This window comes from Argentina silus (assembly GCF_951799395.1).
Source record: "Argentina silus genome assembly, chromosome: 22".
Lineage (NCBI taxonomy): Eukaryota > Metazoa > Chordata > Actinopteri > Argentiniformes > Argentinidae > Argentina > Argentina silus.
Window position 1 is genome coordinate 8,214,474 of NC_139676.1, and position 63,592 is coordinate 8,278,065.

General features: G+C 43.8%; 4 protein-coding genes across 6 annotated transcripts in view; 2 read left to right on the forward strand and 2 right to left on the reverse strand.

Annotated features, from left to right (window-relative positions):
- The window catches only part of dtd1 (D-aminoacyl-tRNA deacylase 1), a 9,258-nt gene extending 9,012 nt beyond the window's left edge, over positions 1-246 (reverse strand). Inside the window, exon 1 of the mRNA XM_083694211.1 lies at positions 169-246. Coding sequence (XP_083550337.1) covers positions 169-211 — 43 coding nt within the window. The 5' untranslated portion in view covers positions 212-246. The remainder of the gene's footprint in view (positions 1-168) is intronic.
- Positions 247-7,176: 6,930 nt separating this feature from the next.
- Positions 7,177-32,140, forward strand: LOC310822061 (uncharacterized protein). The gene is made up of 56 exons (XM_083694351.1): positions 7,177-7,256; positions 9,889-9,962; positions 10,458-10,499; positions 10,890-11,027; positions 11,167-11,193; positions 11,753-12,148; positions 12,284-12,331; positions 12,461-12,514; positions 12,707-12,754; positions 13,122-13,265; positions 14,722-14,724; positions 14,926-14,973; positions 15,117-15,161; positions 15,645-15,800; positions 16,102-16,182; positions 16,295-16,339; positions 16,713-16,835; positions 17,266-17,550; positions 17,760-17,810; positions 17,914-17,940; positions 18,186-18,212; positions 18,382-18,444; positions 18,730-18,834; positions 19,272-19,334; positions 19,438-19,473; positions 19,740-19,793; positions 20,042-20,113; positions 20,441-20,503; positions 20,628-20,663; positions 20,862-20,933; positions 21,187-21,213; positions 21,321-21,356; positions 21,766-21,801; positions 22,066-22,146; positions 22,424-22,459; positions 22,785-22,916; positions 23,055-23,129; positions 23,383-23,438; positions 23,592-23,658; positions 23,914-23,973; positions 24,354-24,380; positions 24,695-24,745; positions 24,890-25,006; positions 25,164-25,211; positions 25,497-25,679; positions 25,786-25,908; positions 26,181-26,273; positions 26,685-26,816; positions 27,499-27,597; positions 27,791-27,937; positions 28,314-28,454; positions 28,785-28,976; positions 29,344-29,472; positions 29,690-29,770; positions 30,055-30,102; positions 30,384-32,140. Exons 2-56 carry the CDS (start codon positions 9,899-9,901, stop codon positions 30,428-30,430), a joined length of 4,680 nt encoding a protein of 1,559 aa, XP_083550477.1. The 5' UTR covers positions 7,177-7,256; positions 9,889-9,898; the 3' UTR covers positions 30,431-32,140.
- An 11-nt stretch (positions 32,141-32,151) lies between these two features.
- Positions 32,152-52,099, reverse strand: LOC310821704 (STE20-like serine/threonine-protein kinase). Of its 2 annotated transcripts, XM_083693851.1 has the most exons (19): positions 51,321-52,099; positions 49,576-49,740; positions 46,244-46,292; positions 45,755-45,904; positions 44,416-44,488; positions 43,992-44,186; positions 43,431-43,512; positions 42,344-42,475; positions 41,311-42,114; positions 40,689-40,819; positions 39,455-39,578; positions 38,518-38,697; positions 37,887-37,979; positions 36,262-36,391; positions 35,428-35,552; positions 34,843-35,034; positions 34,240-34,365; positions 33,991-34,104; positions 32,152-33,548 (listed from the first exon to the last, which is right to left on the reverse strand). In XM_083693851.1, the coding sequence occupies exons 1-19, from the start codon at positions 51,468-51,470 to the stop codon at positions 33,402-33,404; spliced, it is 3,162 nt and encodes a 1,053-aa protein (XP_083549977.1). In that variant the 5' UTR covers positions 51,471-52,099; the 3' UTR covers positions 32,152-33,401. The 2 variants fall into 2 exon arrangements, with proteins under 2 accessions (XP_083549977.1, XP_083549978.1); XM_083693852.1 differs by lacking the exon at positions 37,887-37,979 and having other exon boundaries at positions 32,153-33,548.
- Positions 52,100-52,612: 513 nt separating this feature from the next.
- stn1 (STN1 subunit of CST complex) lies at positions 52,613-56,664 on the forward strand. 2 transcript variants are annotated; one of them, XM_083693577.1, is made up of 10 exons: positions 52,613-52,730; positions 52,933-53,094; positions 53,383-53,478; positions 53,630-53,707; positions 53,876-54,055; positions 54,250-54,379; positions 54,508-54,652; positions 54,998-55,120; positions 55,509-55,581; positions 55,852-56,664. In XM_083693577.1, exons 2-10 carry the CDS (start codon positions 52,962-52,964, stop codon positions 56,007-56,009), a joined length of 1,116 nt encoding a protein of 371 aa, XP_083549703.1. In that variant the 5' UTR covers positions 52,613-52,730; positions 52,933-52,961; the 3' UTR covers positions 56,010-56,664. The 2 variants fall into 2 exon arrangements, with proteins under 2 accessions (XP_083549703.1, XP_083549702.1); XM_083693576.1 differs by lacking the exon at positions 52,613-52,730 and having other exon boundaries at positions 52,851-53,094.
- The last annotated feature ends 6,928 nt before the right edge of the window (positions 56,665-63,592 follow it).

Here is a 63,592-nt window from a genome sequence, read left to right on the forward strand (position 1 = left end):
GAAGCAACCGCTGTTAATGCCATACTGCAGAGAGGGCATGGCTAGCAATAACAGGAGGAGAAGCAACATTTTCCATTTATTTTTTTGGGACATATCCTATGTGAAATAGCGATATCACAAAGCACAACCAGAAGCTACTTGGTTCAATTCGGGCGGCGATCCACGTACCTGTCACAGTCGCTTGTGTCACTCTTTGGATTAGAGCCTTCATGTTTTGATTGTGGATGATCAACCTGGCGAAGCACTCACTCAACTTCCGATTTCCTAAAATAAAAACCTTGACGTGTTGACGCCGCCCTCTAGCGACGTACGATGGTAGTACATGACTTTCATGTGGTATGTGATGATGAATTTTTTGATCTTACAGTATTTTCACAGGTGTTTGATACTGAGGTGATGGGTACATTTGGAGGTAGATGACCCGATTTATATATATATATTTGCACAAAACACACAGTAGAGGAGATCAGTGTAGATTGATGGAGGTTGGGGGTGAGATGGATTTGTGCTAGGTCAGGGATATTCATCAGGAGAGGCACGTAGAGGTAGAAACCCTACCTGATTCCATTCCATGCATTACAATGACCCCATCCTCCTATTTCTACCTCCACCAGCCTCCATTGATACACGTCCATGAAGCAAAGAAAAACATGATGGCCATTCAATGTACATAGTTCACACTAACATACAAACATATAAAACACACACACAACATATAAAAAACATTAGTGCACTAAATAGTAAAATGATTGTCCATAACTGTGTTGTTTGTTATTATTATACAGTTAATTCCATTGTAAAGTACTAATGCGTGGGAACAGGTGTAGCAGGCTGGCAGGTAAGGGGTGTGGTCTGGGATCATAGTGAAGTGGTGTTACAGTACATGCACTCATTGAAAGACTGTCTAGTTCAGCACAACAGCATATTTGATATTCCTTTAATTGTTACAAGCTAGATGTTTTACCCAGTCCAATAGCATGCATGCAAGCCCATAAAATGCCATAAATGATTGCATGTTGATATGACAGGGCCTCATCCATTTATAGATAGTGAAAATGACTGTGACCACTGCAAATGACACATTTTCATTTGTTTAATACACTTTATTTACAATTCAAGTGCAGGTCTCAGACATTTTATTGGTGTATCTTGAAGTGTAGAAGGGTGTATGTACATCAGCTTGTATGCTAAATGAAATACTGTAAGCAATGCATTTGGGTAATTGCAAGAACACATCTGTACTTCACTCAATATGATCACTCTTGCAAAAAAAAAGGCTTTTGATAAGGCGGAAACCAATGAAATGATGTCCCATGGTCATTGAATTCATTATACAGTTGACAAATAATTTAGGGACTAACATTGTATATCCCACCAAAACGATATCATGTGATGATATCAATGTACATTGAAAATACAAAAAACAACACGTTTTCATTCAGCATACTTTTGCCAGTCCAGCAAAACCCATCCATTGTGTCCAATTTGTTTTTCATTCTTCAAAATCGTTTTTCCTTGTGTCTTGGCTTTCTGATGCAGAATCCCCACTGTAATATTTTACCAAATTATAAATCCGTGTAGTATAAGGGACAAAGTTGTCTTTGTAGACGATCGTGGTTTTCACGTGTGCACTCTGGTGGACCTCTTGATTAGGATTTGGCAGCTCCTCCTTCACCTCTTCTTCGCCTTATGGGAGGGCAGAAGGATCAAAACAGTTATATATTACAGTATTATCAATACATAGCGCTGTCATTATGTCACTCAATTAAGAAAAAGCTACATTTAGTACTGATTTCAAATCAGCCACTGAAGGTGAAGTTGTTACGGTCATGTGAAATGATGAGGTCAAGGAAATAAATGGTCGACCTCTGGAAGAGCTTGTCAATGTTGGAATCAAACGAAATCATTATCGACTTCGTTCGTTAACTTTCCATTCTGTGATCTTAACTTCAGATTCAGTTGTACACGTTAAACACATACTATGCCACGCAGTGGATCTCCACCCCTCGGGCTAGCAAGTCTTAGATAGTACCTGTCTTATTCTCTGGCTTTACATCATAGGCACCAGTGTAGGTGTAATATCCGTATGTTCCTATCATTGTCCATACACCGAAGGCGTACACCAAGGATGCTCGTATATTCCATTTCATTATGCTTCGAAGTTGCATATTTTCAACGTTTTGGCTGCTTTTCTGTCGGAATATGTAGTGGAGGAAGAGGTCATAAGGACGCGGCCATATTGGATACCTCCGGAAGCAAAATGGAATTGTTTATTGAATAGCACTTCCGGGGTAAACTTTTTTCTTATTTTAAGTTAAAAAAAACATGAAGTAAAATACAATAAAATATGTTTACGATAATTATGGATGGAATCATCCACGTCTGCACAACTGATTAATTTTTTATTTTATTTGTATCACTTAGTTTCCCTGAGTTGCACAAAAGCAAAAGAAAGCTATTGCCCAAATCAGCAGCATGGTCTTAACAGAAATAATCAAAACTATTATTTTCCCCTTGGAAAGAGACAGACAGACAGACAGACAGACAGACAGACAGACAGACAGACAGACAGACAGACAGACAGACAGACAAAATGCTCCACCTAACTCTCCTCTCTAACACCTGCCGGATCCCACTCTTTCCTCATCATAAACTGGTGAGATCATGAATGAGTCATTTGTCCCTCTGTCATGTCCCTGTCAAAATCCCCAGGCATGCTAAAGGCATGAACTTGAACTTTTTTTTCATGTAGTCTTTCCTTTCCACTAAACTATGTCTTCTGCTGTGGGCAAGTAAGATCAAGAGTCTGATTTGAAAGGAGATAGGGTGCCGTCATGTGTGGTTGAATGTCTAGAGAAAATGTCACAATGTCATGGTGAGATATCTGAGGGAAGCATTTAACACTGAAACAACAGTGAATCACTGTTTGTGGTGCATTGTGGTTTTCAGCATCTGGTACCCAATTTGTAGAAGTGTGATACACGTGTTTGATACCATTCCTCAATCCATTCCATACATTACCATGAGTTTATCCTCCGATTTCTACCTGCACCAGCCTTTGTCATTGCTTGGGACACCACACAATAAATAGCTTGATTCTTAGATCACTATTAAATGTACTTAATGTATAAGACTTGTCTCCTTAAGCCTAACAGAGAGATTACAACACAAGCCACCCCAATTCACCCTCAAACCCAAAAAACGCTTTTTTCCTCAGAAAAGCACATAGCAAAGGGGATGATTCATATTTTCAAAGGACTAGGGGCACTATAGAGGACAGCTGTGTATGACTCATGGGAGAGATAACTAACCAGAATGCATTGTGGGGGAAGATTTATAGGTCATAATTCTCATAAGCTGATTCTAAGGTGCATCGTTTTAGACGCTACATATTTGGTGATTCATGTAAAAAGCACTTTCAAAGATCCATAACATCCCCATCTAACACACAACCTGTCACATATGCTTTATACTCGTCTGACTAAGTAGATTCTGGGTTCCGAGATTAGGGTTGTACTGAACAGTGCATGATACTTTTCAGTTTTGAAGCAATAACATCCACCAATTGTGACATGATCTGAAACAAACGGCAGGGTCCAGGTTTATAGTAACCAATTCTATGACAACAACAACAACAACAACAACAACAACAACAACAACAACAACAACAACATTTACACACAATATTTATTGTATACAGTCTTTACAACCACATATTTACAGAGGTGGGAAAACATAGTTTTCATCTATGCCAAGGGAATAACAGCCAAATATGATTCATACAACCCATTGCATATTTTGGAAGGGATGATGCTTGGGTACTGGCACTGCATCAAGACCAGGTACTGCAAAGTAGCCAACAACAACCTCATGGGGAGCTTCTACAATGAACCTTCTTCAATCGTCATTGTGTATGTATGGAAATGACATTCTCTTCTCACAGTAAAAGTATATACTTTATATCCCCTACTGTACTTCTCACTATACAACACCAAAAAACACTCTTTCCATGTTCGAAAAAAAGGACGCATAAGCATGCCAATGGTTATGTATTATTTCTGGCTGGGAAGTCTGGCTGGGAAGTATTTGACGAGTGCTCTTGCCAGGTGAGTGACGCTGTTGAAGGATATTGGCACAGACAGTGACACCATGTCTCACTAGTCCCCAGCAGCCCTCAGGTTTGGCGAGGGCCAGAGACTGGCTCCTGCTTCACACCTCAGCTGTGTTCTTAAGAACTAGCCTTGACAGCCAGGTGGAGTGGTTGAAAATTCCATAGCATGTTTGTATTGGCGTTCGATGAATCTTCTTTGTCTGGTTCTCGGTGGGTGTTATGTTACGTTACGTTACCCAACTGGCATACCAATTAGCATGTTTACAATACATGTCCATCGTTAATCACCACGTCACTGCATTGTGATTCAGTTACACTGGAGTTTGAATTTGCTCATAAGTTAAACACACCATCAAAGGATTGGTTGGTGTTTGAGTGTATAGAGCTTGGCCTCCACCCCCACAGAACATCTGCGATACACTCTTAGAAAAAAAAGGTTTCTTTACCCTGTCCTTATGGGGGAACCTTTTGAAGAACACTTTTTTAGCTCTATGTGGAATCCAAAAAGGGTTCTTCAAAGGGTTCTCCCCTACAGGGACATGTTGAAAAGCCAGATTTTAGGTTTTAGGTAGAACATTTTTTGTCTTAGATTAAAAAACAAACATGTTAAAAACATGTTTATTCTGTGTTAATGCCCAAGCAGTGAGTTGTAGGTCGAGACTCGGCATCCACACCTGTCTGGACTAGAACATACAGGTACCTGTCTAACAGATCTTTGCCTTTGGGTCTGGGGATTTTAATACCACTCACTCATTTCACCCTGGGCTAAAACTGTCATAAATCTTCAAATTATAAGTGCAGATGTGACAGCTCCATTTAGCCCAACCTGACCAATAGGAATGAAGGTTTACGTGCAAAACAAACCTGCCATCCAATCAGGTCTTTGTTCAGGAGGTCAGTCCACCAATGGGACACATATAAAGACATGATGTAGATACAAATGTACTGAGACAAAAAAAACTATTTTGATAGCTCATAAAGCAACCCTATTTTGAAAACATCAAAATAAAAGCTTGAGTCAGTGTCTCTAAAGAATGTGAGAGACGATGTCTGTTTCAGTGGGGATATTTCCAGGCTTGTTCAAACATCTGTTCTTGTTCTAAACAGCTGTTGAAATATCTAACATCTACTACTGCCTTGTTGAAAACTCCATCCAAAACACAACATCTTTTGAAGATCACATACACTGAAATTAACCAGGACATCCTATATCTATTCTAATGATATAATATAAGCTATGAATTGATCAACATGAATCTTTTGGGAAGAGGAGCTGAATTTGACAGCTTAGAACTGAAAGGATAAGTAGGTAAAAAAAAAAATAGAAGGTTTGTTGTTCCTGTATTCTAACTCAATGTTGATTGACACGTAACTGGTTGACCTGACCTTCTGGCCCAAGCTATTAGAATAATAACTTAAAACAACAACAAATATTCATTGTGGTAAAAAAATGTATAAGTCAGTGAAGTAAAATGAACTTCTTATGTTGAATTGAGAAAATTCAAGTTACAGTTCCTATAAATGGGTGATTGTTCATATGAGTCTTGTCTAAGAAAATTGTGATTGAATATTGTTACAGGTGCGGTATGTCTAGTACTAAGGGTAAAATCAGGATGCTCCAACATGTAAACAGGGTAAATATTTATTTTATGTTTTTCTTAGCACCACTGGTAATGAATAGAGGCTGTGGGGGCAATCATTCAGGCAGGAGAGTGATGTCATAAGAAGATAAGAATACGCCATGGAAGTCAAGCCTTACTGGCTCTCCAAGGCTAAAGCATGTAGATATATCTCTGCAAACATACAAGCAGCTCTGTCCTACTCACAAAAGTTCTCTTTCTTGTGACTATACAGTAGGCCTACACCCTACAAAGCCTATTTGATAAAGCCTATATTTAGTTAATGTGTGTGAATGTATGCTAAACAAGTTATAGGCCTACATGATCAAAAACACTCTTTGAATAGAACACACAGACACTCAATGATGAATTAATAATGATAATTAGTATCTATTTATCAAAACAATAAATAATATCTACGTATTTCTTGTTTTTATGTTGTTTATTTATGTAAACTGTATCAGCATTTTTGTCGTGTGTATTGTGCTGAATGTATTTATGGTAGAGTCTGAATGTCAAATACACCTCATCTCTAAATCCCTACTGCCCAACCAAACTAAAACCAAATGGTCATTTGGATAGTCAGTGTGGAATTTGATGTTGCTTCATGATTCTCACGCAGCTGAAAATAAAATGTTTCCCGCCACAGAATCGGATGATTACAATGTTTGAGAACACAATATTTTCCATGTTTCCTCTGGATGCCTGATCTTTAATACATGTTTCACTTTATAAGTAAAGTGACATCGTTGCAATTCAAATTGAATAGTATAGTATATTTAATGGTATAACTGTTGCGTGGTTGAAGGCATGCCAAGACAAGGAATTACTCTGGATGGTCGAGTTGAATGTCCTCGACGACTTTTTGAGTCTATACCAAAGCCAATACTAACCTCATGAACACAGAGCTCATACCCACCAAATACACTATTCCTTACTGTCACTGACCAATAACAACTGGAAATTACTAACATGTCGAGGCAGATAGCCACAATAGGCCACCCTATTCAAATTTCAAATATCATTGTGCAAGGTCAGTTATTTTCAAGTTCAAGTTCAAATTCTACATTATAGGCCACAACATGCATAGTCTACAGGCAATTCTGCTTGAGAAACAAACGGTTAATTTCGAAATATGAATTGGAATAGTGTCTTTTCGACAGCAAAAACAAAAAATAATTACCAATCATATCCATCAATCTAACGACTGATCATTTCAACCCACAAATGCACCTTTTTTTTTTAATGACCGGTCCCCCGGGCTATATTTCCCGCAGAAAAGGTGCATCTGTCACAAGCAGAAGAAGTTACAGCCCCTAGGTCGCTCGCTGTGTTGGAACTTGCAGGTAGAAGCTATGAGTCAGAAAGAGCTAATACATAAGTCTTCCAGGCACATACAGTAGAGGACATTACCACGCCGCACGACACACGACACCTCGACATACCTGCACTACTTCTAATTTTTCTGTGATATCAGTACGTACCGAGGAGTCGGAAGGAGATTGTTTCCGAGGACGTGTTGAAAGGTGGGCATTAAATTGTATTAAATCTCTTTTTTTTTTTTCCTCAGCTGTTTAAATTGACTGTCAATGCATGAGAAAATGATGTATAAGAGAACTACTAGTAGGGCTAAGTCTTTGATAAGGCTAAGTCCTATGCCATTATTCAGCACATTAAGTATTTATTTATTAGCAAATTATGTATTTTGCATTCATCCAAGTTCAAGTGCTGATAATAATTAAATGTCAGCAGGCTGCTTACAATAAGCTACATGAGCATTTTAAAGACTTGTCCAATGGCATGCACTGTTTATTTGAGTAATTGGTACCCAAAGAGCAGTTTTGGATCATATTATCAAGACTAATTGCACACTATCAAGGCAAAGCTAAACTTAATGTTGCGTTAAGTCTCCAATAAGTTTTGTCCTCTACCAACCTACCGGACCCTGATATCCTTTTGCAAGTGGTGGGAGGTCCACCATTATACAGCTGTGCAAGAGAAAGTATGTTGCTACAGTGCTCATTTGTGGTCTAGAGAGAGTGTACATTGTGTAACTATAGGTGCATGATACCACAGCCCTTTTTGGACAGCACACAGCTTACAGCTTACATGACACCTGACCCTCCCATCCACTTAATGTCAACCTCCCCTCTGTGATCAACTCTGAGGGAAGAACTACAAAAGTAGACTACAGTAATCATGCCATAAATGCATTCTAGCATAGTGACTGCCAATAGCCCCTGGTCCTAGCATAGATTACTTTTTCTTCTGATGACTGATGGATAGATGATTCACTTACTTAGACAAATGTATTTGTTGTAAGTCGCTTTGGATAAAGGCGTCTGCTAAATTCCATAAATGTAAATGTAAATGTAAATGCCATGTTGGATAATAATTTTCCAACACAATCACAATTGAATTCTGCTTCGTAGATTTACCAACACAATCACAATACATTCTGCTAAGTAGATAATTCCATTTGCCTGGGGCCTCCATTTCACATCTACTGAAGGGCCTATGGATGCTGAGATTTCCCCCACCTTTGTTACAAGAGAGAATCATTATTACACCTTTGGGGACAGTTGGGGTTTCTATAGTCTTGAGTAGCCATACCTTCAAATCACCTTGTTCTCACCCCTCTTTTGGAGGTCTGGAGAATTTTAGATTAGCCGTTCTGGCTTGGATTGAACTGGACAGAGTGATGGGAGTGCTCTTCAATTTAATTGGATGTTACATTCCAAGAACCCTCCCTCCACATGCCCGTGGCATGGTTGCTTGTTGTTATGTGTGTCCCCAGGTTTTCCGAACTAGAAAAGCCTGGTCTCAACAAAGTTAGGTTTTCTATAGCTCATTTATTACTATATTTATTACTATATATACCAATTTATTGTCCATCAAATTCCCTTAAAAACACCACAGACACATGAACACAATACTGTAAATCCATCATACACAAAGAGAAGGCCATCAGTAAAATATATAGTATGCAAAATTGAAGTTCAGTGACTTGTGCAAAAAGTGGATTCAAAACCATCTCAGGTCATGTTATAATACATCAATAACCAGTCCAAGAGGTGTTGAGTTACAGGGAGGATAACGTTGCTGTAGGTGGCCTAGAGGTTAGAGAGGCCGGCCAGCAATCAGGAGGATGCTGGTTCGATCCCCACCTAGAAGGGAGTTGGATGTGAGCTGGCAACTGGAAGGTTACTGGCGTCATATCTAAGGCTCCTACCACTGCTGTTGAGCAAGGCACTTAACCCCTAACTGCTCCAGTGGCGCTGAATATGGCTGTCTCCCTTGGGGGTGTGTGTGTTGTCTCAGGAGGGCATGTGTCAAATTCCTACAATTGATGAGAATTGATTGCATGGCCAAATAAACAGTCTTCTTCTTCTTCTTCTTCTTCTTCTTCTAGTAGACTGTGGACAGAGGTATCAATTCTAGGCCTTGAGGCATTACTGAAATATTGTGTTAATGGTATTGAACTTACATTGTTAAGTATTTCAGCACTCAGATCTGGTTTAAGGTGAGTCCCTTTAGGTTCAAAAGAACATATATTACACACAGACACATTACCTTTCTACTACACAATCTCTTTCCTCTGGTGAACATTTTAGTACCACGCCTTCACTATCAGTCGATCCGCTAAAATCAACAAGATATTCTCAAGAGCACTTGGTTTTGGAGGAAGGTGTTCAGCTGAGAGAAAGTTGCTACACATTATGCAAAATGAGGAAGATTGTGCAACTCAACAGCTTTGTAAAAACGTGCATTGAATGAAAATGACAGAAATTAAGAGTTTCAGGCATGTTTGACGACCTGTATTAGTCAGTGGATGCTGGTGGAGCTAGAAATCAGAGGACGGGCTTATTGTTATGAATGGAATGGAATGAGGAATGGTATCATGCACATAATACCATTCCTCATTTCATCCCATGCATTACAAAGAGCCCGTCCTATGATTTCTACCTCCACCAGCCTCCATTGACAAATACAGGTCTTCAAATATGTCTGAAACTCTGAGTTGCCTTTAAGACAGCATTTTATATCACTGTTATATTCTACTACAGTATGTTCATAGGTGTATTTGACATCATAGATTATTCAATATAATGTGTCTGTTTGACTTGTATCAGTAGTCCATGTTCTGTTTTGTGACAGTTAACATGGAATGGACAATCTAACGACAACCAAGATTGTCAATTCTGGTGGAGGTGCGGGAGGGACTGGCAAAGGTAAGATCTGGATCGATCTTACTGTGCCAACTGGTTTGTAATGTATTGTAAATACATTTCAGGTATTCATGCATTCATATTCTCCTAAGAGGAGCCATGAGCTATGATTGATTTGTATTGCATGTGTTCATAGTTCTGAAGGCAGAAGGCAACAATAAAGATGTTGTGCTGTGGTGCTAAAAATGCTTATAGCTTTGATAACAGGTGTTTTCAGTACATTTATAATGCATTATAAATAGGTGGCCCATAGCGATGGTTTCTTGCCCTTTTTTTTTCCTTTTGTTTGGGAGACACTTGGTGCTAACAAAAAATACTGAGCTTTTATAATATGGTATATTGCCCCCTGGTGGCCACTAGATGCCCTAGCGATGTGTCAAGTTGTATGTCAATTGAACCTCGTACTGTAGTGCTGTTGTTGGCATATTTATTGTGAACTTAGCTGAGTAACAACAATGATCTGTTTCTGAATTGTGAATGTGTCTTTCTTTATCATAGAAACTGTAACTACAACAACCAGACTGACATCACTGCCACCAAGTGAGTTGGGTTCCCTCTAAGTTGGCACCTGAATCAGGGGAGGCTGGTGGAGGTAGAAATCAGAGGACAGACTCATTGTAATGCATGGAATGGAATGAGGAATGAGGATATCCTCATTCCATTTCATGCATTTTAATGAGCCCGTCCTCTGATTTCTGCCTCTGCCAGCTTCCCCTGCTATGAATGTGGGTCAGACCAGTTTTGATTTAGCTACAGTCCACTAGATCTATGAGTTTGTGTAATTCATAAATAGTGTCACAGTCTCAATATATGAATCATTATCTTTGAATTGTACACAATTGACATATGGGTATCAATAGTGACTGGTGAGATGAAGGTTCATGGTCATTCTAAGCATGGGTTCACTGTGTTTCCATATGTTTTCACCAGAGGGCGCCACTAGCTCTGTCAGCAGCAGTCAGACTGTGTCCTCCAGCAGCACAGCAGGGGGCGCTGTCACTGTGGAGAGGAAAGTCATTACACAGAGCAGCAGCAGCACCGGGGGCAGCAGTAGCTATGCTTTTACATGTAAGTGCAATAAATCAACCACCAAGTTCAGGCAGAGGTTGTCTTTTTTATCAGAAACACGCTGGGACAGCCAGCACCAACTGCACACCTCAAGAAATATGTTTCTCCCCATAATCAATCTCTACAATTCTCTACAAAGACATGCCGAGGCGCAGCACCAGCGCAAGTAGAGCATATTATCTAATCTTAATAAATACCCCCACTCATATTTCTCTCTGGGTTTGCAAGTTCTGTCTTGCCACACCAACTCATATTTGCATAGGTAGGGGTTGTCAGGCCTCGGAGTCGTTTTTGGGCCACAATGTCTTGTCAATCAGTAAAAGAGATTCAGTATGTAGAACGTCAATGGGTTTCATGATTCATTGACAGCCTGTCCATTACTGTGAGGATTCAATGAAGAGCAATGTACCGTAATAGGCTATTGCAATTGATGATGATGCTGTGATCATATATTCTCTTCTCTCCCCCAGCCTCAGGCGGTCTGTCAGTAGGTGGTGGAGGAGGAGAAGGAGGAGAAGGAGGAAGTGGTATGTCTGAGAGTGTAGCTGTATCTGCTAGAAGAGGAAGCAGCTCCAGCTCAAGCACTGTCCTAGTCTCCTCAGGCAGTGCCTCTGCTACTGGGTCTGGGTCTGGGTTTGGAGGTGGAGGTGGAGGAGGTGGAGGTGGAGGTGGATTTAGGTCCGAGTCTGGGAAGGGTTCTGGAAGTGTCACCATTACCACCTTAGAGGCCTCCTCGTCCTCTGGATCTTCGGGGGCTTCGGGAGCAGGGTACGGGGCTAGCTTCACTAAGGGTTCAGCCACCATGTCTGGAGGTGGTCTTAGCTCCAGCTCCAGTTACGTCTACACCGGCGGCTCCAGTTCTGAATTTGCCTCTGCGGCCGGAGGGGTGTCTAGTTCCATCTTGTCTTCGAGTGGAGGTAGAGGTGGCGGAGGAGGAGGTGGAGGAGGCGGAGGCAGCGGATTGGGCGCGGTGACCGTCTCCTCGGTGGCCAAGACCAATTACAGCTCGGCGGGGACAGGGTCAGGGGTTGCAAGGAAGGGGCCCTCGATGTTCAGCTACTCGCCTCTCACGGAGAGGAAGAGTACGACCACTACGACCGTTCGCTCTGTGGGCTACGAAGGTGAGGTCAAAGGTCACTTGTTGATCAACCATCAACCCAATCAACACTCAGATTGGTGGTACAACAGCATGCTTCCAAAATGAACTAGCTAAAGGGTTATAGAGATTGATCCTGTTTCTCTGTTGTCATATTCAGGTGGTTCCAGTGCCAACTCTTCTCCAGAATACACAAGGAAAGAGTTAGGTAAGTATGTCAATTTACTTCCAAAAAGTTATATTCTGGGTACTTCACACACCCCGCCCCTTTTCTTTGTAAGATACCCAAAAGCCAATGAAAATGACATGACAAACGTGAAGCAATGATTTCTTTCAGCCACTGCCAGTGCAGCTGCAACTGAAACCACCAGGGGGCGGACACACAGCAGAGGTACATGGTCCCGCCATAGCTCACCACTCTAAACATAGTAGAGAATAATGTGCACGTATTTTAGCAATTGTGTATTGAGTATATTTGGTGAAATATACTGTATGAAGACATCATTTGGATAAAAGCGTCTGCTAAATGACTTAAATTTAAACATGTAAATGATGTGCCGATTCAATGTGTCTCCTGTTCCAGAGAGTCAGATCAGAGCCAGGCTCCAGAGTGCCTCTCCATCTGCCAGATGTGAGTAGGAACACTGTCACAATAGCCTCTCTCTAATGTTCAAACCTATGACTCACCTAACTGCTGTAGAAAAATACATTATACAGTATATTGAGAATGAAACAGAGAAAAATGTGAATCACCCCAAGTCACTGTGGAGAAAATAGAACAGAGATTTCTCAAAGATTTCTATAAAAACATGTGAATCAGTGGAGGCTGATGGCAAGCGTATCTGATACCATTCCTCATTCCATTCCATCCATTTATAATGAGCCCGTCCTCTGATTTCTACCTCTGCTAGCCTCCACTGATGTGAATATACGCCTCTCAAGTTAGGATTCAGCCCAAAGGGACATTGAATCACACCAGTCTGCCCTCTGGTATGTAGGGACGGAGCTGGGGGATGTGAAGCGTCTGCTGAAGGGGGGCCACTCCAGCAGCATCAGCCCCCCCCGCTCCCCGACCAACACTCTCCCCATTCCCCGGAAGGCCAGTGTGGAACCCAGGACCATGTCGGAGAACTCCCAGTCTGGTAAACACACGAGTACAGCCACTAAACCACTGGTTTCCTAGTCACTGGTCTGCTTTCACGGGGCGGTAGTCTCTCCACCCACCAGCAACACTACACTACCTCTACCTTACAGCATAAGCAGAGGAGTTACACCAAAAAATAGAGATTTTATTATTTGTTTTGTATTTACAAATAAAAACTGTCCCTAGACCTAAATTCTATATTCTGTCTATACTCTAAGGGGGGATTTCCTGGACAAAGATTAATCCTAGTCCTGGACAAAATCACACTTTCAGTCTAAGACGAGGCTTGCTTTTTAGTCTAAGACTAGGCTTCATCTGTGTCTGAGAAACCAGCCCTCGTGTTAATGTCAATCATATGTCTATTTCCACTCCCATCATCTTGCCCATAAGGATACATATTAAGCATCTTGCAATGTTGCCACCTGATTGAACTGTGTAACAGGGGTAGTGACAAATTTGGGCACTTTGACCTTGGCCTACTAAACATAACTGCATTTACACTAATTGTTCGTTCCTCTTGTCTGTCGCCAATTAGAAATGTTAACCCTTATCCTGTACGGGCTGATGTCCCATCATCTTGTCCATAAGGATACATGTTCAGCATCTCCTGCCCTTTCCTTCTCTTAAGTGTTGTTAACCCTTCCCCCTCCCCAACCAGGCCAGTATGACCACTCCTCATACGTGGGGTCAGGCTTCTCAACTGGCGGCCAGGGTAACCATACCAACCACAACAACCTGTCCCCTGCCGTTGCCCTGCAGCAAGGTCAGCAAGGGGTTAATGAGGAAGTATCGTATGATAATGCATGAACACACCCAATTGTGAAGTATCATGTGATAATGCATGGACACACCCCATCTTGAAGTATCATATGATAATGTAATAACACACCCATTATGAAGCGTTGTATGATAATGTAATAATACTACCCATTTGAAATATCTTATGATAATGTAATAACACACCCCATTATGAAACATCATATAATCATGTTATAATACACCCAGTCATGAAGGCTATTTGTATCATTGAAGAGGTTTTTTCTCCCTAACCCTAACCCTAACCCTAACCTACATACTAGCTGTATTTAACAATTAACTAATTTGATGATGTGTCTTATGTTAGAACATATAAGATATATGTTATTATATATATATAATATAACTATATATTAGTGTTACTAACCTGTGCATATCAATGCTCTACTGTGCTGTAGCTGCAGGACTGCGGAACAACCTGGCCTTCAGCTCTCCCTCTATGAACAGTGGACTCTCCGCTACCAGCACCGGTAAACACACACACGCACACACGCACACACGCACACAGGCACACACACACCTGCAGTGCCACTTCCTTCATCACTGTGTAACTATGCACAAAAAGCATGTAACCATGTAAAAAAAATAAGCATGTAAGAGTGTAGCCAGTGTTGTATTTACTCGTGATTGTGTTACAGATGGTTAGAATGTGCTTGGGGTTAGGTATAAGGTTAATGTTGTAACAATCTATTTAACTGTGACAAATGTAATGCTTATTCCACTTTCGTGTCATTACAACACTATAATATAATATAATATTATAAATATATGATATAGAATTCATAATAACATATAATTAATCATGAATAATAATATGTTTCATTGTGTGTTTCCTACTACAGTGTACGGTCTTCAGAATAACCTGGCGACCTCCTCTGGTGTCCCCACAGGTAAACAATGGTGTCAACCACACAGGTCAAGGGTCAGATGATGGACACCATATTGTTATCATGGAATTATTGACATGTGTCTTTTTGTTTACGTTAATCTCATCCGACATACTGCAATTTTTGGTTTCTGTATTGTTTTTCAGTCTATGGGGTGCAGAAAAATGTCACAAGCTCTGGTTTAAGCACAGGTAAGACCAGAGGAAGAGACGCAAAACATAAAAAGTGTCCAACCACATAAGATGAAGTAACACAGTATATATCACACCTATGACCAGAGGTGGATTTAATTAATTGGGAGCCCATTTCAAATTGTCATTGTGGGGCCCCAGCTTTGTATTTCAAATAGCGAAGTGTGTCCCTACTGTCCATGTAAAAGCTTAAATAAAAATACAGTTTCATTTACAGTATATGTGTTTTGAAACGCAATAACACACAAACGCAAACACAGGTAAACAGTATAGGCTATTGATAGTCCTAACCTACTGTATACAAAAGGCCTTTGCTATTTGAAAAACACTAGGCCTTTATATGTTTAAAAAATATAATTTGAAACGGATGAAACATAGCCAAGTCCAACCCTACCTATTTATATGACACAAAGCCCAGTTGACCTGTGACCTATAACAAGCAGGTCAGTCTGAACTGAATGCTCCTTGATGCCTGTCCCACAGTGGTACCCAGCAGTCCTGGCAGTGATGACGTTTTTGCCAAAGACTTTAAGTTCATGCTGCTGGAGAAAGACAACGCTCCTGTCAAGAAGGAGACGGAGAGACTCGTCATGACAAAAGACACCGGCAAGCAGTTCTCCTCCACTTCCCCTACTGTTGGTGAGGGTGTATTGCAGGCTTGCCAATGGGTACTACTGCAGTTGTGAGAATAACAGTAAATTAAAGAAGCTTGGCTGAATTAGTTTGGTTGTCTGCTAAGTTATCTGTTATCTGCCTTTCAAGGCACTCAAGGTCGCCTTTTTGGCTACGTTCTCTCACTGCCCATACTGTATACTATTTCTGGATTTTTATGTTCAGTGTCATTCTACAGTCTTACTTCAACCCTTAAAAATACAGGTGATATATTTTGAGGTGATGTCATTCTGTGATGTCATTCTGATGTCATTCTGGCCACCCTTAGGGTCATTTGATGACTCACTGAAGAGGGAGAAGAAGATTACCTCCAGCAGTACTGTAGAAACAGCCACACACACTGCTAATGGTAGATGGCCTACTATGATTGAAGTTCGTTGATTTATTTGTTGCAAATATCGAATACGCTATGAATAAAAAATGATGTCACTAAAATACTGTTTCATACCTCTTCCTCAAAGCTGGATCCATGAAGGTGTTAACGAAAGACAAGGCCACCTATGCAGGTAGTGATGTCATGTTCAACTCTTTCATCTATGGCTGTTTCTCAATTGTTAGGAACACGACTCTTTGCGTCCTCTCCTCTGTCCTCCACTCGCGTCCTATTGAAAAACGCATTGCAGGAGAAGATCTAGGTTCCTTCTCTTACATATCCTCCTCCAATGCCTTTTGAGGACGAAGTGAGTGGAGGATGGAGGAGAGGACGTGAGGAGTTGTGTTCCTAACAGTTGACAAAAGGCTTATGTGTTTACCAGGAAGTAATGTAGTTCACCACCAAACAAATCTCCATTGATGCTGGTTCCTGATTGCCCAATGCCCCTACCCCCCCCCCCCCCCCCCCCCCGTACCTCCCTCCCTCCTACCATCTCCCTGTATCAGAGATCCGTAAGGATGAGTCGGAGGACCTTGGCTTCTCCTGCTGCAGCTGGTGGAAGTGGCTGCTGGGCCTGCTGCTGGGGCTCCTCCTCCTGCTGGGCCTCCTCTTCGGCCTCATCGCCCTGGGTAAGACAGCTGCTAGACTGGGGCGATAGATCCATTAGGTCCTTTCTACCCACAGTATGGTCTCATCTCATCTATGGCTGTTTTACAGTCACTTTAATCGCACACCCTTTTCCCCTCTCTCCCTATCTATCTATCTATCTATCTATCTGTCTATCCATCTATCTATCTATCTATGTATCTATCTATCTATCTATCTATCTATCTATCTATCTATCTATCTATGTATCTATCTATCTATCTATCTATCTGTCTATCTGTCTATCTGTCTGTCTGTCTGTCTGTCTGTCTGTCTGTCTGTCTACATATCTATCTGTTTATCTATCTATCTATCTATCTATCTATCTATCTATCTCTCTCTCTCTCTCTCTCCTTGACCCCCCCCCCCCACACACACAAACACACACATACACACACACACACACACACACAGCCGAACAGGTGAAGCGACTACAAGCTCGCGTGGATGCCCTTGAAGAAGCCTCAGGCGTCGCCTCGGCCAGCTCCAGTCGCTTGTCCTCCTCCTCAGCCATCAACATCGTCGACCCGCTGCAGTCCTCATATATAGACAAGAGCTCCGCCTCCTCTGGCGGTACCACCCTGCTCCGCTCAGACAATGGCATCAGCCTGGGAGGAGGAGCAGGTCATGACAGCGTTGCCCTGCAGAGGGCAGTGCAGAACTTGGTCAGGGCTGAGCTACAGTCGGACTCCGTACAAGGTACAGAACAAGACCGTTTAAAAAATTTTTTTTTTTATAATTGCCTGGATACTTTCTGAGCTGTATTGTCTTAGAATACTTGAAAAGTACTGTAGTTGGAACGCTCTTCAACTCCTTCCTCCTTCATCAACAAACTAACTGACCAATCATACAACCCATTGTTGTATAAACCTGTGAATTTGATTATGTGTGTATATATTTTTTCATAGCCACGCTTGCATCCTCAATGAGAGGGCCGAGAGGAGAGCCAGGAACCAATGGTACAGTAGCGCAATCCACTGTGTCCACAATCATTTATACAAAATATATACTGTGCAGAACATTTAGGTTATGTTGCTGAACATTTCAACTGCCTTATTGCAGGTGAGCCAGGCCCTCCTGGAACCAAAGGTCAGTAAGCCATCCAACTGCATGCGGTGCAGTAGAGGCTGGTCGAGGTAGAAATCAGAGGACGGGGCTCATTATAATGCATGGAATGGAATGAGGAATGGTATCAAAGACGTTCCATGCATTACAATGAGCCTGTCCTATGATTTTTCGACCTCCACAATCCTCCCATGATGTGGTGATGCTTCAAATTTGAGGTCTACAGGCCTATGTACTGTATTAAAATGAAAACATTTCTCTCTTTTCAGGTGATAATGGGTTCCCTGGCTTACCAGGTAAGAATAAGGGAGACCTCTTTGGCTGTTGAAACATTAATAAACATTAATAAACATGGTTTTAGCCACATAGGCCAATATTCAGTTTACCAGTATACAGATGACTTCTCTTCTCTCTCTTCCCCCTCCTCTCCCTCTCTCTCTCTCTCTCTCTCTCTCTCTCTCTCAGGATCTCCTGGTCAGATGGGTCACAGTGGACTGGAAGGACCGAGGGGACCAAAGGGAAGTGCAGGTACTGTTGAGAACATCAGTTTAAACATGGCTGCCTGCATTCAACCTCAACATTCAATGCTACCTACATATAGTGGAGGTCGGTGGAGGTACAAATTGGAAGACGGGCTCAGTCTAATTCATGCGTGTCATGCATGCGTGTGTCCTCTAATTTCTGCCTCCACCAGCCTCCGCTGCATCATATCCTATTCCTTTTCACGTTGATAATATTCGAGGAGGAGGGGAATGGATGGCAGCTTCTCACTCACACAACCCCTCAATCCCTCCTCTTCCCTTCTGTGATCAGGTGAAACTGGTGTCGAGGGCTCACCTGGGCAGAGAGGCAGGGAGGGACCGACGGGTCCCCGTGGAGAGTCAGGTCCCCCAGGAATTGGAGAGAAGGGAGATAAGGGTGTGTTTATGTTTATGTGTGTTTTCTGCAACTTCTGAGAGACAGGGTCCCAATTTGCATGTACAAAAATGTGTACAAAGTCGGCCATCTTTACGTTAGGGCAAAGTCGGCCATCTTTACGTTAATATTTCTAATAGACGCAATGAGAAAAAATCCAACTAGAATTTTGTATACTGCGTCTGGCGTTTCCATGATATGATATTTTCAGACTGTTTACAAAAACTCATAATAATCAATCAATAATTACGTTTTTCTTAAAACCATTGTTAAACAATCAAGCTACAATAAAAATCATGATATAGACTATTCTGACTTATAAGGTATTTTTTGCTCTTCTCAGCACCACTGCTGAATCAAAGTGTGGCCCACGATCCATGAGTGATCCAGTTCATCATAGCAAATTCTGGTGTCTCATATGTTGTGATGTGATGTCATAGGTTCTGCTGGTAATCCAGGAAGTCCTGGACTCGCCGGAGCTGCTGGACCAGTGGGACCTAAAGGTAAGGTCAAAGGGCATCATTAGTGCAGGAAAACCATATAGAGATATACGTCCTAAGCTTGGAAAGATACATGACAATCCACACTTTTCTCTTGTGCATGCAGGTTCCATGGGTGCTCAGGGCGCCGCAGGACTCCAAGGTAACTGCTCTGTTCCCCATTGTGTATCAGTGGAGGCTGGTGGAGGTAGAAATTGGAGGACGGGCTCATTGTAATGCATACCATAGAATGAGGAATGCTATCAAACAATGGTATCAAACAACACGTGCGTTTGATACCATTCCTCATATGTCCATGCATTACAATGAGCCTGTCCTCCGATGTCTACCTCCACCGGCCTCCCCTGTTGTGTTTACAATATTGGCATATGTGACGTCTTAAACGATGCATGTACCTCTTGTCTGTAGGCACTCCTGGTCCACAGGGTTTCAGAGGTGAAGCAGGGGCTCCAGGACCTAAAGGTACGTTAGGTGGCATGTGAAGAGCTATACTGGATACTGGATACTGGATACTGGATACCATGCAGAAGATACACACACGTCTTACTGTCTGCACTTTATATTTACACTGTAGATTACACTAACACATCCACAATGTACTAATGTACACAATGACAGAGAATGAACATTTTGCCTGCTCTCTACAATGACAGAAATATGAATCGTATCATATATTGACAACTATTTCATTTTTCTTTCTTCTCCTCTAGGTGAGAGAGGAATGGCCGGGCCTCCGGGGAACAAAGGTGACCAGGGGGAGAAAGGAGTACGCGGAGGAGCAGGTGTGTATTCCGTCTTTTCCACATACAATAGAATGAGATGATTCATAATAATTAATAGATCATTTATTTGCATAGGATTGCATAGGGTTCTTGTATGCTTGTGTGGGAGTGTGTGTGTGTGTGTGTGTGTGTGTGTGTGTGTGTGTGTGTGTGTGTGTGTGTGTGTGTGCGCGCGCGCGCGTGTGTGTGTGTGTGTGTGTGTGTGTGTGTGTGTGTGTGTGTATGAGTGTATGAGTGTGTGTGTGTGTATGAGTGAGTGTGTGTGTGTGTGTGTACTGGAAGCGGGTTGTAAGAGTTAAGTATCTCTGTGCCTCTCCGCCCCCATAGGTGACCCAGGACAAAGAGGGCTGCTTGGCCCCCCTGGAGAGAAAGGTTCCAAAGGATCCAGTGGTGAGTGAACAGGACGGTGGACTATTGTTATTAGGGAATGACCTCTAGTAGGACAACAATACTTTGACCACCAGAATGAGTTTCTCTATTCCAACCGTCTCCATCCATTGGGTTTATTCAACAGGTTCCCCAGGAGTGGATGGTCAAAAGGGCAGTCGAGGTAAACAAGATCCTTAAAAATGTTAGAGACCCCAAAAGACACATAACAAGGTCATCACTTGTATGAAAAAAGCATTTGACTAATAATAGTAGCACATTTTATTTGATAAGAACAACCAAGGTCACTTTACATAAAAATGGGTCAAACAGGAGATAAAACACAAATGGACTTGATTGTTTAATCCTCGTTAACCTCCAGGTGAGCAGGGATCGCTTGGAGTACCAGGCATCCGAGGCCCCAGCGGACCTCCAGGAGAGGCAGGACTCCCAGGTACTGGAACACAAACATACATAACGACTGTCATTTGATTTGATATTAAGTATGAATATTATTATTAGGTATTATTAAGTATCGGAAAAGGAAATGATCTAGGCCTTGATAGTGTCTCTCATGAGGATGTTTTGGTTGAGCATTCGATGATGCAATGTCATTAGATATACATGTTGTGCCCCACAACAATAGGTTTCACCCATATTCTACTTTACCTCGATAACCATCTATCCTTCACACTCTGTCACTCTAGGTATTCCTGGGCCTAAAGGACCTTCAGGTATGGTATGACCACTAGGTTTATTGCACTGGTTTCCATCGATTTACATGAATTACAGTATGTATGCGTTATCAAGTGTTATAATGTTGTTATAACCCCGTCCATAGGTATATCAGGGAATCCTGGCCAGCCTGGCGCTAAAGGTAATATTCTGTCACCTTTTCCCTTTATATATCCTCAGTCATACAGTACCAGTCAAAAGTTTGGACACACCTTCTCATTCTATGGTTTTTCTTTATTTTTTATTATTTTCTACATTGTAGATTAATATTGAAGACATCAAAACTATGTAGGAACACATATGGAATTATGTAGTAAACAAAAAAGTGTTAAACAAACCAGAATATGGTTTATATTTTAGATTCTTCAAAGTAGCCACCTTTTGCTTTGATGACAGCTTTGCACACTCTTGGCAAGGTGTGTCCAAACTTTTGACGTGGCACTGTATGTGTGACCCAGCGGAGGCTGGTGGAGGTCGAACTTTAGAGGATACTAAGATATACCATAAAACTGTATTCATATCACATCATTTATGATCCTACTCTCTTTTAGGTGATGCAGGAGATCCTGGTAGAGTTATCAACGCAGGTGAGAGGAAATGATAACATGAAATCATTGGAGGCTGGTGGATGTAGAAATCGGAGGACAGGCTCATTGTAAAGCATGGAATGGAGCGAGGAATGGTATCAAACACACTGACCATTCCTTATTTCATTCCATGCGTTACAATACGGCCGTCCCCTGATTTCTACCTCCACCAGCCTCCTCTGCATGAATTAAAGTGATGTGTTGATGGACAGTGATGAATATGGATGTCGACTGGTCGGTAAAACTCTCTTCTTTGGTTTCCAGCTGGGTCCAGTTCGGTGGTTATCCCCGGGCCTCCGGGCCCTCCCGGACCCCCTGGTATTGCTGGGCCCTCTGGACTGTCAGGTATGGCTTTCAATTCTAGACTTTAAATACACTTTCTTTGCCCCTAAATAAGAGGGGAGTCCTAACTCAAGATCTGTGTGTGTAACATGGAATCATGGCAGAAAGATTCCCATTGACATCAATGCAAGACAGAGTTACGCGCTCAGATCTCGAGTCAGGATTTCACCCCTAAGTGATGTAGTTAAGCATCTTTGTTCACAACATCATTGGAGATGAACTGTTAGTCTTTTCAACTGTTAGAGGCTTTTCCACTGAAAGCATGTTTTTGTCTTCTCAGGTCCTGTAGGTCCAGCTGGTCTTCCTGGTCAGTCTGGTAAGACCCTAGTCTTCTGCATGCATAGCAGATACATGTGCATCCCACACCAGGGGAGGCTGGTGGTGGTAGGAATCGGAGGAAGGGCTCATTGTAATACATGGAATGGAATTAGGAATGGTATCAAACACGTGTGGAATAGTGTTTGATACCATTCCTCATTCCATTCCATGCATTACTGTACAATGAGCCCATCCTCCGATTTTTACCTCCACCAGCCTCCCCTGTCCCATACATAGCCTCCAGGGCTAGGGCCACACAACTACACTTTGGCTGACATCGTTTGCTGGAATTGAATGATGACTTTGTGGCTTTGTGGTTCCAGGTTCAAAGGGCAGCCAGGGAGAGGAGGGTGAGAAGGGAGAGAAGGGTGAGAAGGGTGTGAAGGGTGAGACGGGTGAGAAGGGAGAGCCTGGCGTTGCTGCCAAGGCTGTGGAAACTGTCAGTGCCCCTGAGAGTGAGTTCTTATAGGATATAAACCTTTACTATCTATAATGTGCTCTTGCTTGATTATTATTACCCCCTTCGTTTATATATGATTAATGTCAGCTCTCATCATTACTCTCTTTCACATCTAACTTTCAAATCCGAACAGAACCTGTGCCCGGCCCCCCAGGACCACCGGGGCCCCCGGGACCACCAGGTAAACCAGGTGATGAGGGTCCCCCAGGTAATCATACAGACGGTGCACTTCAGTGTGCTTTCATTCCATTCCTCAATCCATTTCATGCATTACAATGAGGCCGTCCTTCGATTTCTACCTCCACCAGCCTCCACTGGTGTAGTTCACCTCTTGTTTCAGAAGACCCACAATAGCCCATCATCACACTTGTGGGCATGCCATTGACTCCTTGATTGGTTCATTATTCAGGTTGAGACTATTTTAATAGAATCTAAATGTACCTTGTGTTTTTCCCCCCCAGGAAAGACTACAGAAGGCCCTCCAGGACCCAAAGGTCCCCCTGGAGAGCCAGGTAATCCAGATAAGCCACAATATTGTTTTCACCTGTTTCCATCATCTGACTTGAATAATGACATTCATGTTAATGAACTTGCTACAGAGGCTATGGTTAGATAAAGCTGTTGTAAAAAGAAACTGGAAACCTGCCTATGACCTATGACCCTCCTTCTCCCAGGTGTTGGAATACCTGGATCCCCAGGTCAGAAGGGAGAGCCAGGCAGCTTCGTACCTAACTCAGGTAGGTGACAGAAACACACAGAGACACACGCTACTCCTCTCAAACAACTAAGCTAAAACAACCAGCTATATAACTGATCATCATTCTACAATGAAAGTATATTATTGACTATATCCATTGACTATAGGCATTTCAAAAATATATATCTATCATTTATTAATTAAAAATAAATAAATCAAATAAGGCAATTGTGCAGGGGAGGTTAAGAAACTCTGTAGGGCTGGAGCTACAGCTCAAGCTGTTTGTTGTCTTCAGGATCCTTCTTTGCTGGACCACCAGGACCTGCCGGCAAACCCGGGCCCGAGGGCTCATCAGGTAGGACCAATAAAGGGCCTATCACAAGTGCCCATTAGTGTTCTCCAGGGGAGGCTGGTGGAGGTAGAAATCAGAGGACGAGCACATTATAATGACTGGAATAGAATGAGGACAGTAACTCAACGGTGGCTTAGCCGTTTCTCTGGATAAGGGCTCTTTTAGGCGGTTGTGTTATGCTGCATCTCTCTGACTGCGCTGGGCTTACTTGTATCACACGTGTTTGATACCATTCCTCATTCCATTCCATGCATTACAATGAGCCTGTCCTCCGATTTCTACCTCCACCGGCCTCCCCTGTTGTTCTCGCATAGTCATGGTCTGACGGCCAACTAGAGTCATAGTTGTTTGCTCTCCTCTCATGTATTTTCTCCCATTTTAAGGTGAACCAGGACCGCAGGGCTACCAAGGTAACCATCTACAAGAGTGTCTACTGTATATTAACATTGTGGGGATTGATTTTATGATGCATATTGGATTAGTCAGGAATTCTCAAAATGGTATGGCAGGCCTTTGAATGGGTAAACAGAATGCATAATTTTGATGAGCGACAGGCTTGATCATTTGTGAAATACAATGATGGCAGTTGTAAATTAGCCGGCTGGCTAAAATAGGCACATTTAAAGAAATGTTTATGAATGTGCATTGTCCCTGTAAAGCTACATTTAATTGTGTATTTAAAGTACAGTAAAGTACAGTAAAAACATATGGATCACTGTTTCAGGTGAACCAGGTCAGCCAGGCCTACCAGGAAGTCCTGGAGATCCGGGCGACAGTGAGTGCCTCAAATGGTTGCTGGAATAAAAAGTTGGAAGCAGATAACCAGATGGATAAACATGCACACTAGCCTCACATCAATGGCTTTATAGCATCTTGACCTTGTCATAAATTCATTGATCCTCCTATCGTTGACCCCCAGGTTTCCCAGGTGTGCCTGGATCTCCGGGGCAACCTGGAACTCAAGGACCGGAAGGTCCTAGTGGACCACCAGGACAGCGAGGGGAAGAGGGGTCTGAGGGGCCAGAGGGTCCAAAAGGTAGTTCACACTCAAGATCAAAAATGTGATTTGAGAACATTTATCTCTCTAATCTTAGATTATATTCTCCTATCTCATCTTCAGTGGAGGCTGGTGGAGGTAGAAATCATTTCATACACGTTAGATACTACAAGTGTTTTTTCTTTGTGTATATAAGGTGAAGCAGGAATTCCAGGTGCTCCAGGAATCCCTGGCTATTCCAGTGGTAAGGGGCAGACCAAATGTTGTCAATCTTTTATCCAATCAAATGAAATAACACTTTATTTATATAGCACATTTTATACAGCGGATGCAACACTTTACTGTATCTGACAACTTAATTTTCTTAGTAATTCAAGTATAGCTCACATCACATATATCAGGGGAGGCTGGTGGAGGTAGGAATGATGATGGTATGAAATGTGTGTTTGATACCAGCCCGATTTCTTTGCACTTTTAGTTCAAGTATCACCTTGCAAGGCCTTGACCTTTGTTGGTCTTATTTTACCAGGGGATTCTAGGAGTTCCCCTGGAGCCCCCGGCCCCCCTGGAGCCCCTGGAGCCCCCGGCTCCCCTGGAGCCCCCAGCCGCGATGGACACATCGGCCTCCCTGGAGCACCTGGGCCCCCTGGCCGTGATGGCTCTGGGTCTGAGTCAGCCGACGTTGGCCAGTACATCTCACAGTACCTTCAGAGTGGGTAGAATTGCAACTTTACTTTTATTTTGGTGCCCTATTGTCTTAAATAGGGTTGTACAGTTATATTAACTAATGTTGTGTACAATGTTGTTTTTTGGTGAAGGCGACAGCATCAGGCAGTATTTGTCCGGCCCTCAGGGTCCTCCAGGACAGCCGGGGCCCCCTGGTGGTCAATCAGGGCAGAACGTGGACGACGTGGCTAATCGCGTCCTCGAATACATCCAGAGTGAGTCCAGAGCATCCATCCCCACAGCATAGGCTATCTGATTCGGAAGCAAGTTTTATCAGAATAAAGTGATTGCCTCTCAGAAGACAAAAAAAGGAAGGTGACTTGCTGCATAGAAAGGGCCGTAAAACAGCCCAAACACTTCCAAAAACTCCAAGGCACTCCCTCGTTTGGAAGACATTTAACACATGCAATAACCGATGATGCGTTGCTGCTAACAAGCCCTCGTCAACCGCTGTCACCACTAACACTACTGTGTGTTGTGACCTCAGGGGTAGGCTATGCCAGCACGTCTCCTGGACCCCCAGGACCACCTGGAGCACCAGGTTCTATGGCCGTCAATGATGTCATCAGGCTGTTGCAGAGTGAGTGAGATGTTCAACCCACAAGCTGTTCATACTACTTCTAATAATATAATGTAATAATAACATAATAATAACAATAATAATAATAATAATAATAATAATAATAATATAACAATACCATTCTGAATAATATAATTAGTAATAATAATAATAATAATAATAATAATAATAATAATAATAATATCAGTACGATTACTATCATTATTATTATTATTATTATTATTATTATTATTATTAATAATAATAATAATAATAATATTATTATTATTAATAATAATAATAATAATAATAATAATAATATCATGACTAATATCATGTCAGATCCAGCCTAAATGATCTGCTTTGAGAAATGTAATATAAAGACCATGGCTGAGATGTGATCCAGATATGTCTTGGTCTGTGTGTGTCCAGGGGAGGAGGTACGGCGGATCCTGATTGGACCCCCAGGCCCCCCCGGAGTGCCAGGCACCTCATACGGGTTAGAGAGAGGCTACGACTTCAACCCCCACGAGGTGGCTGGTCGCGTCCTCAGTCTCATGAATGGTGAGTAACAGCTTAAAGGTAGACTCTGGGATATGACAACACAGGAAAACAGGTGGTGGCGACGCTGCCGGAGACTTTCAAAAACGGGGATGCAACAGACTACAGAATAAACAGTACACTGCAGAGTTGAATGCAATTGCGCTCTGCCATCTTACTGTATGTCGGAGGGCAGTGAAACCAGTGGACGCTCACGTCCGCTCTTGTACACTATAATATCTTTGATGAGAGTTGCTCTGTTTTCAGGGGCGTGGCTAACCCCAGATGTGTCATACCCCAGAGTCTACCTTTAAGACAGCTCTAATAGAATCATGTTCAGATTCACTCATCTGAAGATATCACATTAGTATTAGCTTCTTTAACAACCATAGTGTGTTACATGCTCAGCGTTCACCAAATGGTGGGTCGGGAGGGACCCACTGGTGGTTCATGGATAGTTCCTACTGGGTAATGCTCTAAGACTGAAGAATGGCTGCACATATGGGTGGGTCACGGCACTGAAACATCTCAGATTCAATAGCTTGTAGCTTGTTCATTTCTCGCTCAATATGCTTGAAAAGCCATATCCATCATAATCCCTCTACCATTTATAGAGATGTACTAGAGAGTGATCGGTTGTTCAATATAGACCAAATTCGATATTGAACAACCAATGTGATTGGGTGTTGTATCCGTGTGTCATCAGAGCAGGGGGTGACAGGCGCACGCGGACCCCCTGGACCCCCTGGACCTCCAGGCCCACCGGGTCTCTCTGCCATTCGTGACTATACTTCTCTGCTGCAAAGTAAGAGCTCGGACCACACAGTCATCCTGGTTGTCCATCAGAAGTCCAGCCACACTACACACCAGTGGAGACTGGTGGATGGAGAGATAGGGAGGAATGAGGAGGAATGAGGAATGGTATCAATCACCTGTACATCTGTTTCATGTCTATGTGCAGGTTGACTGATGTTTGTTTTGTTTTTCTGTTTCCTCAGGATCTGAGTACCGAGGTATTGGAGGCCCCCCGGGGCCCCCCGGCCCCCCAGGTGTTCCTGGTCCCCAAGGCCCAGCCAGCCCCTCAGGCCAGGCCCATGGCAGTGGCTCAGGGTACAAGATGGAGGACATCAGGGACTATCTACAGAGTGAGTCTGAATTTGGTCTAAAACGATCTTGTGACGTTCAAACGATCAACGCTCAATACATTGTGATGATTGTCCAGAAATGCACAATAATGATCATTATAAAGATTACTGTATGAACTCTATATCAACTCCGAGAGCGAACTGATTGTTTTGTTTTTTCATTAAGAAGATAATTGGAGATAATTGGACTGGTCCCAGTGAAATATTTTTTTTCAGTGCCATTATTTCATTAATACCATTCTGGAGATCAACTGTATTCTATGTAAGTGTAAGTGTTATGTAAGTGTTAGTGTTATGTGTAAGTGTTATGTAAGTGTATTTGTTGACAAAGCATTATGTGGTCAACTAGTCCTAAAGGTTGCATCTCCCTTCCTAGATGTCGGCTTCAATGGCCCCCCCGGACCCCCTGGCCCCCCCGGTCCGGAGGGACCCCCTGGACTGTCCCGAGGGTTGGTTTCCTACGCCGAGAACACCCACCGAGATCGACTATTCACCGAGCTACAGGACTACATCAAGGGTGAGTCGCCCAGAATCCATTTATGAAGGAAAGACATATTTCTTAGAAGGCGAATGCCGAAACGCATCCTTACTTAAACTCTGCTGCAAATAAATATTTGATGAGTATTTCTAGCGAGTGTGGGTTTTTTCCTTCATTAATCTCATTAGGCTCTTTTAACCATGCACCCAAAGAAGTTGTTAATATTGAGTTGAGCACACCATTCCCAAACTTTACTAGGTCAGAATCCACCCAGAGAACAGGCTCATTGTAACACATGGAATGGAATGAGGAATGGTATCAAACATGTGTGTAATATCTTACGTCCGTAATATCATGTTTGTGTTCTAGGTGAAAGTTTGGGGGGAACCATGTTTGGACGTCCGGGGCTTCCAGGGCCTCCGGGATCCGCAGGGCACAAAGGAGAGCAGGGTGATCCCGGGTTCGGCTACGCTACCGACCACAGGACCAGTGAGGGGAGGAGGCTGGCTGAGACTGCAGACTACTCCAACATGGCTGTTAAAGTGACAGACTACATCAAGTGTGAGTGTCCTGGCTCTCTCCCCAAACAGGCTATTTCTCAGTTGTAAGAAACACGACTCCTTGTGTCCTCTCCTCCGTCCTCCATTCCTCCGTCCTACTGAAAATGCATTGGAGGAGAAGATCAAGGTCGTCCCCTCCAATGCTTCTTGAGGACGAAGAGGGTCCGATGGAGGAGAGGATGTGAAGAGTCGTGTTCCTAAGAATTGAGTCTCCAGAGTTCTACAAAATGCATTGTTTCAGCACTTCAGTGAACCACAAGTATTTGAAGTTCAATATTCATTCCTTAAATAAAATAAGAATCAAGAATGTTGATAAATGAAGAGAAAGTCTATTAGTGTCTTTGACCGTGATCCTTTCCTACTCATAGCTCACGGTCTGTTACGGGATGTGGAGCGGGACCACTCAGAGCGTGTTGTCCAGGGGCCCCCAGGACCCCCCGGCCCCCCAGGATTAAGTTCCCATGGCAACATCACTGAACTGGTGGAATACATCAGAGGTGGGCATGAAAAGTATCAACTCTGATGTGAAATCCGTTGACAGTAAAATCAGTATGACAGATAATGCCAGATTGGAAGTAAGGGAGAAATTGTTCATCGAAAATAATGTGGTTTTGGGAAAAGTGACATACACTTCCATATAGTCGTAATTAATAATTAATTAATTGCATAATTAATTATATGAATTAATTAATTATCTAAATTAATCCTCCACAGCCCATGGAGCCATTGTTGGACCACCTGGGAGACCAGGTCAGAAAGGGGAGATGGGAGTCCCTGGTCGTCAAGGGCAAAGAGGTAGGAAGCGTTACACCTTTTATATCTTCAGGATACTGCAGAGACCGTCTTCTTGAATTGTGGTTGTGTGACGGCCTTTTCTCAACTGTTAGAAACTCGATTCCTCTCATCCTCTACTCTGACCTCCAGACGCTTCCTTCTCAAAAGCACTGGAGCAGAATATCTAAGGGGAGTAACCTAGATATTCTCCTCCAATGCGTTTGAAGCGTAGAAGGATCTAACAAATTAAGAAAGGGCCAGAGACATGCAAGAGTTGTACTCTGAAAACAATCCTCTGAATGCAGGCGAACCAGGACCTGGAAGACCACCTAGAGGGGAGAAGGAAGGGAAAGGTACGCCACGACATTACACAGGAGAGGCTGGTGGAGGTAGAAATTGGGAGGACGGGCTCATTGTAATGCATCAAATGGAATGAGGAATAGTATCAAAAATGTGGTTTTTATACAATTACCTATTCCATTCTGTACATTACAATGAGCCTGTCCTCCGATTTCTACCTCCATCAGCCTCCACTGACACTACGATCAATAGCAACGTGTCTACATGCTGGATATACAGTATATCTGAGCCAAAACCAAGATAAGATTTAACCAACTGCTTTTTTCTCCCTCAGGAGAGAACGTGTTTGCGACTCACAGAAGAAGGAATATTGGGGTTTGAGATGAAAACTGGTTGAAAAACAGCCTTTGTGAGCTTTGCAACAGGGAAAACCAAAGAGCTTTGAACTATGTATAGACGTGCTTATTTTTGATCAAGTGCCGTGGGGATAACAGTGGAAACATAATCTTCTACAGTATGAACTGTAGTTCATGCGCTGATGTATATTGATGAAGTCAGGGATAATGTATAGTGTTTCAGATGTTTTTCATTGTTTGATGTCGTGTTTAGGGTGGGTTTTCTTTCCTTACATCTATTTACAGACAGTGGGAATTGCCACAATGTAGTACTACAAGTTATTGTAAGGGACGGTGTGCTGTTTGTATTCACTTGCTTTTTATACAATTGTTTTGTACTTATGAGAAAACACATTTAATATCAAAGAGAACAAATGGTAAAGCTAAAAGCTTTGGTCTTGTTTTAATTTGTGGAACCCAATTAGAATTCACATTGCAAGGCTCAAGGCACACAGCAACACAGTGATGTTTACAAGAAACAGTTTATTTACAGTACGATGCAAATCTACAGTACAGAGGCATTCTAAAAACTATGACATCATCAACTCATCATAAAAATGCATATTCATAGTTCTTCATTTTCAAATCAACATTCAAAATTCAATCATGGAACATTTTGGAAATGGAAATTCAATCATTAGTGGATAAACGTAACGGATATCGACATGATTCGCAATATTTTCGTTTCATTACAAATGTTTGATTTGAAATGTACTTAAAGAATTGATAAAACTACATTGCAGATATTGTAGCATAGATACATTTCAATATAAATAGCTATTGGCAGAGTATCTTCATTTTGTGAAAGGCGCACAGCACTCCTTCATGACACTGGATGTTGTTTAGTTCTTCACACCTCTATTACAGACCAATTATTCAATAACATTGACTGATTGTTCTACCTGCAGCCAATCATAAAAGATTGTGATGACAAAATGGACCAATTAGAGGTCATGATGGCCTAAACCAGTCAGGTCCATTTTTTGGAGTTACAGTTTTGTTTTACAACCTTTTCCCACACTGTTGGTATAACCACCGCATCGAAAAACTCCTACCACCACTTCGGAATAGATGACGCATATCTATGATGATACATTTGTTTACAGTTCTAAACAATCAAATGAAAACATTTATCAAAATATCAGATTCATCTATGGTTTGACGAACACAATGTTTGAATACGATTAAGTAAATGGTTGAGAAGATATCTTGAGGTCGGACTTGAACAAAGCTTGAATGAAAGACCTATACACGGAGTCATGACAACGATACACTATTTTTCATACATTTCATTGAAAAATTAAGGCTAATAGCTAGTATGATATTAAAATAGTATCATCATTTCCTGATAAACAAACTGAAAAAACCATGCAGTTCCACCCATGAAATATCTGGTGAAGAAATACCGCGCAGGGAGGTAAACAAGAAGAAAGACAAGCCTTTGAACAAAACAGACATCCCAGAATAATTAAATTCTAGCAAACAGACCTTCTTATAGGTCCATACTAATTGATATAGACTGATATCAACAATGCCATATAGCCCTGGCATTTCAGACTGCAGCCACAGTGATACCTCGTCTCTGGATACACAAACACCATTTCAAAGCCCCCTCCAAGATATGCAAAACCAAAATGGCTTCTGCTAACTAAATCAGGAGAGGCTAGTGGAGGTAGAAATCGGAGGATGGGCTCATTGTAATGCATGGAATGGAATCAGGAATGGTAGCAAACACATGCTTGATACCATTCCTAATTCCATTCCATGCATTACAATGAGAACCGTCCTCCGATTTCTACCTCCACCAGCCTCCACTGAACTACACACAGAATTACAAAGAGACTGAATGTCAACGTTGTGCTGAAGACAGAAAGGCATGCTCATGAAACCTGAAGAAAACAGCCATTTCAGACAAGATAGAAATCCCAAACTGTTATTTACATGCTCAGAAAAGTATATTTGCAGTGATTTATCACAATGTAAGAAGTTAGTGAGGGTTGCATTCAAATCCACACATACCAATCATGGATACTCATTCCAAAGTCCATTGCAAACTAAAATACTTCTGTTATATTTGTGATTGCATAAAAAATATATATCATGCATGCCTATGCCTGTCAAATTATTATAAAAAATGTGCTCATTACCAAAAGTACATTCTATTGTATAAGCATACAATTATATAATGATCCCACTTAGCATCACCATATATATTGATTATATATGTTCGTTATATTGTACTTTAGTGGTATACAAATTGTTAACCTCCACTCTTTAGTGCAAATAACTATTGGGGCACAATTCGAACAGCAATAGTTTTATCGGAGAATGCTTACATTTAAAAAACCCAGTCCATAGATGTCGGATGATACAGGCACTGGATTCTTCAGGAAGTAAACTAAATCACAACTAGAAAGGTTATATATAAAAAAAAGAAGAAGAAGAAGAAACCGCTTTAGTGGCTTTGAGGCGTCAAACACGGATGCCAAAATATCATATTTGAAAATGCCTAATAAAAAAAAAATTCTAAAAAAAAATCTCCTTCATAACTCATTATTAACAATGACATCATTTCACAAGAAGACGTTTCAGGTATCGGACCAGTGAACACACAAAAAAGAGAAACGGACACGTGGTAAAAGACAACACAGCAAACGGGGTCTTCATGTCTTCAGTCTGTAGCTTGGGAGAACTGTTCCATCCTCTTCCAGAGACGGTGAGGAGGGGGGGTACACTACTGTACCCCTCTGATATATCCCCCCTATATCAACCCTCGGATTGTCACCAGAGGGGATATGGGGCAAGGCAGCAGAGGCTCAGTCTTATTAGTCACTGTGTGTGTGTGTGTGAGAGAGAGTGTGTGTATGTGTGTATACACCGTGTGTTTGTATGTGTATGTCTGCAGTGCTGTGTGTGTGTGTCTGTGTGTCCACATCTGGAGTGTCCACTGGTTCACCCTAGAACCCTGTGGAGTGCACACTGGGGATGGGGTAGAACTTGGAGATGCGGCTCTGGGCCGAGGGGTTAAGGCACTCAGACTCCCCACTCATCTTGAAGAAGACCTCCTGCTCCTGCAGCTTCCTGGCAAACTCCTCCTCTAGAGCCTGGATGAGGAGACCACACACACACACACACACACACACACACACACACACACAGTGAGCCTCCTGCAATAAAGTTATTTTTTGGTGGTATTTTTTTTTTGGTGGTATTTTTAAACAAAGAATAAACAACAAACAACCCACCCTCCCCAAACCCTTCCCCTAGCCCTCCCTCCCCCCAACCCTACACTCAACCACCCACCCTCCCCCCCAGCCCTTCACCCACCCTCCCCCAGCCCTCCCTCCACCCATCCTCCCCTCAACCCTCCTTCCCCCAGCCCTACACTCACCCACCCACCCTCGCTCCTTCCACCCAACTTCCCCCCCCCAGCCCTCCACCCACCCTCCCCCACCCACCCTTCCCTTGCCCCCCACTCACCTGACTTCCATTATATTAGACTGGACCATTCTATAAGAACAGGAGCTAAACAGGTGGAATGGGTACCTTCTTCCTGGGCCGTAGCTTCTCTCTCCACTCCTTCAGCTCCTGGCTGTGCTCCTCATCCAGCTCCTTCAGCTTCTGAGTCTCATGTTCAATCAGGAGGTGGCACTTCTCATTCTGCAGAACACACGCACACGCGCACAGACACACACGCACGTAGGGGAGGTTACCACAGTGTATGGATTTCTATGAGTGTATAAAGGTAAATACTGTGCTATGTTGCACCGTGTGTGTGTGTGTGTGTGTGTGTACCTGTAGCTGCTGCAGCTCTCTGACGTTGGCGTCACACTGCAGCTGCAGGTCTCTCATCTGGTTCTCATGCTTCTGGTGCTGGTGAAGACGCTCATTCTTCTGCCTCTTCTCCTCCTGGGCACCAAACTAGACGACGACGACGATGACAAAACACACACACTTTACTTCATACTCAAATACAAAAAAAAATAAAAATAAAAAAATCTACTTTGACCCGTTCAAAAAGGCACAGTAAGCCACACATAGTTGGACCATTGTATTCCTCAAGCCTCACCTCACACTGCCACGAAAGCATTTGCATTCAGTTTATTTATGGCCTGTTGATCCTACCGGGAAGGGACTAGAACCACAACAACAGCAGCCATAGGGCTTAGGAAAGGGCAGGGGCCCTCCTTTGACTCGGATCAACAACATCCAAGACATACAATGTCCTAGACTTAAGGGGTCATGTTCATATAAATTCCTTCATGTTATTCGACAAAATGGAAAAACAAACATCCCAAATGATTTTCTACATTCTTGAACTGAAAATAACCCCCCCCCCCCCCCCCCCCCCCCCCATCTATGAAACCCAGCTACGACCGTCTGTAGGTCCCCCCTCACCTGTTTGATCTTCTCCCTCTCCTGCTCGGGCGTGAGCCCGGCGGCGGTGATGCGGAGGCTCTTCTTGAACATGGCCATGCGCGTCTTGGCCTCGCTGCGCTGGATCTTGGGCAGCCGCGCCCGCTCCTGGGTCTGGCGGCTCTTCATGTCCTCGATCAGACGCTGGTTGTAGCGCTGCATCTGCTCCATCTCCTACTCAGCGCGCGCACACGCACGCACACACACAAAAACACACACACGGAGGGAGGGAGGGAGAGAAAGAGGGAGAGAGAGAGAGAGATGCTACATTTGCTTTCACAGAGAAAACAGCATTCTGCATTCCTGCTAATTCCTGTCTGCTGTAGAGACCGGTGTGTGGCTCCTTCAACAATGCACAGTAGAGCAGTGATGTACTCAGGCTCAAGGTCAAAGGTGAGATATTCACCAGGCCAATACTTATGATTATACTGTATTATACAACTATTTATTTTTCAATAACCGACTCTTATCAAGGACCTGTTCAGCTTGATGGCCCATAGAGGTTCAGTTCATTGTTGTTGGTTGGGAGAGACGGTCCTTATGGAGTTATCTGAAATCCTCACTCACCTTCTCATGTCTCTTCAACAGCTGGTGTCTCTGCATGAAGTACTGGTCTTTGAGCTGCTGCTTGAACAGCTGGTGTTTCTCCTGTAGGTGGCGCTCTTCCAGCTCCCACATGGCTGCTTCCCGAGCTGCACAGGACAGGCACAGAAACAGACACACATACACAGACAAACACCCACCACACACACACACACACAATATATTAATATATAATCTTAAACCTCTATCCTTAATGCTGAGCAGCTGACTTCCTCCATAAACCAATCTTCACTCTCGACCAAACTAACACGTTTATGGATTTTCTGTGCCTTATAATTCATCTTGAGGATAAATTCTGAGGGGGCTGACTGTTTGCGTAAGCTGGGGCATATTAATGGCTGAATCAGATCAGGCACTGTTAGTGAGCTAGAAAGGCTGCTGTTTACATCTCTCCCTCTCCCCCTCCCCCTCCCTCTCCCCCCTAGGATTTAGAGTATGGCCTCACTTCACACAGCCTCAGGGCTGGGGAGGGACAGAGAAAAGGCTGTTCACGGTTTATGCTGCGTCACTGTGCATATGCGGTTTGTTTCTTGTCTTCTATGATCTATTTTTTTTTTTTTTTTTTTTTTTTTTTTTTTAAACTAAGAAGTTGCCTGTGGTTGAGGAAACAGTAACTCAACAGTGGCTTAGCTGCTTCTCTGTATATGTATATGAGGCTCTTTTTAGCGGTTGTGTTGGTGAGCCCCAGCCTCCCCTGATGTACACAGTATGTAACTTCTGGTGGTGGTGTAGTACTGTGCATCAGCAGGGAGGAGTTTCACACAGTTCAGATGTCTTTCTTTCTTTCTTTTTTTTTACCTCGGAGGAGCTGCTGTTTGTGGTTGAGGCAGTCTCTCTCAATAGTGGCCAGCTCATGTTTGTGTTGCTGGATGATCTTCTTCAGGGTGCTGTCCAGATCCTGCTGTTGTTTCTGGAGGAACTCTTGCTCCTGAGGGAAAAATAAGAGAACATGTCTCATTCGTTAAAACCCCCCCTAACAAAAAAAAGAATTTGACTGTTCTCGAACACCCAGGATGAAAAAAAACAGAATAGGTTGGAAGCTAGAATAAACAAAACCAAAAGTGGATGACCGAATATACATACTCAACATGAGAAACACTGCAAACAAGCATGCGCCTAATGTTGATTCTAACGAGAACCTGTTTTATCATTTTCACTGTCATGGCACCGGCACCGAGAAAGCACCAGTCTGAAAGCACCAGTCTGAAAGCACCAGTCTGAAAGCACCAGTCTGAAAGCACCAGTCTGAAAGCACCAGAGCTACTGTATCTCAAGTCTATTTAGGCTGACAGGGTCGTCCCGTTTGATGTTAACCCACAACCAGCAGGACAACAGGACAGTCGCCTGATCAGACCAAAAAGTAGTTGGAGGGTAACACACCTGGACTAAGAGATTCCCTGCTGCGTTTACCTCAGGCTAAGCGTGGTTCGGCTTGGTGAAACGGACAGAAGCTACTGGCTACAATAACAAAAACAGGCCCAACTTCAGATGGACTAGGGCATCTCAAATGTAGAGCACAGGACTCCCATATGGCGGGTAAGCACCGTATGGCGTTGTTTTGATTGTTTCAGAATTTTCCTCGATAGAAACGTAGAGAAAATGTAAATGCGGTAATATGGTGCTGTTCCCTTTAGAGTGGTCTTCTCCACTGATAAGCGTAGGTCTGTTGGGAGAACACACAGAAGTGCACACACACACACACACACACACACAGCTTGCTATCTTAAACCCAGGAGGTACAGTACATCAGCACACAAGAGAGTGGGAGGACAGACTTCAAACCAAAGAGAGACCGGGGAGGGGGGGGGGGGGGGGGGGGGCACAGCTCAACTCACATCTTGCATGGGGGCGTTGAACAGAGTGCAGGAGGACAAGTGAAAAGACTGAATCATACCGTGAGCCACACCCTGTGGATTGATCAGAGCAGATTATACTCCCACCAGTAAATCACACAGTTGTACACAGAGAGGCGCCGCAGGTGGAGAGGTAACCATCGTACTGGTGATGACACACTCAGGTGGGTGGAAGGAGGCACAGCGGGAGAACAGGGGTTCTTGGATAGGTGCAAGAAAGTACTTGCTATCGCTGACATGCAGTGGTTGTGTGTGTGTGTGTGTGTGTAGGTGTGTAGGTGTGTAAGTGTGATTGAGTGTGCGTGTGTTCTATCAAACTGAATAACTTGGAAGAAGCTGTGACGTAATCTTGTTAAATGGGACGACGGTAGAAGATATAAATACACTAACTCTCTTTTTGAAAAGAAGAAGAAAAAAACTAAAAACACCAGAGGAGCTTGAACTTTGGATCTTAGAAAATGTCTAAGATCCAAAGTGAAATGTGACCTTGAAGCCAGTCCCCAGCGCAGTACTAGACTAAGAGTCAGTCTAAGTTGGAAAGCCACACCAGAGTTTAGTCGCAGATATTACCTCTCCGTGTGGCGTTTGGATAATATCCTCTTTTAAGCGTTTCATGATAGCGTTTCTCACGTGTTTGGGCGACAGTGCCACTTCCGGTTTGACCTTTGATGTAGTGAGTATCACGATTAATGACAGGGGAGAGGGAGAGAATAACACAACACTGGTGGATGGACTTGTTATTGCACCACATGAGGAGATATGATCTGCCAGGGCCAGACTGATTCAGACCCACAGGGCAGATACAGTATATAAAGCCCTACAAAAGAGATAAAGGTACAGGTCTACCGAACACCGTGTGTGTGTGTATGTATATGTGTATGTGTATGTGTGTGTGTGTGTGTGTGTATATAAACATGAGTTACAGCCGCTCAAAATAGGGACTGTCAAGTGGATCGGGCTGCCCTATTAATGGGGTACACAAGGGATTTATTACTTGAGGAGAATACAAATGCAATGGTGTTGTGCAGCAGAAGGATATGCTTGCAAGACACGCTCTTGTTGCCAAAGAGCTCAAACCTTCCAACTACCTCTTAGAACACACATCCTGCATACAGACGACACACCCACACATCTATCCCTCCCTCTCTCTTCCTCTCTCTTCCCCTTCCCTCTCCTCCCCCCCCCCCCTCCCCTCTCTCACCTCTTTCTTGCGGTTCTTGAGCATGATCTGGAACTTGGACAGCTCCTTGTCCTGCTCGGCCTTGATGTGCTTGGCCTCATCTCTGAGGCGGCTGGTGTGCTCCTGCTCCAGCCTCTCGATGGTCTGCTTCTGCTGCCGCTCCAAGTTCTCTACCTCCTGGTCGTACTGACGCTTCTTACTCTGGGGGGAGGAGGAGGGGAGAGGACAGAGGGAGGGAGGAGGACAGGGGGACGGGAGGATTAGGATTTTGGTTCAGGAAAAGACTGAATTCACTACACCTTCAAAACTGCTTTAATCCGTAGGCTAAAGTTGAGGGAGGAAGCCATTTTGATTCGATTTTAGTTTTTCTGACTTGATTGACACAGAAGCTTTTACATGTTTTTCTTTTTTTCGACTCGATCCAGCTCATGGAAAGTTCCATTGTTTGTGCGACCGAATGAGGCACATTTGTTGACATTCTAAAGGGATCGTACGCACGCCACTGTAAACAATAGGCTTAATTTGGCACTTTGATTGACAGACAGATTTACGCCTCCAGGCCAGGAATAAATCATGTGGGCATGGTAACGTTAGCGGAGCGAGGGCGGTGTTGGGTTGGCGCGGCGTTGGGGAGCAGCTGAGTCTGGTGAGCTCCCGATCGTCGAACGTCACCATGCTCTCATGGGTAGGGACAGACTGGGTAGGGATGAACTGGTCTTAACGGGTAATTCCAGAACTAGGCCATACGCTCTGAAAGGAAACGGTTGATTCACTAGCAATGTGTGTAGCAATGTGTGTATTCAGTTTCCTGAATTTCCTTTCAGAGCGTATGGCCTAGTTCTGGTAACAGGACCACACAATGGAGACTAGACATGACAGAGGAGAGTTGTATTGTTTTTGTCGATAGCGGAGTTGTGATTGGCGGCGTTAATGATACACACAGGGCAGTGAGACTCACAGTGGTCTCCTGTTCGAAGCGGCGGTAGATCTGCTCCTTCTGCTGCTGGAGCTTGTTGCTGAGCTGCTGCTGGGCCCTCTGCTCTTCCTTCTGCAGGAGGCGCAGCTCCCTCAGCTCCTGGCGCCTGGGGAGGAGGTGGGGGGGAGAAGACGGGGATGGGGAGAGAGGTAAGGGGAGAAGAGAACCAGGTGGTGGGGGAAGGGGAGAGGGAGGGGGAAGAGGGGAGGAAAGAGGTTGGGGGGAGAAGAGAACCAGGAGGGGGGAGGGGGGAGGGGTGAGGGAGAGGGTTGGGGTGAAGAGGGAAAGAAGAGGGGGGGTGGGGAGAGGGGAGGACCACAACATCAAGTCAAACATCTCTTTCTGCCAGTGGAGGTTGACCCAAAACAAGGCAGAAGGAACTGAACGAGCCCCTCACGGGACACGGAGTAAGACTTTGAGATGTTAATGAAAAGTGCTGCATTTGAATAAAATGATCATTGGGCACTAAATCCGTAATCTCTTTCCACAGCTGCTTTAGGTTTATGAGTCAGCCTGGCATGAGAGACTACTTGCATAGATATAACAGCTACCACAGTAAATTCTGCTCAATTAAGTCCTTCGCTAACTGTGGGAGAATGAAGATGGACTTTCTTGCATAACCATTTGCATATACACTCACTTAAGACTTTATTAGGAACACCTGTACACCTTCTCATGGTGGAAGTGGTGTAATGGGAATGTTTTCTTGGCACACTTTGGGCCCGTTAATACCAATCAATCATCGCTTGAATGCCACAGCCTATTTGAGTATTGATGCTGACCATGTGCATCCCTTCATGGCCACAATGTACCCATCTTCTAATGGCTACTTCCAGCATGATAATGCACCATGTCACAAAGGAAAAGTTGTCTCAAACTGGTTTCATGAACATGACAATGAGTTCAGTGTTCTTTAGTGGCCTTCCCAGTCACCGGATCTGAATCCAATAGAACACCTTTGGGATGTGGTAGAACGGGAGATTCACAGCTTGAAAGTGCACCTGAAAAATCTGCAGGAATTGCGTGATGCAATCATGTCATCATGGACCAGAATCTCAAAGGAATGTTTCCAACATCTTGTGGAATCAATGACACGAAGAACTGAGGCCGTTTTGAGGACAAAGGTTATTAGTATAGCGTTCCTAATAAAGGGCCCGGTGAGTGTATATCAATGTGTAACGACCACTACGTCAACGAAGGCAGGTGAGTAATTTACCTCAGGAACCTCATCTCCTCGTTCTTGGTGTCGTTGTCGGTGACGATCTTGGACGTGGTCACGCTGACCTCAACACCGTCCACCATGAACTTACGTGTCTTCTTCAGCGTCTTCTTCTGACGCTTGATGTCCTGGAAACAAACATGGGCCAAAGAGTAAAGGATTAAAATATATTACAACGTACTATATTTTGATACTACTGTATACTGTTGAATCTTAAACATCTTACAAGTTTCAAATATTGTTGGCCTACTACATTAGATGAAGTCTCAGCATATTTTGTGGCTAAACGTGACGTTTCTATTCATTGTGTCAGTCCTGTTCCTTCTGGAGAAAGCCTTCAGGGTTCTGCTCTAAAAATATAGCTAAAACACTGAATTAACTGAGGAACATAATAACGCTTTCACTTTCGCTTTTATCAACAACAATGTCATTGCTGATCTAAGACAGTTACTCTATCATTACCAAACATCAGTTTCATCTGCTCTGAAATGTTAACATAGCCAAGTGACGAGGCCATAGCCAGCACCACTCTTACATTATTTGGAGAGAACCCTGTGTTACCAATATATATATATATATATAAGTTATAAGCTATTGAAATAAACACTGTAGGACTTACTGCTATGGAGACAGATCCGGGCTCCTTGGTCTTGGTCAGGAAGCTGGAGATGGACAGGTTCAGGTCGATGCTGCTGTTATCTGCCGCTGACCCGCTCCCTGAGTCTGAATCCCTCTCTTTCGTTGGGGTACCCTTCTCTTCCACCACTGGTTTCTCCTCCTCTTTCTCCTTCACGACTGCCAGTGATGGAGGTGTTGGTTTGTCTTCCACCTTGGTCTCCTCTGGGGTTATGATAGTAAAGTTCGGTTGCCTGATATGGTCCGCATTGGGTACGGTGGCTGGTTCCTCGACGACGTCCATCTTGTCTTCCACTGGCGTTTCCTTGATCTCTGACCCCTCGGCGGTGACCTCCGCTTTGGCCTCTGCTGTGTCCACCTCCTTCTCATCTTCATTGGATATCGCCAGTTCTTCCATTTCCTTGTCGGGCGTGGCTACCTCAGCCTTGGGCTCCACCCCTTCTGGTTGGGAGTCTGCTGGTTTCTCTTCTGGTTTCTCTGGTGAAGCAACCTCAGCTTCTGGTACATCTGGAACAATCTCTTTCTTCACCTCCTCTGGTATCGGTGTTATCACTATATCCTCAACTGGAGCACTCGGGGTGTCCTCCACCTTCTCGACCACTGCAGGGGCAGGAGGCTCCTGTACGAAGCCAGTATCCACAACATGGTTCTGCGCTGGCTTCTCGACGGCTGCGGGGAGTGCCGGTTCAGCCTTCTCTGGGACGGACTCCAGATTGGAGGGGGACTGAGGGATTTTCTCGTCCTCCGAGCTTACAACACTGGTGTCAGATGGGGCACGTTTGTGACCCTGGAGCCAGGAGAAAAGAAAGATTCTAAAGTGAAATTATGTCGAGCCAATACTCTACACGCTACATACATTTTGTCAACCTTTAAGGCGATGCGTACAAATGCTTCCTAGTTAAATGGCCTCCACAGAAAACACATTGTCAATCCTCAAGCACATACAGCAGAACATAGTACTATTGTTCGGTAGCTCTCCTTTCTGACTTCTAAACCATTGAAGCGTTGTAACCTACCAGCTGCGTCTCCGCCTCCTCCTCCTCCTCTTCCTCCTTGTGCTCCTCTATCTCCTCTGTGACCTCAGCACAGGCCTCGGCTATCAGCTCCCTCAGGGGTCGGTTGTCCGCCACACTCGTCACAAACGGATGCTGCACAAAGATACGATGACATATGACAGATATTACTACAGTCAATAACACTAGATTGAACAACAACAACAACAAAATCAACGACAAGACAACAACAGTCCTTTAAAACGTACTTAATCCACGACAATGTGAATGTCAATATATAATATAAGTGACATAGTGACATTGGTACGTGTGTGTGGAGCAAACCAAAACAATAAAGTCAACGTCAAAAAAGTTTGCTGTATAGAATATAGAATGTAAAATGTGGAAATACTGCGTCACAATCTTCACATATTTTGATGATCAAATTCAATCATTACTTATTCATCAAAGGAGAGTTCATTTCCACTGCAGTCATTACAATGCACCCTCCGTCCGTAAAACCAAAACCAACATCCTACCTTCTTTGGCTTGGAAGCCTTCTGCACATAGTCTATCGCCAGGCTAAGGATGTGCAGCTTCTTCTCTATCAAAACCTTCACCGGCAGTAGACTCCCGTTTTGTATTTTCACTCCCATTTAGCCTTCTCGTGGAGTACAATACCACCGTTGTTACTACGGATACTACGGCGCACAGTGAGCTCCTGTGTGTGTGTGTGTGTGTGTGTGTGTGTGTCTACACAGCCTATCCCCTTACTGTCTCTCTGTAAGTAACTCAAGGCCGCTTAAAAACCTTTGGAAAAGTAAAGCCTGTTCTGCTGACGCAAGCTAAAGCTAGCGGAGGATGATGGGAGTTAGCGAGCGGGCGAGCTCAGCGGTACCTGACACAGATGCACTAGGCGGGTGAACAGCTGTCACCCTGGGAGACAATATGGTATTAAACTATTCAACAGCAGGTCGCCAAGGGGAGGGGGTGAGGGACTTTGTTATGGATGGATGGATGTGTGTGTGTGTGTGTGTGTGTGTGTGTGTGTGTGTGTGTGTGTGTGTGTGTGTGTGCGCGCGGAGGGGTGAAAGAGGAGAGTTGTTGTTACCTGTAGGAGCTGGGCCGTACTCCATCTGCTGTCCACGTTCTTATCCAGGGACCTCTTTAGAAAATCGCTGAACTCTGGAGACCTGAAGAACACATGCATTAGGGTAGGGTTCAACGTCTGGCCACGACCCAATTATGACCATGTCAGTGAAAATGGACTCCAGTTGAACTTGAAAGGGTCGCCTGAATACAATGCTTTAGGGAATATGCATGAAAAAACAACAACAATTCTACTACCTTTGAGGTAGTAGCCTATACTACCCACTTACTTCTATGATATATTATTGAAAAATACATTACAGAGCAGAGTATTTTTTAGTCGAACTTTCTTCACATATCATGAAGTACAACAGTTGCATAAGACTGACATACACTTCAGAGGAGGCTGGTGGAGGTAGGATGACGGGCTCATTGTGCATGGAACGGAATCAGGAATGGTATCAAACGCGTATCAAAAACACCAAAAGGACACCTCTTCCCCAATCATTGAGTCATCCAACTGACACAAATATTCCTTACTGCCCCATCTCAGACTTGACTCCTGCTGTGGCGTTGGTCTTACCAGCGTGACGGCTGCATCAGACCCGGGGGGTCGGCCTTGGCTATTTTCAGCAGGACTCTCATGGGGTTCATCTCGTGGTTTGGCGGCTCCACCTGCGCCAGCTCGATCAGAGTGACGCCCAGTGACCAGATGTCCGCCTTGTAGTCGTACGGGCGGTCCTTGGACGTCTCGCACATCACCACCTCCGGAGCCATCCTGTGGGGTAGGCCAATGAGAAGGTATGGAAATGATGTTAAAAGGGGGAGGTGTGGAATTGTAGTCTTTTGAAATATATCCAGTTGTAGTCTTTTGAAATGTTGAGTGTTCTTTTAGTTGTTCTGCATCAGTCAATTATGATTTCGCCCAAATGTTGATCATTAAGGCTTTTATCACTATTTTACTGCTTGGAACTGTAAAATTCATTACGACACTTCTCTACACTCACCAGTATGGCGTCCCGATGAAGGAGTCTCTCCTCTGTAGCGTTTTGGTATTCTTGGCGGACACACCAAAGTCAGCTGTAAGACACATGCGGTTGAATCAGAGCAGCGATGAGTGATCAGGATAAGAAAGAAAGAAAGACTGTTTGTTAGCCATGCAATCAATTCTCTGGAATGTGGTCATTTTTGCGCACCCCCCACCCCCGAGACAACACACATGTTCTCCAAGGGCGAACAGAGCTCTGGGCTCTGGGCACAGGGTCAGCCGTATTCGGCACCCCTGGAGCACTTAGGGGTTAAGGGCAAGGGCACAAGGGCAAGGGCACAACGGCACATATGATGCCACCAACCTTCCAGTCACCAGCTCGCATCCGGCTCCCTCCCAAAAAAAAAATCGAACCAGCGACCTACCGAATGCTGGGCGGCCTCTCAAACCTCTAGGCTACCTGCCGCTCCAGGAAAGCCAACATTGCCTCGTTTGCTTGTCGCTCTTAACAAATAAGCCTAAACAAGGCTTTTAAGCGTAACAAAACAGCAGTGCTAATCTTGCTTAGCGCTAGCGTCAACAACACAATATCACAATATGCGCTTAACGCCGCGTTAGGCGTTGATAATGTGTACAGTACAGCTGGATTATGACGTCAAGCATTGTTTGGACTGTGAGCGTGTTGTTTACAATGAGCGTGACTCTGCTAATAAGATACCCCGGTATTATGTCACAGGCCTCTGTATTAGCAGACCCGAGCCTGTTACATCCGTTAGCCGACGATGACTCAACGGCCCACTTTATGACTGCATCTGCAGCTTTACTGTGTGGCGGACTCACAGGCCCCTTTCTCAACTGTTAAGGCACTAAGTCATTCCTCGCATTGGAGGAGAAGATCTAGGTTCCTCCCCTAAGATCTTCTTCTCCGATGCCCTTTTGAGAAGAAGCGAGTGGAGGACAGAGGAGACGACGCGAGGAATCGAGTTTCTAACAATTGAGAAAGGGCCACCCTGTGTGGAGGACTCAGCCACTGTGTCCTAGCCAGGGGAGAGAACAATGACAACACACATGCTTTTCCCAGACGTGCCGTTGTTTTGAGGGGGAATTAGCGTTGTCGCAATCGCTTTCGATTCCTAGACAGTGTTTTCATGAACTAAATAAAATGCATTTCTGCCTCAAATGGTATGGCAAACTTGATGAGTGAAATGCTGCCTCCTCCATTTCTACCAAATCTAAATGTAGGCTCTATGGGCGGTGGGTGACCAATAGTGGCTAAAATTCATAATGCACTTCTAGGGGTGTGTCCAATCTCCCCCAACTCCCCCCCCCCCCCAACCCTCCCGGTGACCCTCTCTTACCCAGTTTGACATCTCCGTCCAGGGAGAGGAGGATGTTCCCGGCCTTAAGGTCCCTGTGGATGACCTTGTTGTCGTGGAGGTAGAGGAGGGCCTGCAGGGTCTGCTTACACACCACGCGGATCTGGGGCTCAGTCAGGGGCCTCTCCAGCTCTGGGGGCACAGACACACACACACACACACACACACACACACACACACACACACACACACACACACACACACACACACACACACACACACACACACACACACACACACACACACACACACACACACACACACACACACACACACACACACACACACACACACACGATTACACTAGAACTAGATTAGGCTTAACAATGAAGAATGCATTATGTTGGGTGTGTGTACCGCTTGTTTATAACATTGGTCCACCGGTTAAGTATCGGTTTAATGCCATTTCATTGTTAGAGATTTCTGCAGCTTTCTGTCCTTTTCAAATGGATTGTAGAACTGCTGACTCACCCAGCATGACAGCATCCACTGCTCCGCCTGCACAGAACTCTATCAGGATCTGCAGAAGAAGAGAAACGCCCGCTCACATTCAGCACAACGGCTAAAAGGAAACTAGAACGCCTGAAAAACCTGGATTCAGCTACAGTCACAAACAAACAAACAACGTTTTCGGTGTTTACGTCTGAAGATTATGGTCGGCCTAAGCCTAAGCCTTTTCCATTGTTAACAGGTAACTGTGTCAGGCAGTCTTTAACAATGAGGCCTACAGTAATATAAATCCAGTGGCCTTAAAATCTTCCGCTTCTCATGATCAATAACAACAAGGACAACCACTTAACTGCGACCTATCCCATCAATTAAACCCAACCCGTGTAGCTAATCAATTAGCCTAGCCTAGTCATGCACAACTGAGCAACAATACGTCAACAGACAGTAACTTTAAAATCCCCCCTTCACTGTTATTAAATGTCCCCATTGTTTACTGTATCCAATTAGAGCCTTACACTTAAAAAGGGCCGGTGGCTCATGGGGACAAACTCTGTGGTCAGCTGAGCTCTGCTGTGTCAAAACAATTTAAAAGAGTGAGTGGACCTCCCCAGCAGAGTGAATGAAACCCGCTGCTGAGCCTTTTAAAGGGTTCTTAGGAGAGCGTTCAATATGGCCGCTGAGGTAAGAGGATTTGCCATGAGAAGGGGCCACTCCGCTGCTCAACGGTTTGTTTCATACAGGATCGCGGCTAGGCTATTAGCTTAGCTAGCCAGAACTTCTTGCAAATAGGATTAGAGTTTCCATGCGCGCCGCGGGCGGGGGTTAGCGCGGCGGCTAAGGTACGGGCATCCGCAGGGTACTGGGAAACCTCACGGCGCAGGGAGTTGCTTGAGGTCACCTCGAAGCTGCTCTACAGAATAGGGCCTCTGGGATAGGATTAGCCATACAGCCAATCCTGACTTTAACCACTAGGGGGATAAATAGCCTACTTATCTGACGATGTATCAGTGTGTTACAGGCCACATTTGCCAACTTCCAAGGAGGTAACATTAGCATTGGCTTAGCCGAGCCTAGCTTAGGCTGTGGCTGGAGATGCAACTAAGAAACCAACACACAGGCACACAATAGGCTAACGCCATTGGCCTACTGAGCTCAATAGAGAAAGAACAGTGGAGTTAGCCGAGTAGAAAGAAAATATGGAAGACATTTGGCAGACATTTGGCAGTATTTCACACAATGTGCTGTGAGAAGAGGAAGCTAAGCAGTGCCCATTGCACACTTCCTCACTGTCATAGTCATTGAGAAATTATTAGCACTCTCCATTCCTCTTTTTCAGAGAACTCGACATCGAGGCGGTTGATCCGTTCACCGCTCGAGGTTAAGACCTAGATTAAAAGGGCTACGGTTAAGGTGACGCCCCGCGTGACCTTTTCAAGAGCGACAAGACGTCTGAAGAAGTATAACCTTCTCGCGCTCGGACGCTAAGAAACAAAAACATGACCCGATTGTTGGATTCTATACCCTCTCTCCGACAAAACACTGACAGTAGCCCATGTCAGCAGCCCTAACCCTTGAGACAGCCGTGTCCATTCATGCGCGCCTCTGGTCCTGTAGTGTTGTTGCACTGGGGGCGTGCGTGTTTGTGTTGTGCTGGTGCCTGTACAATAGGCCCCACAGTGGAGCCTTACAGTAGCAGAGGGCAGGGCAGCACTACAGGGCTGTGACTTCCTCTCCCACACAGCACACACTGCCTCACAGAAACCATTCATCTGGTACAGAGAGAGAGAAGGAGAACGTTTTACGCTTTACCACAACTATGGGTTGACGGTTTGATGGGTCGGTAGTAATATTGCCTTTAACTTGCACAGTGGGTAAAAGAGATAATAATAATAATAATAATAATCATCATCATCATAATTATGTGGGAGTCAGGTCATATAAGCCTTGTTAGTGGAATTCAGGGAGCTTACACTGTAGTGATGGCCGACTGTAGGTGGTTGCAAATCTTTTTCATTTAGGCGTAATAAATTAGGTATTTAATGTATAACAGTAACATTAAAATGGAATAATAGACCTCATAAAAAAAAAAAAAAAGCACCATTCACATCCTTGACTTACACACACCCTGTTAGTACAGTAGGATGTCTAGACTCTTCTGAACCGGCCTTTCATCTTCAGGAAGACGACGTCCTGCCCTGTATCTCTCCTATTTGCACGCCCGGGAACCGTGTAAGCCAAGATAAAAAAATCAATACACAACCTCCACTGGGCTGCTAGCCATTGTTCAGAAGACAATGAAGAGGAAAGGGCCGAGTGCTCGTGGAACGGAGCCGTAACCAAACACTCAGGCAATTATGACAGCTTTTTTATGCGAGGGGTGATATACAGTTGGTCTTTCTGAGGACATTCGTATAATCAAGGGCAGAGCATCACACAACACCACTCATTCTTATCCAGCTCCCTCCCCGAATAAAGACTCCATCCCTCTCTTTTGTACTACTGTCCTCTTTTGAGGTCTCGGAAAGGAATACGTGTCAGGTAAAAACAATAGGTGTCCCATACCAAGCCTGAGAAAAAAGAGAGAGGACCCCTTAATCACTAGTTAGATGCAATCCTACTTGTCATGGCAATCCCTGGGTGTGTGGACTGTAGCTTGTCTCACTTTAGATGTCTTATATCAAGCCTGAGAAGAAAGAAGAGGACCCTTAATCACGAGTTAGGTGCAATCTTACTGGTGATGACAATCCCTGTGTGTGTGTGTGTGTGTGTGTGTGTGTGTGTATGCTATTGATTTATTCAGGACCACTTTCCCTTTACAATGTAGGGCTATAATCCTTATCTACTGACACGGGTGCACCCCGGGCTAAAACATCTGCAACCAGATCTAAAGACTCTAATCAAAATTCACAGGAAGTGATCAAGAATTCCGTGCCAACAACCCCCCCCCCCCCCCCCCCGAGGCTCCAACTAGAAAGACAATGTGTGCAAGAGGGGAAGGTTATATACTAGATGATCTCTTGCAACACAGGGAGAAGATAGCAAAGCAAAACAAAAGCAGATTAATATCGGCCTATAACGACATCATCCAATATCATATACATGTTAGATGACGACAAACGATTATAAAGAGGCTGCTTTGTCCTCCATCGTTAACATGGACTTTGACAACGAAAGTCGATAAGCAAAATACCAGGGGCGTGAGAGAATCCCACTATAAATAGGCCTAGTCACAACCACTCGCCAACTAAATGTGCCACCACAACGTCGGCTGACTATCGCGACGGTCTCTGCTAACACAGCACAAGCAGCACAGCGTCTGCCTCCCCTGACTGAGGCTCCCCACACCTACTTACCCAGAGTTTGCTGTCGTAGTAGAAGGCGTCCAGCAGCTTGACTATGTTGTGGTGATCGCAGGAGGCCAGGATTTCGATCTCCACCATGTAGTCCTCGAGCTCCTCCTCCGTCTTGGTATCGATCACTTTGGCCGCCGCCAAAATGCCCGTCTGCTTGTTCTGGGCCTAGCAGACACACACAGATGAAGGAGAGAGTTATTTTAGGATCTTTTGATGATCAGAGGGCAGTTGAAATCACCTTTTTTTTTTAATAATCAGAATACTACAAACAGCTTAAATAACATTTTGAGAAGAGCTTGAGCAGCAAAATGACATGTTTTCTATTAATTTGCAAGAAATGGCATCAGCAGTCTAATTCCAGCTGATATTTTCCCCTGTTTGTTTTGGCTGCTCTCCATGCAGAATGTGCACAATGTCGCTGCGGTGATACAGCACTTCCTCGTGACCTGGGGTGTGTTCCGAGGTCACCACCTGCCATTTGAATGCTGTTAACATCTTCCATTATCAAATCAACCACAGGGTGATTTCAGACAGCAGCTTCCCTTTCACTATGAATCGATGCAGCGCTTTGGAGCCGGTCCAAGAGGTGACTCATCAGGGGAGAGAACGTATTACAATTGGTATCATACAAAAGACATGGCCCTCTGCCCAGATGAATGGATATTACACCGCAATTAACCTCCCATAGACATATGTTGACTGGCCCAACTGTCAAGAGGTCAAACATTTACTATTCCTAAGAATAGGCTAGGTACAGTAGTAGTAAATGTTGATGTTTCCTCCTCTTTCTCATGCATGCCATACAAGGCTGTGTTTATGGATGCCTCCTCTCGACTGATTTCCAAGACCATACTCTAGTCCACTATAGTCCACCGACAGAGAAACGAATGAATTCATAACACAACACAATCATGTCATGGTCCAGATATCCCTGCAATAACACTGCTATTACACGATTGTGTCAAAACAATAGGCTAGGCCCAGGGAAAACAAACATGTTCATAATTGGGTGCTTTAGCTAAAGCCTCCTCGCCTCCCACCCCACTGGATTTGGTACAGCACTCACGGGTGATAACATTCAGTGTCAGTCATGCAAATTAAGCTTTTTGCTCCTGCCATGCATGGGGTCAGTGAAAACAATGTCGCTATTAGAATAATTTAAAGTGATATAACTAACACACAGCGCGGACCTGCTGTGGGGGATGAATAATCAAGGACAGAGGAGAAGAAATTGCCTGTCCGGTTTGTGTGTTGGGTGAAGTCGTAACGTTTACCAACACGTCGAAAACAATGGCCCTCATATCCGAAACACTGGCCTATATATAGGATGTAGTGTGAAGCAACATACAGGTCAATTTCGAAAGACAGGATGCAGGCATTACATTTTTTAATAACTGGTTGCTCATGATAGCTTGCGAGATATTTTTGATATCTCTATCTAGGTCTGTGGAGTAACCAGACTGTGACCAAACATTGTACGAATTTGAGACCCTATTGCATAACAGAGGGTTTGAGGGTGGGGGGGGTTGAACTCTTGTTTGGGGGGTTAGGTAAGCAGCAGGTCCAAGCAATTTCAGATTCAGTTTGACACATAATAAGACTGCTATCAGGTGATGGTTTACAATGTCATCATTGCCAACAATGATTCAGAGCATCTAGAAGTCCCAGACGCACATGACATGAACTGCAACATTGTAACCATCCTCAATTGGTTCATTGTTTACAAACGGAATGGATGGACCCACCTTGTATACTTTTCCAAAGGCTCCATCCCCCAGTTCACCAATGATATTCCAGATTTCCTCAGGATTCTCGTCTCTATGGACGTGCTCATACTGTTTCTTCTTCTTCTCAGCCCCCAATTTAAATATTTTACGGAAATTGAAAAATGACATTTTAAATCCTGAGTTTTGCCTCAGCTAGATACTGTAGTTCTGATGTCTACTTAACAAAAGATCACAATTTGAGCATTCTATTGCATAGGCAAGATTGTGCTCATGTGCGCCCTTTTCGAGTTTCTTTTGAGAAAAGATCCTCTGGCATATTCGAGAGGTTCCACTGGAAACAGTTAAATATTGTGCAAATCCAACGAAAAATATTTTCTGACCAACCCCGTTAGTGTGGCAATTATATTACATGTATCCCCCGTCTAATAAAATGAGGTTCTTCGCACCTCGTGGGCTATAGATAAATTGTTAGAGCAACAACAATAACATTGACATCTCTTTGGCATTGTAATGTATGTCCGTCCAAAGAATAGACTTCCAGAGGGGCAAAGTAACACGGGAAGCGGTTGTTGTTCTTCAACTCTCAATAACCACGACTGGCCCGATAGCTACGATGTGCTCTTTCCTCAAACACAGACAAGATAGTGAGGACAAAGAATTGACGCTTCCAAAGAACTATATTCCATGGAATGAAATATTCGTTTCCCAAAAGTCAATGAAATGTAGAATTTCCAAATAAAAACACCGTCGATAACTGTAAAACAATCTTCTTTCCCCCTGGCGAGGCACGGGGTCCAATAATCTAGCGGATTTGGTGTCAAATGCGCGTGCATTGGCGCGCAACTGTAGTCCTTTCAGTTCTTCATGTTTGACAGATGGCGATAACAAAGCAAACAGTGCACTGCTGCCCCCTAGTACTGGAGGCCAAACGGTTTTGTATTTTTCTTGTGTTCTCATAACCGGGTTATAACGTTTCCTTCGAACTTGCAAATATGCAATCGTTTTAGGCTTGACCCTGTGGTAATGTGTAAGACAGACCAAAAACGAACAAAAATGCTTTTGTGATAACAATTGAACATATGCTATCTTTTTTTTTGTCTAAAACCTATTGTAATAGATTATATTTTTTTATAACTGCAATATGAGACCGGAGTAAACGTCCATCTATGAGAGGCACTGTAACAAAGTGATGGGTTTCTTTGTGTTACGGAAAACGACATGTCCCAGAAAACCTAGGGAGACGTGCACGCGCACGTAGAATCAGAAATAAAACTTTTCAGCATTGTTATTATTGCCAACCAAATCCAATGCTATCAATGATTGCCCTCCAAATTTGGATTTTTCATTACAACGTTACCATAGTATTTCGTTAAACTAGACTGTTCCCGAGAACAACAACGTTCAAGCGTCCAAAAAATCACGTGACCGGTAACTCAGCGTGACAACTTTTCCAGCAGCTCTAGAGATTTCAGTGGGGCATGCATTTGCCCAAATGAAAACATATTGGACTATTGCTGTGACTATTGCTTTTTTTTAAATAACAAACAACCCTAGCAGGGGAGAAACAAGTTGCCAAGTCATCGTTTGCCAGCGAGCACGCAATCAAGCTTTGTTTGCCTTATTTTGGCAGTGAGAAGCGTGAGTGTTGATGATGCGAGTATGCAGGCTGAACAGATGGATCCAGGGGACGAACCCCCCTCCATGCTGTGGGGATTGGACCCAGTGTTCGCCGCTTTCGCCAGGCTGTATGTCAAAGACATCCTCCAAATGAAAGAGTCCTGTCAAGTGCCAGGTGAGGTAACTAATAACAGAGGTACCTCCACGTACAGCTAGCCCCAACTATGACTAGGATTATATTCCTGTTTACATTTGAATGTTATATGACTATAATCAGATCGGGCTAATACACAGCAGTGAAGGCTGGTGGAGGGAGAAATTGGAGGACGGGCTCATTGTAATGCATTATAATGAGCCCGTCCTCCAATGTCACCAGCGACATACAGTTAATCTTCAAATTTACCATACACACAACAGAGGCTATAGTGGGTTTTCTGATAAGCACTCTTTCTCCACCTCACAGGAATATACTTCTACAACACACACCCCATCTTCAAAGTTGATGTGCTTGGGATCCTGGTATATAAGAGAGAGAGAGAAGACTTCTTCTGCTATGGAGGTAATGATGAAGCTCCTACTGCTAACTGATTAATTATTGATTTACACAGATTCGCTCCTGTGTCTCTTCTCTGTTCTCCTATCAGACTGTTGTCATGCTGTTGTTGTTGTTGTTGTTGTTGTTCTTCTTATCTCTTTGCTTCTTTGCACAGTGGATGACGGCACTGGTGTCATAAACTGCCTTTGCTGGAAAGATGAGCAGTGGAGAGATCATGGTGAATCTAGTAAAAGTAAGTGTGTGTGTGTGTGTGTGCGCGCATGCATGCCTGTTTGGGTGTGTGTGCCTGTTTGGATGTGTGTGTGTGTGTGTGTGTGTGTGTGTGTGTGTGTGTGTCAGTTCCGTGGAAGATGAACAAAAAGGTTGTGATTTGCATTTTTGGCCTGTGCATTATCTCCAGCAGGAGCAAAGTCCATGGGTAAAAGCAGCACTCATGGGGGCTTCAACCCAGTGAAGGAGCTGAAGAAGCTCCGGCAAGCCCAACACGCCAGCTCCCACATGGAGATAGGAGAGCTGATCAGGGTGCGGGGACCCGTCAAGACCTCCAGGCAACAGAGAGAGATCATGGCCTCCACTTACTGTGAGTGGAGAATACACACACACACACACACACACAAACACACCCGCATGAGCACACACACATACATGCGCACACACACACTCGCGTGCATGCACACACACACACACACACACACACACACACACACACACACACACACACACACACACACACACACACAAACTAACCTTTCTTTGCTTTCCATGTGTTCCTAGATAAGGTGTGTGACCCGGCAATGGTGGTCCAGATATCTTGGATGTTGGAGGTTCTTCAGCTCTACAGACAGTGCTATGACAAGCCCTTCCAATTGGAAAGCAGCCGGGCTCAGGACCCCAACACCCCAGGGTAGGGCAAATCACTCCTTGAGCTATATGATGCACAGATGAAATGTTTTGGCTAATGACTGGATGGATAATAACTGGATGGATGATATCAACTTGATTTACTTACTCAGTTTAATTTGGCTCTTGCAGTGGCAGTGCTGCCTTCCTGCTCGGCCAGGCGACTCGGACCGTGAGGGACTACTTAAAAGAGAACACAAGGTTGCGGCCCTATGATATCCAGGAACTTCTAGAGCCCCTAGTCTGCAGCCATCATCAGAAGGCGTCAACGGAACAGGTAAACTAACACAAGGCCCAACCTAAAGAAAAAAAAAGATTTGAATTACTACTGTATGCAGGCTAGTTTCATGTTGTTGTGGCCAAATATCCAAAATCCAAACAAGCATTTATGCAACGAGATTGTTTTGTCAGACTTTGATGGAATTGTATCTAAATCCCAACCAACATTGCTTTATGGCTCCTTCAACTGTCAGTAATTGGACGTCAGACTATAACAAACTGTATGGTTTGCGGTCTTGACCATAGCTTTACAATGGGGTGTTAAGCTCTCTGTGATTGATGTTAGTAATAATATATAATCATTAATATGATTATATATTATATATATTATTATTGATGTTAGGAGCCCGTGGCGGGTCCGTCGGCTTCCAAACAGCTGCGGCAGCTTCTCCAGGAAGTCCTCCAGATCCTACAGGATGAGGGCCTGGTGTTCCGCAAGGTCAAATGCCAGGATGAAGTCTATAACGTAAGCGAATGTGATCACTACAGATACTGCTGACAGTATCTACAGATACTGCTGGTGTGACATGGAACTTTGAATTGATTCGATTAGACACAACTTTATTGTCCATCCAGGGATAGACATTTGTCTTTGGCGTCAACATTCACATAAAAACAGTCACATACACGCTAAAATCATCATCATCATCATCATTAGTCACCATGATGATGCAGCAAACAGTACACATTTAAAAATACACGATTGTGTTTCTAGAGGGACACAAACAAGTCCTGTCAGTATGAAGAGGCTTTTTAAAAAGAATGAAAGCGCTTCACTATTGCTGTGTTATGAGTTATTTTTGTGACTGAAGCCTTTATTTAAATCTGTGTTGGTGTTGTGTCTCCGTCTCTAGGTCACTGAACAGGACAAAGAGCTTTCCATGGCGACCAGAGATATTATCAGGAAAGATTCAAGACGAGAGAAATGTAAGGGTCTTTTTTCAAGCATCAAAGCATTCATTGACACACTAGCGATATTCTCTCTTCATAATGTACTTATTGTTCTAATCTGCTTATTTTTCAGGCTGGTGGAGGTAGAAATTCAAGGACAGGCTCCTTGTAATGAATGGAATGGGGATTTCTTATTCCATTCCATGCATTACAATGGGCCCGTCCACCGATTTCTACCTCCACCACCCTCCACTGAATTATTTGTATTATGAGATTATATTGATGGTATTTTGTCTTGTTCTCCAGATGCGGAGAAGGGCTGTCACATCCTGCACATTCTCTCCAGCGTGAGACAGGGGTACAGTCGCAACGTGAGCAGGCCAGCCCTGGAGCTAGTCCTTAAATCTCTGGAGTGCAACAGTGACATCATCAGCACCAGTGAAAGCCATTACACTGTACTGTGACATACACAGTCTGGAACATTCTCCATTCTGTGGTTTTTAGAATGTAAGGAATACTACAGTGTATATGTGTATAAATCATGGACCCACTCTATTCAAATGTCTTCATCAATGTAAAATATGTAATTGCGAAATATGTGTGTTATTGTCAAGTCCTGTAATGATATGGGACTATTGAAGTAAAGTTGGTGCGTAATATGCACACGGGGGCAGTATTTCGTTGTTAATTTGCGCCACCGGGTAGACCGTCGCTGATTGGTTGTCTCGGAAACATCTGTATCCATACATCCAGTCTATTGATGAGAGTGGCCTATGTGCGGTGTATGACTGTTGCCACCGCTGTTGAAGAAAATCATATACCAAGTAGGCTAATAGCCAATGCGTGTAGGAGACCAAATACATATTGGGTAACATTTGTTGGTTATGTTGGACATATTAAAAGGCGTTGTGAAGATTGATTGTGTGGCCGTATAGCCTCTGAATAAATACAATGCATGATATTGCAATCAATATTTTATATGTTCTGTGTCAATAAGTACATTGTAAGAACTATTGGGAACAGTTGAAAACAGCCTCTGATGATTAATACAACGATGACACTCTGAATACAAAACAACTTTGCAATCTCTTGTCTCATTGTTTACAAACTGTCTTTAGAAAGCATACACTTGAGACACATGAATAAACGTGGGATTGTGTTCAGAGGAAAACCCCAGTGTCTACTTTAAACCGTTTTTTCACTGAGTGATTTTTTATCTAAACTACACGGGGACGTGCGTCAAGCCCATCCCACTCGATGCCCAAAATCGCTCTGCGTCTGGCTTGCTGCAACAAACATTAACGGTGAATTCGCCGGCTTTTTGCATTCACTCAAACCACATAGCCTACAGGTATGTACCCCATCGCCGAAGGTATTGTGGTCGACACAAAGGAACTCGCTCCACTTTTCAATTTGAGGTGACCGCCTTCTCAGCACGCGACCGCTGGCCAGCCTTGTGTCCGACTCCGACTCTCCAACGTGAAGATCTAGGATATTGGATTTGGCTGTATGTTTTAGCCTAACAAATCAATGACTGCAGATACATAGTGAGTGTGATAAGTTTTTCATTGGGGATGATACGTTGCGTCTGCGGGGTGTAATTTGTCAAGTTGACTGGCGACAAGAAAACGGTTGATTCCTCGCACCAGGACAATTGTTATCCGGCAGACCACTCAATGAATATCATATTTGTATTATTCACCGACCTTCCCTGAGCTGGATACACTAGAACTGGAATATTGCTTGTATTTTGTGTGTATGCGCAGCCGTCTCAAACATCAAGATGCAGTTTCGGACAGTGTTGGATGTAAAAGTCGTGGACGTGGAGAAGAGACGCAATCCATCTAAACATTACGTGAGTATCTCTCACCCCCCTACACCTACCTGGGTCCATTCAAATCCGACTACAGTGACAATCTGGTATTTTCAAAGACTGATATGGGCTATTTCGTATAGCTACAGCCGACCAGTCACCTCAGCTGTAAATTAAACCCAGTCTTATTTATTGTGGAAGGGTTTTCATGATGTAATATGTTTTGTGTATTCTTCTCATAGACATACATAGCTTACATTGTCATGTGTAGGGCCTAAATGTTGGATACATGCAGTAAACAACTGTCATACCACCCCAATTACACCATGTACCATGTATTTAACTTCTAATAAACAAATACAGTTTCTACTGTAGGGGTTTCTCAGAAGACCTTGTGTGCTTGCATGGCATGGCGTGATGATGAACAACACAACCCATATATGGTCCTTAGTCAATAAAACCTGACATTTATTAGTTTAGTGCAATTCAAGGCAAAACTAATTTGATCAGACTGGTGCACTGTTAGCGGTATCCCTGTCTGTACAGTTAGCCTGGAGGTACAGTGTAGGCCTACTCATACTCATTCCCTGTGGACTTATTCTACTACCAGTTTTGTCACACGTGACGTGGCCCCTTGGTCGGTACACAAGTTATTAACGGTATCCCTCACGGCATGTTCATGTACTTACAGCATAATCATCCACTCCTTGGGAAAATGATATATCTGAACTTTGCCTATGGAGGGCATATTAATCAATAACTAATTTGTTAACAGAATGTGTTTTGTTAGGATTTTCGCACACACGGGGATACATACTGTACTATTATGAATATAACCCGTACAAGAACATGATCATGCTCATTCTCAGACAATATTAACACAAAGACTTGAATCTCCGTGATTTCTTCTAATCTCATGAGAAAGCTAAGGTACATATCTGGCCTGAGGCAATGCATAGTATACCAGAGTCCTGTGCAATACTACTCTCTATAGTGCTGCACACACTGCAGTTGTATTATGTAAGTGAAGAACCATATCATGATACACACACAATAACACTCATAAAGTATTCATAAATCCATAAATGCACTGTATACTACACTTACAGCAGCATTGTATGGGGGGGGGCTGGGCTGGAGGAGGTAGAAATCGGAGGACGGGCTCATTGTAATTTATGGAATGGAATGGTAACCAACCCCGTATTAAAAAGAGCCCATCCTCTGATTTCCACCTCCACCAGCCTCCCCTGAATAGCACTTAATGGCAGTGTATTGGGCAGTCTACATGTGTAGCATGGTGTTAGTTGACAGTGGAGCTTCCCAGGCCCGTGTTGTGTTGTTAGGGGGCTGTGGAGTCCCAACAGGCCCAGTATCTGGCCTAGTTTCTGTTGCTACAGTCCCCCCCCCCACCCCCCGGGAGTCCCACTAGCCACTGTGAGAAGAAAACGAGAGAGAGTAATCCCCAGCCAGCTTCTCCTGAAGGGGGGGGGAGAGAGAGAGAGAGAGAGAGAGAGAGCGAGAAAAAGAGAGAGAGAGAGAGAAGGTGGGTGGATGGGTGGGTGGGTGAGTGTGTGTGCGTGTGTGTGTGTGTTCTCCACTCACAGTAAGTGGAGGCCATGATCTCTCTCTGCTGCCTGGAGGTCTTGATGGGCCCCCGCATCCTGATCAGCTCTCCTATCTGTGTGTGTGTGTATGTGTGTGTGTGTGTCATGTGAGTAAATGAATCTCATTCGCACTTGTTTGTGAAAACAGCTGGAAATGCTTATCCTATGAAAGCAGGGTGAGAGACGGAAGTGGTTGTCAGACTTCAGGGAAAGAGTGCCGATCCATTTCTTTTGCATATTTTGTAAATTGTATTTAAAGATATTGGAAAATACTGTAGATCATCATTATAAAAAGGGCAAGTTTGCACACACACACACACACACACACACACACACACACACACACACACACACACACACACACACACACACACACATACACACACACACACACACACAAACACAGACACACACACACACACACACACACACACACACACACACACACACACACAGATAATATTGGTTGCACTGTTTCCTCCTTGTGAATGAAGTCAATGATAAAGCCAGTGAGTAAGATGGTGTTTACCTAACAATGCTGTCACAGAGTGTGTCCCAGTGCCTCAAACACTTGTACCCCCTGATAGCATTCCATTGACCAGACCTGGAGCTTGTGTTGTTATTTAGTACCATAAAACAGCCCCACAGAGTGGCGTTTCCCACTCAAATATTTATTGGGCTATCAAAAACAGTATTATCTCTATGAAAAGGTCCCTGTTTTCAGACGCTTACCCCTGACTGTGAAACGCATGTCAGAGGGAGTTTATGAGGCTAACTTTTTTTTGGTTGGCCATTGTTTGTGACTTTGACGACTAGCCTACAAGGTCCAGCAGGAAGGAGCATAGTGCTCCAGGGCTCTGTGTGTGTGTGTGTGTGTGTGTGTGTGTGTGTGTGTGTGTGTGTGTGTGTGTGTGTGTGAGAGAGAGCGCGAGTCAGAGGGCTGTGCTGCCGTTGTACGTCAGTGAATTCATTGTACTTCCCTCATACTCATACAGACTAACTCTGTCACTGAGTCAGAGGCCTTGAGAGAGAAACTGTGTGTGTGTGTGTGTGTGTGTGTGTGTGTGTAAAAGGGGGAACGGATGTTATCCGCAAAGTGTTATTACTAGCTAGTACCCTCATGTTGGTGACTGTTTCATGTCCTGGCTACCAGATGTTGTCAGTGATTGGATTGTGGCAGATTTCATTTGTCTGTAATAGTGGAAAGTCTTTGTCCTTTGAACAGTTTCCACAAGGCAAACTGCCTAAATCCTAATCCCTGTTATCTACCACAATGCAAACAGCTTGAAATAATCAAAAAAAGTCAAGTGATACAAGATTTTGTACTTCTTGCCAATTGCACCATGCCACTCACATTTGATCCTACCAGTAATTAAAAAACATTTAGTATTTAGTTCCATTCTGTCAACTTCCTGTAAACCACATCTTGGACTACTACCACATGGCCTGTATGAACCTGTTGTTGTTGTTGTTGTTCTTGGTTGTTTTTGTTGTTGTTGTTGTTGTTGTAGTATCCGGACAGATTGCTCTCTGCGCATGCAGTGACATCATTTGGACAGATTGCTCCCTGCACTTGCGATGACATCACTCAGGATTTACAATGCCAGAACGACCAACCTTGCACTGGGAAAAACTACAACGACCATACACCCTGTACCTCACTTTGCTGTACTGTATGTGTAGTCTGGCTATGTAGAGAGTACAAGTTTGTGTGCAGGTATGCCTGGTCCCAGATCTGCATGGGGTTTTTCAAACTCCTGGCCTAGTCTCAATCTAGACTAGCAATCAGCCAAAACACTTAAAGACCTGGGACCAGGCTACGTTTGTGATAGACCTATTGTAGGGCTGTACGCCAACTAACTGATTGCACAAGATACAATAGAAAAGTCATTGTGTCACCACCATTTGAATTGTTCTACTGTACATGACCAAGCTGAAAGGAGAGAGAGAGAGAGAGAGAGAGAGAGTCGCTGAATCGACACTGTTCCTTCTCCCCCATCAGGAAACTGCTGTTGGACATCCTGTGGCCTGTGTAGAGAGGGTGGAGAAAGGGGGAAGATGTGAGTGGTCACTGCCCAGCTGGAAGTGACCACATTTACGGGAGGAGGGGTGGGTGGTGGGGTGGGGTGGGGTGGTGGGGGGCGGGGGGGGGGGGGGTGGTTACTGGTACAGGCCTGGGGCACTCCTTTGGCAGAGGTTACACAAAGTCAACTTGTCTTAAAAGGGGTTTTCCATAGAGCTACTGCCAATGCCAATGCCTTGCCCTGGCTTTGGTTAAAGTAGGATTGAATGGACACGAATGGACATCTTTGTAATGATCCTCAGTTGGTTTCTCAGTTGGTAGAGCATGGCGCTAACAATGCTTAGGTTGTGGGTTCGATTCCCGCTGGGACCATATATACTGAAAAATGGATGCACTCACTACTAATGTAAATCGCTTTGGATGAAAGCATCAGCTCAATGGCATATGTTATTATATAATTACCTTGTGAGAAGAAGTGGCATGACCATGGGTAGAAGAGACATAAACGTATGAATCTTTCAGCCCCTCTTGTCTTCCTTCACTTCTTCTCATGTGTTCATACGATACATGTATGGCCCCAGTACAAGTTAAATAAGGAACACATTTAGACAAGTTGTGGTCACCATGAAAAGTTGCAGCTCTCTGATCTAAACCCAGGGGAATAGGCTTTCCATCCCTTCCATTTTAAATCCCTCCATCCCACCAATTCCTCATGAAAAAAGAGTTGGTTAAATGTATGATGTCTCTGTCTGTTTTATATGTTACTTTAAATATAGTGTTTTAGGCGGGGTGCAGTGCATTTAGTGGCTATGCCCCCACCAAGCATGCTCTGCTCCGTAGCCTTCCTCACTCTCAAACCTGTGAAACTGGGGACACACGGTTTCTACAGATACAGTAAGTCATTTTATTTCTAAAACACCCTCTCTCGATTGCACTAGTTTGCTTTATTTATCTTCTACACTCCTTTTTGTTAATCTTCTAGATACAGAGCAGCAGGAGTAATTTCTGAAAATCAGAGAGGTTCCAGTGATTTATGGGCCAGAACTATTCAAATGGAATGTAATGAAATCATCGGAGGTCCAATTTGTTTCCTTCACAAGTATTCATGTTTTTCGCTGTGTGTGTACAACACTTCTGTGCCTGAAGGAGACTTTTGTCCTCAGAGCTTACGTCAGCACGGGAACAACAGATGAACAAGGTCTCCCTTTCTAGTTCTGCGACACTGCCTGCATCAATCAGCCTGGTTCCCATGCATGGATTTTCCCGTCTGTTTTTAAATGTGATGTTGTATTAGGAGAGTTAGAACCATTTGTCTGGCGAGGCTGCTGTCGTTGACATGAAGTTCCATAGGCTCCTGGTGTCACAAGGGGTATTTTGTGGGAATGGAATGTAATAACCAACTGTAACAGCATTGTCTCGTGTCAGACAGCGCGAGACTGTCGCGTAGAAATTACGCCAATTGTCGTAAGACAATGCTGTAACATTGGAAGACATATAAACGATTAGAACTTATTACAAAACAGTAATAAAGAGTAGCACATTATTTTAAAATCAGAATAATCATCTTACCCTCATTTATACGTCTTAGATGATGTGGTCTGCTGTGGTGATTTATGCTTGAGATTAGCCATTGTAAGGCCTCCACCCAATAAGGTGAGCAAACATCTCCCTGTTACCGGAGCAACGGATTTATCAAAAACAAGTCGAGTCCAGCAGGGGAGGCTGGTGGAGGTAGAAATCGGAGGACTGACATGAGGAATGGTATCAAACACACATGCATTAACATGAGCATTGCATTTACAATGGGTTACAATGAGTCCTGCCAATCCAGGTGTACAACCCGATTGTTGAGTCTGATTTTGCAGGAAGTGTTTAATCTCGTCTAATCTTGGTTGTTTTATGCATGTACAGGAGGGCACTCATGTATTTGAATAGAGTGTCAGGTAATGTTAGGTTACATGGCCTTTTAATAGCTGTTGTGGAACTTTTTTGTTTTGTCCCTTTAAGATATTGTAATCTTTGTTTTGGAGTTGCTGCCATATTTCATTTGTTGAGACATGCCTAGCCGACAGTGCAAGAATGCCAAAGAAGATTGGACTTTTATCTTGATCGAAAAGGGAGGTACATTCCTCAAATGCCCGTAAAAGTCACGTCATGGAGATTTTCAAAAACCTCAACCACGATGTCTGAGGATTGCCGACAACTCACTCTCAACGCCGTGTTGTCAAAATGTGTGAAAGATTTCTCATGTTGAAAAATTGATTCTATCCCACGATATCCCTGAGTCATTGGGTTCCCTAAAAGCACGATTTGGTTTTGGCTGTGAGGACCACTCACGACTGGATGTACTTGAGCCATGTATGAGTCAACTTGCAGCATGTCTGCATGCTATTTTAAAACCCTTGCTGGAATGGATATAGAAAAAAGCACATACTGTATGTTCTAGCTTTCAAGCTTTGGACTTGTGTTTTCATTATTAATCTTCTATTTTCATTTCGGTGGTTAATATATCTTTTGTATTTGGTGTTTTTTTGGTGTGTATTTAGGAAGAGAGAGATGGATGTCGCTTGTTAATACGTTCCCTTGTGGAATAATATGGTCTATTTC

What these genes read in the sequence shown, in the direction of transcription:
- LOC310822061 (XM_083694351.1), top strand. Translation starts at nt 9,899, where the DNA reads ATGGACAATCTAACGACAACCAAGATTGTCAATTCTGGTGGAGGTGCG. An exon ending in TGCGGGAGGGACTGGCAAAG is followed by an intron (nt 9,963 to 10,457) that starts GTAAGATCTGGA and finishes TCTTTATCATAG; the next exon opens with AAACTGTAACTACAACAACC. An exon ending in AGGGGCTCCAGGACCTAAAG is followed by an intron (nt 19,794 to 20,041) that starts GTACGTTAGGTG and finishes CTTCTCCTCTAG; the next exon opens with GTGAGAGAGGAATGGCCGGG.
- LOC310821704 (XM_083693851.1), bottom strand. Translation starts at nt 51,470, where the DNA reads ATGTCATTTTTCAATTTCCGTAAAATATTTAAATTGGGGGCTGAGAAG. An exon ending in ACTACGACAGCAAACTCTGG is followed by an intron (nt 46,293 to 49,575) that starts GTAAGTAGGTGT and finishes CTTCTTCTGCAG; the next exon opens with ATCCTGATAGAGTTCTGTGC. An exon ending in TCCAAACGCCACACGGAGAG is followed by an intron (nt 36,392 to 37,886) that starts GTAATATCTGCG and finishes TTTTTCCCTCAG; the next exon opens with GAGCAAGAGTTCCTCCAGAA.
- stn1 (XM_083693577.1), top strand. Translation starts at nt 52,962, where the DNA reads ATGCAGGCTGAACAGATGGATCCAGGGGACGAACCCCCCTCCATGCTG. An exon ending in AGAGTCCTGTCAAGTGCCAG is followed by an intron (nt 53,095 to 53,382) that starts GTGAGGTAACTA and finishes TCCACCTCACAG; the next exon opens with GAATATACTTCTACAACACA. An exon ending in GCCAGGATGAAGTCTATAAC is followed by an intron (nt 55,121 to 55,508) that starts GTAAGCGAATGT and finishes CTCCGTCTCTAG; the next exon opens with GTCACTGAACAGGACAAAGA.